This window comes from Pituophis catenifer, unplaced genomic scaffold (assembly GCF_029215685.1).
Source record: "Pituophis catenifer annectens isolate HBS135680 unplaced genomic scaffold, rPitCat1.0.hap2 SCAF_12, whole genome shotgun sequence".
Taxonomy (NCBI): domain Eukaryota; kingdom Metazoa; phylum Chordata; class Lepidosauria; order Squamata; family Colubridae; genus Pituophis; species Pituophis catenifer.
This window is the reverse complement of record NW_027256892.1, coordinates 12,129,215-12,196,229: the sequence shown is the minus strand read 5'-3', so window position 1 is coordinate 12,196,229 and position 67,015 is coordinate 12,129,215. Positions and strand designations below refer to the sequence as shown.

At 41.4% G+C, this 67,015-nt stretch overlaps 1 protein-coding gene across 1 annotated transcript; it reads left to right on the top strand.

Moving 5' to 3' along the window:
* Positions 1–22,501: 22,501 nt before the first annotated feature.
* Positions 22,502–59,987, top strand: SLC37A2 (solute carrier family 37 member 2). Its single transcript, XM_070952273.1, is given in 19 exon segments — positions 22,502–22,788; positions 22,790–23,161; positions 35,489–35,570; positions 36,610–36,697; positions 37,826–37,904; positions 39,607–39,742; positions 43,504–43,580; positions 44,562–44,728; positions 46,380–46,417; positions 47,073–47,240; positions 48,291–48,381; positions 51,460–51,522; positions 52,078–52,163; positions 52,556–52,604; positions 52,826–52,899; positions 53,913–53,991; positions 55,753–55,850; positions 56,146–56,210; positions 59,969–59,987. Coding segments are annotated over 19 exon segments (2,118 nt in total).
* Positions 59,988–67,015: the final 7,028 nt, after the last annotated feature.

Sequence of the window (67,015 nt, the reverse complement as noted above, 5' to 3'; positions counted from 1 at the left end):
TGGCAAACTGGAGTGAATAAGTTCGTCTGGAACGAGAAAAAGCCGAGAGTGAAATTGAAAATTATGCAAGATGTTCCAGAAAGAGGAGGTCTTAAACTTCCAAACCTACAGCTATATTATGATGCAGCAGCTTTAACTTTAACAAGTGATTGGTTTGAAAGGAAAAAGGCTGGAATATTGAATGCAGAAAGTTTTGATCTTGAATTTGGATGGCATGCCTACTTATTTTATGACGACAAAGTTGATAAAGTATTTAAAAGCCATATACTTAGAGACTCTTTGATGAGAGTTTGGAAGAAGCACCGATTCAAATGGGATTATAAAATACCGTTATGGCTGGATCTTGGTCATATTTTGTGGAATACAAATATAATGTCACTCGGGGTTTTATACAAAGAGGTTCTTTTTACAGATGCGGGCAGATGGCAGCTGAAGACATTGCAGACACTGTTGGACGAAGGGATTAATCTAACTTGGTTACAATATAATCAATTACAATTGAGATGGAAAGAGGACCAAAAAATTGGTATTATGTTGCACGAGGAAGAATTGGTTAGACATATAAAAGAGAAAGGTCCAATGCATATCAAAAGGCTTTATAATGTTTTGTTAGAAAGGGATTCAGAAACTGAATTAGTTAAAGATTGTATGATTAAGTGGGCACAAAATTTTGAAGAACCAGTGATGTTGGAAACATGGGAAAAAATTTGGGTTCAGAATGTTAAATTTACACAGTCGCAGAATTTGAGGGAAAATTTCTATAAAATGTTTTATAGATGGCATTTAGATCCCAAAAAGTTGTCATGTATGTACCCTAATGTTCAGCCAAAATGTTGGAGATGTGAATGTTTGGATGCTACGTATTATCATGTTTGGTGGACCTGTAGGAAAGTTAAGGCTTTTTGGATAAAAATTTGGTGGGTCATGCAGAATGTTTTGAAGAAAAAAATTCAATTCTCTCCACAATTGTTTTTATTGGGTATAGTTAAGGGTTTTACATTGGGTGAAACAAAACTGATATTGTATATGATAACAGCAGCAAGATTGTTGATAGGTAAATATTGGAAAAATGAAGCCTTGCCCACTATTGAGGAATGGACTTTGAAGATGGCCAGTTTTGCAGAGATGGCGAAGATTTCAGCATACTTAAAAGATTGTTCACAAGAGACTTATGAATGGGAATGGAAAAAGTGGATAGAATATGTTCAGAACAAATATCAAACTAGAAAGTATCAAATAGCTTTTATTTGAAAATAATGTATTAGAAATACTTTAATGTAATGAGGGTAAAAAGAAAAATTATAAAGGGGAGGGAGGGGTTCAAGTTTTTACACAAGTTTTATATTAAGGGTTTTTTTTTATTTTTTTATCAGATATGAGTATAATATAGGGAAGTCTGGGGGGAGGGGAAGGTTAGGGAGGTTGGGAAGTTTGGGGTGGGGGGGGGAAAGGGTGAAAATGTAATTGTAAAACTTTTGCAATAAAAAAAAATAAGCAAATTTCCCCCTTTATCTGAATTTCCATTTAAGAAGTGATAGGTGAAAGAAAGAACAATGGCTTTTCTAATATTATTACTATCATTCTACTAGAGGTTTTGTGGAACTGGAGAGAAAGCGTGTTGTGCTAAACCAACACTGCCCCCGACTATAGACCTTGGTAATCATGATATGCCAGGTTTGCTAATTGTGTTGCTATTGTTTCTCTGCCTGGTTAACAAGGCAGTAAATTCTACATCTGGGATTCAGTTTCATTCAGACTGCTCTGGATCCTGAACCCAGAATCATCATCATCTCCTTTTAATGATCCCATAATCCCTTGCGGGGTGGAATCTGGGCAACTGAATGGAGCTAGTAGTGTTTTAATGGCCCAATGCCCTTGTCACCAATGCAGAGTTTTGTTTAGCAGATATATTCTTGTTGTGCACAGAGAGAGAAATATCTGCCTCTACCTAGGATGGAACTCCACCACACCACTCATCCTGACCCCAGAATGTGCAATATGAATTCAGATAAGATCAACCATAATACTAAATTGCTTTGCAAACCACTGGTTCACACAAAAAGCAAAACATAATAGGCTTGGGTTGGGTGTGTTCTGTAAATTCAGACCTTTTTTTATGGCATGTTTTTTGGGATGAACATATTAAAAATGTATTTATATTGTATTTTTATCTTGGTCAGCCACTTAGAGTCACTTATGTGAGATGGGTTTCCATATAAACAACAGGTTTACTGGCAAATGTTGGTTGCATGCTATTAGATGGATTCATGTAGTAGCAAGGATAAGAAAAATAAAATAAGAATAAGAATTCATGAGATGAAAGAACTGTAAAAAAAAAAAGATTAAAAGCTTAGATTTGGCTCAAAGCCATTCTGAAAAATCCACTGCCTGTACAACATAATGGGCTATGCCAATTATATATTGGATCTGGAAAGTTTATGCTATAAAAGTGTGGAATTTATTGGCTGGCTGGTTCTCCCCCCCCCTCAAGTAAATGGGCCTCTTCTATGTCTCATCTTACCTGAAGTAACCTTGCTAGGTAGGGCCATAGCAACCTGTGTTTTTCTCCAACTGTGCAGAGGGTCACTTAATTGTATGATGCTGCTGATAAAAGTTAGGTTTTAATCTGCTAATGAGAATGAAGTACAGCCATACATCTATAGAAATGTTCCATAGGGGTAAGAATAACTATGACTTGAGATGTCTTGGCTATGTAGATGGAAACTGTAGTTTTTTGGCAAACTGTTTGCAATTTGATTGAAATACTTTTACTACCTCTAGAAACAGACAAATGAGAACATACGGTATATTGCAAAGCCTAATTGGCTTCACCGTTAGAAATGCTCCTGGAAAAAAGATCAAGAGCCAAGAACAGTTGCACAGTGACATTTGGCTATGTAGAAAAGGCAGATTTGGCTGGGTTTATTCCCTAATGACATCTGTAATATATCACATAGGAGTTCCATGAAGTTCCATGTATTGCCATCCACAGTACTGGTCCCTGTGTTTCCTACTCCATTGCCAAACCATAATCACAACAGTGAATGTATTGATGATCCTCATTTCCTGCATATCTCTATGGACTGAATGATAAACAGATCTACTTGATAAACATATCAATTTATTTAGAGTATGAAAGAGAGTCTTTTTCTGTGCCTCATAATAGCTTGGATATGACATAATGGGGGCTTTATTTCAAAACTTTCCACATTATGGAGTTCCCTTCAAGAACCCTGATGCTATTTAAAATTCATGCTGGTTTTGTTTCTCAAATTTAAGCAGTTTTGTTGTTTTATAAGCTAAATACTACTAAGCCAGAGTTCATAGTTTGTAAACAACAGTTAGAGCCAATGGAGATATTCATCCACCCTCTTCCCAGATTACTTTTACCTAGTTTATCTTGGAACTAGAGCTTGTGTATTATCTACTTTTTTTTTAATGTGGTTGTAAGACCTATCAATAAACTACCTACTTAGAAAGTCCATTCCTGGGTTGTAATCCCCCAATTTCCTTCAGTGTGGATATTTGGAACATTTTCTCTCTGTTAGATCTGTAGGGTATCTAGATTCTACAAAGTGACCATCCTGAAAGTGACAGGTCTCAAGCTATAAAGAAAGCTGCCACATAGATAATTGCCAAAAACATTCAGTCAGCAAGATCTAAGTTGTTTATGAGCTTTAGTGTAACTGCTGACTTTAATGCAATGTAACCATCTTGAGTTTCCATTGCAGCAAAAAAAGATAAAATTGCGAATTTGAATAGGTAGATAAACACATAGCCCCTGGAAAACGTTGAATGTACATCCCATTAATCTAATGCAATTCTCCTGTGTTTGTTGTTAGTCCAGGAAGCGGTAATCTCAAATTTGTTCGCTTTAAGTAATTGCATCCAAATATTTTTTTGAAAAAAAAAAAAACAATTACAATGCAAGTTTTCCCCCACAGTGCTTTATGAAACTTGATTTTCTGTTGACTTGTACTTGTGTCTCACCCAACGCAAACCAAAAAAGCATTTGTAACCCTAATGGTATTCTTTAATGCTAATTATTACCCGATAACTCATGAGTTACTTGCGTCAGCAAGAACAACAAACCCCTAATAAAGCATTTAAGGCATGCCACGATACTTTTTACATAGGGTCTCGCCCTTTGCAAGTCACACTTCTTTCTGGAGTGGTAACCAATACCTAGATAACAAAAGAAAATGACCTTTACTGCGGATTGGAACAGGCTCAACTTTTAATGAAAAGTAATGAGGAATCTATAATATTCTAAGAGGTCACCAGTTTAGCATAAGTTTGGCGTAAAATATTCCTAGTAATTGGTCCTAGGAGCCTTTCTGAATGGGAGTGAGTAAGTGGGTTCCTGCTGACTTTGCCACCATAAATCAAGGGTCGTGGGGCAAATAGCTCCTCAAATTTTTCCCCACTCATCTCCCTCTGGTTTCTTTTTACGCTAACCCACCTATTAGCCACCAGGAGGCATAATTACACAATCACAGACCACAGAATCTACAGATGATTTTTATTATGGTTGCGAACTTGCACAAGAAGGGGAAAATAATGAATTCATGTTTCCAACACCGAACAGAACATAGAATATAAAAATACAGAGCTGAGAGAACAGAACATCAAAATACTTTATTGGCCAAGTGCGATTGGACATGCAAGGAATTTGTCTCAGGTGCATAAGCTCTTAGTCTACATAAAAACAAGTAATATAATCATAATGATATCAATAAGAGAAAGTAGTAGAAAAGGTGAGAAGGATAACTAATACAACTATACTACAAGGGTAAATATCCTTAGACTTGAGACAGTCCTGTGGGAGTTCAGCAGAGTGATGGCACAAGGGAAAAAGTATATACGGTGTTGTACTGTATGTTAATATATACAGTGTTGTTTGGCACATCTAATTGTTGTCCTTGACATGATCACAACTGGGAGTAGAATTTCCATTGCTAAGCAAGGCAGTTAGTGAGCTGTGCCCAATTTAACAACCCAAATCACTGCAGTTGTTAAGTAAATCATGCACTCATTAAGCAAATCCAGCTTTCCCTTTGATTTGCATGGCATTTTTCTTGGAAAGTTTAAGATGGGTGAACTTCAAATCCCTTGAAGTTCAGACTTGAACATTGGGCATTATCTAACAAAATGAAATTCAATGGTAAAAAAAGTAAGGTTCTACATTTAGGGAAGAAAAACAAAATGCACATGTACAATATAGGTTGTATCTTGCTCAACAGTAGTAACTCTGAGAGGGATCTTGGTGTCCTAGTGGACAACCATTTAAATAGGAGTCAGCAGTGGGCAGCAACTGCCAAAAAAAAGCCAACACAGTTCTAGGCTGCATAAACAGGGATAGAATCAAGATCATGTGAAGTGTTAATGCCACTTTATAATGCCTTGGTAAGGCCACACTTGGAATACTGCATTCAGTTTTGGTCGCCACGTTGTAAAAAAGATGTTGAGACTCTAGAAAGAGTGCAGAGAAGAGCAACAAAAATTATTAGGGGACTGGAGGCTAAAACGTATGAAGAACAGTTGCAGGAACTGGGTATGTCTAGTTTAATGAAAAGAATGACTAGGGGAGACATGATAGCAGTGCTCCAATATCTCAGAGGCTGCCTCAAAGAAGAGGGAGTCAAGCTATTCTCCAAAGGACCTAAGGGTGGGACAAGAAGCAATGGGTGGAAACTAATCAAGGAGAGAAACAACCTAGAACTAAGGAGAAATATCCTGACAGATTCACAATCAGTGGAACTACTTGCCTCCAGAAGTTGTAAATGCTCCAACACGAAGTTTTTAAGAAGATGTTGGATAACCATTTGTCTGAAGTGGAGTAGGGCTTCCTGCCTAAGCAGGGGGTTGGACTAGAAGACCCCCAAGGTCCCTTCCAACTCTGTTATTCTAAATCCCGACTTGAAACATGGGTTCCAGCAGGAGCTGAAGCCCATCCATTTTAAGCTTGCCAAGTCTAAGTAGGAGTGATCAGTCCTAGACTCACCCAAATTTAGAAAGGTCTACTGTCCTTCAGACAGTAATTATACTCATAGAGAATAATTTTCCTCATAGTTTTCCTCATAGAGAAAAATAAAAGGCCTTACTTAAAACTTGTTGACCATTTACAATTGGTAGACCAGAGGTTCATCTTTCTCCATAATACAGACCAGGTCCTGATCCAGACAGAGGAAAATTATTAGTTTTCTCTATGAGGTATAATCACATTTACTTGTCAATATAAAGACAGCTGGATTTCACGTTCATATCACCAATATGAGGCTTAAAATGTAAGGAAGGGGCTCGTGAAGCCGTCTTCTGCAACATTTCATATAAATGTTTTTAACATGTACTTTTTTCTTTGGTTCAGACATGGCAGGAGACAGAATAAATGTTAATCAAATTGTGCAGTAGCTCCAGTTTGAAGAAACTGTGAATACCAGCACTGCTGGGAAGAAAAACACATGGCCAAATTATATTATCTTCATAATGTTACTGAGATTTATGCTAACGGATTTTATGACCGTGATTCCCTTAGGTCTCAGGGGCAATGAGTAACAAGTTTCATCGCATTATATAACTTTTTGCCATCACAACAACTGGTTTACTTAAAAGTTGCAGAGCTGGAGGAAAATATAGTTACAAAATGTAATGCACGTAACTTTATTTGACTGAATAAACACTATAAAATTACATTTTTTCACCAGCTCTAAATATTCAAAGCCTTTATACCAGAGGGTATATTTTAACTAAAAATGAACATGCAATTGTTTTTTTCTGTATATTTTTATTTATTTTATTTATTTATTTATTATATTTCTATACTGCCTTTCTCCCTTAGGACTCAAGGCGGTGTACAGTCAAGAAAAATATAGATACACAAACATCATAAAATTGCTAATTAAAATTATTATTATAACATAGTTTGGCCCAATTAAATAGAACCTAAAATTAGATAACATTTTAAAAACTCACATGTTCATATGTTTAGCCCTGCCTGTTGGAACATCAGGGTTTTGAGGGCACGACGGAAAGCATGGAGATCAGGGATATTTTGTATCTCAGGGGGCAGTTCATTCCAAAGGGTTGGAGCCCTCACAGAGAAGGCCCTCCCCCTGGGAGTCGCCAGTCGGCATAATTTGACTGAGTAGTCCCTCCCTATGAGAACGAACTGGTCGGTGGGAGGCTATTGGTGGCAAAAGGCGGTCTCGTAGGTCCTAAGCCATGGAGCGCTTTAAAGGTGATAACTAACACCTTGAATTGCACCCGGAAGACCACCAGGAGCCAGTGCAGGTCGCGTAAGAGAGGTGTTACATGGGCGCAACAAGCTGCGCCCATAATCACCTGCGCGGCTACATTCTGGACCAGTTGGAGCCTCCGGGTGCTTTTCAAGGGGAGCCCCATGTAAAGAGCATTACAGTAGTCCATATGGGAGGTGACTAGGGCATGAGTGCGCAAGGTGTCCCGATCCAGAAAGGGACGCAACTGGCAGATCAAGCGAACCTGATAAAAGGCACCCCTGGCCACGGCCGTCAAATGATCTTCTAAAGATAGCCGTGAATCCAGGAGGACACCCAGGTTGCGGGCCCTCTCTGTGGGGAGCAAGATCTCATCCCCAATTTTTGATGGTGAAAAAGCATTTCTCTTTCTTAGATGTGTGTGTTTGTGTGTTTATATAAAAAATTGTAAAAATCTGTTGTCTAAGTACCTAGTCAAATTCACAATTTCATCTGCTGTATACCCAGTGGTTATTCAGGAGAGAGAAATTGGGATAACAATTGAAACTTTTCTTGAATTCTAAGAAATCTCTAATACTCTTCCAAAAACAGCTGGTATTATGAGATGGGTATAATTAACTTTAAAAAATAATAAATTATGATTCCAGATAAGTTTGTGAGTTATTTTCCTTTTATATCTTCTTTAAACAAATGTTGGTGGTAAAGCATTCATTATCAAATCAACTGATTTAACTCCTGGGGTGATGAGAACATAGTAAATTAGAAACTGGAACTGGAAGATAACTTTTTAATTTGTTGACAGTTAGTTGATGTTGCTTTAATGTTGCCATAGCTATTGGTAATATAAATCTAATGTATCTTTAGAACCAAAGTCTTTTTATCGGCAGTCATTGAAAATTATCATTTAATGCCTTACTGGGCAATCTAAGTCAAGGGTCATTGACTAGGTTTCCTAGAATGAGAGAAGTAGCATTCATGGTTAATTATAACTTTCTGGCATAAAGCCTCTCTGAGGCTTTATGTTTGGATAAAAAGAATTATCTTACTGAAATGAAAACATAATATAATATAGTAGCCTAGAAAAAAATTAATGCATTCCTTGATTTCTAATTACAAAGTGCGTCAGACTTGTTAAAATCAAATCCCATATTTTTGCCACTATTGCAAGAAACAATATCGATGAAATTTCTAATATGAAATATTTCATTTACTTAACTGTTAGTCCCCTATCTGGACTTTGAACTGTCTACTTATAATTAGGAAGCTTTCTAATAGGATAGTTTCTAATTCTGAACAATAGTCCAAATTAATTTTGATAATTAAGCAAAGATTTTGCTTTTATCTTTGATAAGCAAAGAAACATGGAGGAGTATGCATACTAACCAAAATGAAATACTACATAAAATGCCACAGAAAAGGGTTCATAGAATCCAAACGAAATAATTTCAGTGTTGAATTTTGTACTAATCAGCTCTTTCACTGTCACTTATGTAGGGGAAGCATCAAGGAAAAAAATCCAGCACAGGTAATTTCAACATCTAGGGCAAAAGTTTTTTAGAATTAAATGTATATGAAAATACTCTAAGAACCTTCAGAAATGCTATTGGCTGGTAATTGATGAACAACTAGTAGTTAGTGATCAGCTTGAAATACAAGTGCTGTTAATATTTTACAAACACATAGCTGAAATAAAACTTTCTTCATGAAAATTCTGGTATTTTCAAAATCAGCAAAACTTTTTGAATGGCAGAACTTTCAAAATACTGTATATTTTTCTACAATGGCAGATGGGCTGATGCTTCACTGCATGGTATTGAATCAAATGATACTGAATCGTTTAATCTCAACATCTGTGTTGCCAATCTTGATGGAATTTTAAACATGCTCACATTGTTTTTTATCCTCAGTACCCGTGAGCTAAACATTCATTTCTGAAATAAGAAGAAATGTTTATGAAGTTTTTAAAGCACAACTCTAATTATTTTGTTCTGCTGCGAACCTGATTCTTTAATCTCCATTTAAATAAAATGGAAAATCTCTCAAGACTCCTTAATCTGGTACTGGGTTTATTTCTTGAAAACTTAGAGATAAAATAAAGCAGTCTGCAAAATAATCAGTAAATAGGGAAATTGCCCTTTTGTTAAAACAAGAGAGTTATGCTTTCCTTTCCTCTGTTGAATCAGCTTGCAAACAAACATATCAATTGAAAATTGGAGAGAAAAACAATTTTTTATATATATACTCATCAATTTTGCACAGAGATAAGAAGTGCTCAGAACTGATGTTCTCAAGTAATCTAAGCCCTTTTAGTTATTCTTCCCTATTTTCTCTTCAATATTAATACATAAAACATTTATTTGTATAGGTTTTGCTTAAGTGGATTACTTGTTAGTCTTATAAATTCTCAAAGTTACTGAATATAACTTTATTAGCTTCCCTTTACAAACTGTAGAATTTTAGTCATTCTTCATAGTAATGTTTCCTGTCAGCTAGGTATAAGGGGAAGAAGATTGCTTTTATTCACTTTATACTTTTCTGTATTATATCTAGGTCATTCAATTGGATTTCTAAGCAGGTGAATATTTGTAAAATATTGTGCAATTACATCTCTTTCTATTCATGTTTAAGAAAATTTGATCAAATGCTCATCAGTTCAACTTCTACATTCTATTTTTTTATACCTCCAAAATTCCTGAATCTAGCTGCAAAAAGCAAACACAGATTCTGAATTCTCAGTGATATTGATAGATATAGTCTAGATGTAATTATTGATAGATATAGTCTATCAGTTAATGCATTTCTACTCAAAATCAAAAAGGAACCTCAACATTGATAAGGATGAATCAAGTATGGAAAAGGAAGAAAAACAGCCTGGCAATTATATACAGATTAGACCATGTTTCCCATAGCTACCTATGTTGCAAAAGTTAAAACAGAAAAAAATAGGAGGAAAATCAATTTGAGCTATGATGTTGGAAAAGGCATTTGCATATTCCTTGGACAGCTAAGGGGACAAACAAGAAAGTACTGGAGCATATAAAACCAGACATATTACAGGAAAGCAAAATCACAAAATTCTGACTTACTTATTTTGGTTATGTCATGCGATCAAACTCACTGGAAAAGGCTATGCTTGTCAGCAGTAAAAGGAAATAAGGCCACCAAAAACAATAGTGGTTGGACACCATCAAAGCCAATGCCAGCCAGAGCATAAAGCAACTGAAAGAAGCCGTACAAAGTCAGAAAATGTGTAGATAGCTGGTTATAGAATCACTGAGAATTTGAATGGATAGCATCCTCATCACTCAAGAACAATTTCCTCAAGGTCAACAGGACCCAGCTTCGGGGATGATGAGAAATCATTTTACCGATTTCACACCAGAAAAAGAGCAATTTCTCCTTTTTTGGTGTGAGCATCCCCTTTTCTGCAAGAAATAATATTGGGCTGCAACCCCCAGCTGTGCCCTCCCAAGTTCAATTCTTGACAGATTTGTTGATCTTACCTGTAGGAGATGACCAGACTGAGCTTAAGGGAGGAGTCAAACACATAATTAGTCATGAGTCCCTTCATGCCCACAAGAGATCTAAGTCCAGGCCACCTGGAATTCCATTGATTCTTATCTACCACCAGTTTGCTTTGACCATTAATAGTTCAGATTAATATCAAGCACCAGGGAAATCAGTAGATTCAGGCAGTTCAAATGTGTATAAAGATTTGTTGCAAGCTTACGTTCTCTACAAGAATCTGACCTACTAACGGTCAAGGGAAAATAGTAGGAATTAAGAATAGAAAGGAATTAAAGGTGGGCTGGATTTAGATCTCTTGTGGGCACAAAGGGATTCATGACTGATGACACATTTGACCCCTCTCTAAGGCTCAGCCTGGTCATCTCCTACACTACCTTCCAGAATCACCCAAAAAATTCTAAGTCATTTGGCCAAGGTTAGCTGGGAACTGCCATCCAGCAAGACATTCTAGAATCCATTGCAAAATCTGAAGTTGGGCTAATTCATCAAATTCACTTTATTTGAAAGAGAGGAATGTCTTCACTTGGATTGTGATCAATTTGTATATCTTTACAAGCTCAGAACATCCCTAAGCATGTTTATGCACAGACCTCCTAACGCATAGATTTGTATTCAATTTTTAATTTTAAAAAAGACAGTTCAGTGAGCTATGGTTTCTTTGTTCATTCTCCAGAAGAAAATAATTTCTTTTTTTCCAAAGGTAACCCTATGAGGACCATTTTTTTCAGATTGCAACTTTTCAAATTCTATATTGCAGTTTTTGATGGAATTTTAAATATATCCAATTAAAAAGTCCAGTTTTTCAGCAAGTAAAAACCTAATTCAAGTTTGAGAAGCAAGTTTACATAACAATCCTGAATTATTTTGCTTCACGAGCTTTTGAATTATTTACTCTACACTTGAACAAAAAAACAAGAACTTTCTCAAGACTCTTTAAGCTCCTTGACTTGTTCTGCTGATGTCTGCATTTGTTGAAAAAACTGAGACAAAAATAAACCAGTCTGCAGAACTTTATCTGTAAAAAGAGAAGGAACCATTCTGTCCAAGTAAAGGAATTCTGCTTAACTTTCCCCCAGTGATTCATTTTGAAAATAAACATGTCTATTGGAAATAGGAAAGGCACGTGCACACACACAATCACTCATTCACTCACTTACACACACACACTTACTTTACAGGTAGTCTTTGACTTATGACCACAGCTGAGCCAAAAATTTCTGTTCCTAACCAAAACATTTGTTAAGTGAATTTTGCCTCACTTTATGACCTTTCTCGCCAAAACAATTGTTAAGTGAATTAATTAATTAATTAATTAATTAATTAATTAATTAATTCAATTTATATGCCGCCCTTCTCCGGAGACTCAGGGCGGCTTACAATGCGTTAAGCAATAGCCTTCATACTTTTCTATATACCTGCTTAGTAGGGTTTCGCCCCCCCATAAGCAGTGTTCTTTTTTTATACAAAGTCAGCTTATTGCCCCACAAACCGGCTCCTCATTTTACCTACCTAAGGTTGGAAGGCTGAGTCACCCTTGAGCCTGGTGAGATTTGAACTTGCAGTAATTGCAGGCAGCTGGCAACTAAGTGCTACTTTAACAGCACTTAGTCCACTGCACCATCAAGGCTCATTATTTGGTTTTAAGTTAGTAAAATGGTTTTTCCATTGACTTTGCTTGTCAGAAGGTCACAAAAGAGGATCACATGACCTCAGGACATTGCAACCGTCCTAAATATGAATCATTTGCCAAGCATCCTAATTTAGTTTATGTGATCATCAGGATGCTGCAATGATCATAAGTGGTCATGTCACTTGTTTCAGTGCCATTATAACATTCAAACAGTCACTAAACAAACTTTTGTAAGTTGAGGACTACCTGTATTAATTCAATTTGTATGGCTATCCCCTTGGCATACAACTCTGGGTGGAGACTAACAAATTGATAAAATCAACAAGAAACTAAAACCAATTGCACCTGGAGTAACATCCACATTTTATTTCTTTTTATTTATTTATTAATCAAATTTATATAGCTCCCTATCTCAGCAAAAGTGATTCTGGGTGACGTACAACAGTCAAATAAAATCACAACAAAAACATTCATAAAATACTTGTTAAAAAAATATAAACAATCATTAGTAAAATTGCATACGTATCCGTGTGTATGTATGGATGTGTTGCTTCTAAATAAGAAACCTTTGTGTGAGTTTATTTATTTCATTCAATTTTGAGGCTAAATAATTACTCTGGATGGTTTACAATTAAATCCCTCCCCCCTCCAAAATACCACAACCCAGATTTGACCATCCCATCCCAAGATTTGGGAGAACATTTTTTTAAGAGTTTACAAATAGTCAATAAAGTAGGAGCAGCGCAAACTTCTGGCAGAGGATGTCATCCCAGAGGGCAGGAGCTGCCACTAAACTTTTGACTACCAGAAGACATTGTTTGATTAATAGGACCAAAAGTGTGTCCACTCTGACCTCACTGGTGAGTGGAAATCTAGAGACAAGTGGTCCCTCAAAGTCATATCAGATGCCGCAAAGAATGTATGGTTGATTAGCAGCACCCTGGATTACACCCAGAAGCTGGTATTGAGTACATCTCATAAAGTTCTGTTCTGTGTGCAATCCAAACATCTCATTGTTCTCATTACTGTATTCTGGACCACATAGCTTCTGGGTAGCCTTCAAGGGCAGTCCAACGTAGACCACATCACAGTAATCCAATCATAATCCAATCCAAAAGCATGAGTGATTGCTTGAGGGACAAATTAATCTTAGGTAATTAGTCTGCCAATTCACCACCTGATGAGTGCTCATAATGAGATAGTCTATGGAAAACTAAGGAATGCACCAAGGTCCTCCAAGGTGGTCAGATGTATTAAACCTGTCCTTTATTCCCACCTTTCTGCAGGATTGACTAAATATTTGCAGATAGCTTATCAAGAACAGAATGAAGTGCAGTTCCCTTTATCTCCAGGCAGCATTATCAACATTTGAAAGGAATGCTTCTAGGCTATTGGAGAAGAAGTTAGGACATGGAAGACAGCATGTGCATTAAGATGATAAACAAAATGTGATGATGATGATGATGATGATGATGATGATGATGATGATAATAATAATAATAATAATAATAATAATAATAATAATAATAATAACTGAAAATTGGAAACACAAAGCTCTGCATGGCCAATACTTGAAAAGTATTGAAGGCAAAGCTGACCAGAAACTAACTTGGAACTGGTTAAGATCAGGAGTACTGAAAAAAGAAACAGAAAGCTTTATTTTGGCAGCTCAAGAACAAGCCCTAGCCACAAACTGTATGAAGGCAAAAATTCAACATGTTACCACCAACAGCAAATGCCGCCTCTGCAATGAAAAAGAAGAGACAGTTGACCACCTGATCAGTGGGTGGAGCAAAATTTCACAAACTGACTACCTACAACGCCATGACCGTGTTGCTAAAATCATTCACTGGAAATTGTGCCAGAAGTTTGGATTTGAGTACAGCAAAAACCACTGGGAACATCAGGTTGAGAAAGTTTTAGAGAATGAGAAACTCAAGATCTTGTGGGACTTTAGGATTCAGACTGACAGGCACTTGGTCCACAACACACCTGACATAACAATAGTTGAAAAGAAAAAAGTATGGTTCATTGACATTGCAATACCTGGTGATGCACGAATTGAAAATAAGCAGCAAGAAAAAATCACAAAGTACCGGGACTTACAAATTGAAGTTGAGCGACTGTGGAAAAAGAAATCGTGTGTTGTCCCGATTGTAATTGGAGCCCTCGGAGCAATACCCAAAGGGCTACCCCGCTATTTAGAAATTCTAAATTTGCCGGACTTGAACATTTTGACTCTACAAAAAACCACCTTACTCGGAACAGCTTACATCCTCCGACGATACCTTAACAGTTCCTAGGTCCTTGGTTAGGACTCGAGCTGCTGAGCTATTAACCAGCCTCAAAGGCTGTGAATCTCACTAAAGATTAACCAATAAATAATAATAATAATAATAATAATAATAATAATAATAATAATAATAATAATAATAATAATTTTATTTCTATACCGCCCTTCTCCCGAAGGACTCAGGGCAGTGTACAGCCAATTTAAAACACAGGACACAACAATGATTAAAAATTAAAATAATTAAATAGATTTGGCTGATTTAAAACCCCAAAAATTAAAATACCCCAATTTAAAATTATTATGTTGATAGCCCCGCCTGGCGGAACAACAGGGTCTTCAGTGCACAGCGAAACACCCGGAGGTCGGAGATCTTACGTATTTCCGGGGGCAGTTCATTCCACAGGGCTGGGGCTCCCACAGAGAAGGCCCTCCCCCTGGGTGTCACTAGCCGACATAACTTGGCTGATGGCACCCTGAGGAGACCCTCTCTGTGGGAACGGACTGGTCGGTGGGAGGCTATTGGTGGCAGAAGACGGTCTCGAAGGTACCCGGGTCCTATGCCATGGAGCGCTTTAAAGGTGGTAACCAACACCTTGAATCGCACCCGGAAGACCACTGGGAGCCAGTGCAGCTCGCGCAGAAGGGGTGTCACGCGGGCACAACGAGTTGCGCCCATAACCACCCGCGCGGCCGCATTCTGGACCAGTTGGAGCCTCCGAGTGCTCTTCAAGGGGAGCCCCATGTAGAGAGCATTACAATAGTCCAGCCAGGAGGTGACAAGGGCATGAGTGACCGTGCGCAAGGCGTCCCGGTCCAGAAAGGGCTGCAACTGGCGGATCAGGCGAACCTGATAAAAGGCGCCCCTAGCCACGGCCATCATATGCTCTTCTAAAGACAGCTGTGCGTCCAGGAGGACACCCAGATTGCGAGCCCTCTCTGTGGGGGGCAAAGATTCACCCCCAATAGTCAGCGATGGCACCTGCTGACTATATCGGGATGCCGGCAGCCAGAGCCACTTGGTCTTGGATGGGTTGAGTCTGAGCCTGTTCCTCCCCATCCAGACCCGCACGGCCTCCAGGCAGTGAGACATCATATCAAGGGCATCGTTGGGGTGGTCTGGGGTGGAGATGTACAGCTGAGTATCATCAGCGTACAGATGACACTTCACCCCAAAACCATGGATGATCTCACCCAGCGGCTTCACATAAATGTTGAACAGAAGAGGCGAGAGGACCAACCCCTGTGGCACTCCCCATGCGAGACGCCTCGAGGTCGACCTCTGCTCCCCTGCCAACACGAACTGCGAGCGGCCGGAGAGGAAGGAGGAGAACCACCGCAGAACAGTGCCCCCTATTCCTAACCCTCTCAACCGCTGCAGCATGATACCATGGTCGATGGTATCAAAAGCCGCTGAGAGATCTAATAGGACTAGGACAGAGGAGCAACCCTGTCCTGAGCCCTCCAGAGATCATCCACCAACGCGACCAATGCCGTTTCTGTGCTGTGCCCCTGCCTGAAGCCCGACTGGTACGGGTCTAGATAGATAGCTTCATCCAGGTGCCTGGGCAGTTGTCGTGCCACCACACTCTCAACAACCTTCGCCACAAAACGAAGGTTGGAGACCGGACGGTAGTTAGCTAATTCAGCTGGGTCCAGGGAAGGCTTCTTGAGGAGGGGCCTCACCACCGCCTCTTTCAAGGTGGCAGGAAAGGCACCCTCACTCAGAGAAGCAGTTATAATCCCCTGGAGCCAGCCTCGTGTAACCTCCCGGGAGGCCAGTACCAACCAGGAGGGACACGGGTCCAATAAACATGTGGCGGCACTAATCCTACCCAGAACCCTGTCCACATCCTCGGGAGCCACAGGATCAAACTCCTCCCAGGTAATATTCTCAAGACCTACCCTTGTTTCCTCCCCCGGACTCACCCAGTCGGAGTCCAAGCCTTCCCGAATCCGAGCGACTCTATTGTGCAGGAATTGCACAAAATCCTCAGCTCGACCCTGCAAGGGATCCTCCCGCACTCCCCCCCGAAGAAGGGAGTGGGTCACCCTAAACAGGGCGGCTGGGCGGTTCTCTGCAGATGTGATAAGAGCGGAAAAATGGTTAGATTTCGCCGCTTTTATCGCCACTAGGTAGGTCTTGATATAAGACCTCACCTGTGTCTGGTCGGAATCAGAATGACTAGTCCTCCAAATGCTCTCTAGGCGTCTTTTCCGATGCTTCATCTCTCTCAGCTCCTCAGAGAACCAAGGAGCCAATTGAGATCGGCATCGGGTCAGAGGCCGCAAAGGCACGACACGATCCAAAGCTCCGGCAGCCGCACTCTCCCAGGCGGCCACCAGCTCTTCAGTCGAGTCGTGTGTCAGAGTCTCAGGAAACGGCCCAAGCTCCGTCAGGAACCTTTCGGGATCCATCAGGCGCCTGGGACAGAACCATTTGGTCGGTTCCGTCTCCCTGCGGCAGAGGGAAGCGGTAGGAAAGTCCAAGTGAAGGAGCAAATGATCTGTCCATGACAAGGGTTTAATGTCTAAGTCCCCTCTACCAAGATCATTCAACCACTGACCAGAGATGAAAATCAAGTCCAGAGTGTGTCCTCCTATGTGAGTGGGGCCTTGAACTAACTGGGTCAGGTCCATGGCCGTCATGGAAGCCATGAATTCCCGAACCACCTCTGACGCCTCACCCGTGAATGGAAGGTTGAAATCCCCCATGACAATAAGTCTGGGGGTATCCACCGCCACCCTGGCGATGACGTCGAGTAGCTCGGGTAGGGTCGCTGCCACGTGGCAGGGAGCCAGGTACGCAGTCAGCAAACTCATCTGCACCCCACGGCCCCACTTCACAAAGAGGGACTCACATCCGGCTATCTGAGGAAGACTCTCCCTAATAATCACCGCCACTCCCCCACCCCTCCCCTGGGCCCTTGGTAGTGAAAGAAGTTAGAAAAACTGAAAATGTTCAGTATGGAGCAAAACTGAAAATGTTCAGTATGGAGCAAGAAAAAAAAGACTACATATGTTGTGGAGATACTTAGCATGTGATGGTATTCACATTTACTGAATTCAGGCTGGGTATGCAATATCTCTTCCTAGGGAGCTTAGCAGCCCACAAAAAACTTAAAATATATTGGTACTGTCCAGACTGGACATTGCAAGAATTAAAGGATTGCTTCCCATCACAGAAATCCTTAAGTGCTTAAACTCCTTAATTTCATAACACATGGACAGATACAACCATATTTTCAATTGAGAAACTGTGAGCATCTTCTTCTTCTGCTGTATCCATCATCAGACATTGGCGATCATATTGGTGAACCTATTTTTATCAACAGTCGCACAAAAAAGTGCTGCTGAGTTTTGTCCAAACCAATCCCTTTAGATTTTGTAGCCATGATGTTCTCCTTCTGCTTGGACCTCATTTGCCTTCAATCTTTCCTTGAAGGATTAAGTGAAGTATGCCGTATTTTTCCGGGTGTCGCATCACGTGTCCAAAATATTCTAACTTTTGTGAGCATTGTAGATCAAGCCAAGTTCCAAAACCTCAAGAGAATTCCTGGAGACTTGACATTCAGACAAATCAGCCATCCACATAGAGATAAACAACATCTACAGACCATTCAAAAGAGCCAATCACAAGAACAGTCCCACCAACACTGAAAGAGCAAGCCATTAGTATATAAAAATAAGAGCTAACCCCTCTCTCTTATGGCACTGATATTACCTAGTTTGGTAATGAAACATCTGCAAGAAAACCATCAAGCTCATAGAGCACCAAAGACCGCACATCACAGAAATCTCCAAATTTCAATAGAAGCTCACTTATGGAGAAAAGAAGCAGAGAAGTCATTGTCACCAATACATTTCCTACTCCTTCAGCCCCCATATTATCTTGCAGGCTTCTCTCAAGGGTCCTTTAGGATTCCAGAGCAATTTTTTTCAAAAGACCCAAGGGGCTATGGGTTACCACAGAAATCACAAAAGTCACCTTGCTGATCCCTTCCTGTAGCATGAATGGCAGTGGTGCTAATTTGGTCCCGCCCCGTTTCTCCAAATTAAGAAAACACAAAACAACAAAAATGACTTGCACAAATGACTTAAATGATCTGGATGAATCAAATGGCTTCTGCTGGGTTCTTTGGGAAGGACCTTTCATGACCAGGCTGTCACCTGGGGGTGGGAAGATGTTTCCCCACAGCAATTAATCAACTCCTACTTTGCAGAGAAATTTACAACTGGTCTTCTAGCAAAGATCTCAATGTTCAAGTTGGCCACCATCCAGATAATTTTTCAAGTTGGTCTGGAGACGAGGAACTCGCATCTAGAGCGATGAAATCCATTTCTGTTAGAGCAAAAGGACACTGAAAGACCCTCTAATACCGTGATGGCGAACCTATGGCACGTGTCGGGGTGGGTTTCACTTACCTTCGCTACCAGTTCGCACATGTGCACACTCACTTCGCTCACTCGCAGCACTTCTGCGCATGCACAGATCATCCGTGATGATGTCCGGGCAGGTGGATGGAACCTCCCACCGCCGTTACAACCAGTTCACAAGATCCAGACCAAACTGGTAGCAACCCACCACAGGCACGCGTGCCAGAAGTGGCACACAGAGCCATCTCTCTGGGCATGTGAGCCATCACCCATTGCTCTTCCGGGTTCTGATGGGCCAGCCAGCTGGTCTTCATATGTGCGGGAGTGCTGGAAACCAGAAGAGCAGCTGCCCTGCGTGCATGCACGCACCAGGAAGATAATCTTCTGGTTTCCAGCATGTGCATGTGCTCTGGCCAGCTGATCTTGACACATGCATGTACACCAGAAACTGGAAGACCAGGTGGCTGGTGCACATGCGCACGCCAGAAACCGGAAGATCATCTTCCTAGCACACACATGCATGCTGGGTGACTGCTCTTCCAGTTTCCAGCATGCACGCACCCCCACCCCCCATTTCAGCACTCAGTGCTGAAAAGTTTCGCCAGCACTGCTCTAATATATTATCCACTAATATATTATAAAAGTATGAACACTGAGATTGAGCATGAGACGGTGCAAAATTACTTTGGACAAAAGTGTCTGATAGTGTCAAAATGAGAAGAAAATGTGGTCTGTTATGACCTGGATACAAAGGTTTACTAGAAGCTCTTGGAATTACGTTGATTTATGTGTTAAATGAGAGGGTCTGTTGTATTTAAAAAATGGTTTAAAGAAAAGAAAGATGGATGGGTGAAAAGTTTATTTTTCTTCAAGTAATTGTTATTTTACATAAACACTCTTGTGGAGTCTTGTCCAACTTTGTGTCCATCAGATGTGGAGTAGCAGTACAAGAATTCCCATATAGCAGAGGTGAAATGCTCCCGGTTCAAACCAGATCACCCGATCCGGTAGTGATGGCGGCGGGTGGTTCGGAGAACTGGTAGCAAAAATCCCTGCCCACCCCCCCATGCCCAGCTGAGCCGCACGATCATCTGAGGCTTTTTAAAAAACTTTTAAAAGCATTTTTTCTTTGGCCGAAAAAATGCTTTTAAAAGTAAAAAAAAAAAAAAGCCTCTGACAATCAGGCAACTCAGCTGGGATCATCAGAGCCTTTTAAAAGCATTTTTTTAAACAGAAAAAATGGTTTTAAAAATAAAAATAAAAGTTGGCCACGCCCACCCAGTCACATTACCCCCCCTCCCACTAAGCCACGCCCACAGAACCTGTAGTAACAAATTTTACATTTCAACACTGCCATATAGCTAACCTGATGGATATTTTGGGTGTTCTAATCTCACCACACCAGAAGACAAGAAGTAGAAGAGAAAGCTACCCTACCAAATAAGTGGGGAGGGAGAATTGTTTTTAAATTGCCATCCAGATTTGGGAGGGAATGAAATGTACAAATAGTTAATGATTTTTTTGTGATACAATCTCAGTGGGGGAGTGATTATCATTCCATTTAAATACAAAAATCATGTCTTCAAAGAAAGCTGATGCAATTATTCATTAGTTACATTTTGACCTGTTCTTTTATTTCAGAAGATGAAAGGAAGGCAGAGAAAATCCAAATATCTATAAATATAAGTTTAAAAAAAATCTGCCTTTTCTAAATCCTGTCAAATGAATAAAATTTACCATGGGCACTGAATTCCATGCTCTTCCTTTGCATGCCCTCCTACCCAGAGAAACATCATTTTTCCATTTAGATTCTATTTTAGTTTCTGTCGCTGGAAAGGTTAATCATGTGCTTATTATTCTTCCCTCTTATAAGATCCTTGATATACCGGTAGTTTAAAACAGAAATTAAAGGATTAAGAAAAAAATGGCATACTCTTTTCTCTATTATCTTAACTTACATTTTCTCCCAAAACTAGCCCTCTAGGTCAATTAAAGGGGTCATATCGAAACAGTAGCATGAATACTTGAATAATTCTAACAGAAAATAAGTAGTGAGACAGTTTTCAGTTTTCGCTGAACTCATCCTGTTCCTGAAAAACACTGGTTTTTCATGCCAAATCTATGTCACAAATCCAGCCGACCTGGGATTTTATTCTGGGCACTGGGAGCCTTGAGCACCATTCTTGGCAGGAAAAAAGAAAGAAAAAAATTCAAATTCAACAGAAACAGCCTGAAAATGCATTTCCACCAGAGGGATGTGGGTACATATGCAGATGATGCCAAAAGTGTGGTCAGTGGTTAAGGAAACCATCACTATAATTTATCTGTGTTAGTGTTTGAAACAGGTAGCCCTTAACTTATGACCGCAATGGAGCCCAAAATTTTTGTTGCTAAGTGAGACATTTGTTAAGTGAATTTTGTCCTATTTTGCAACCTTTCTTGCCATAGAGGTGCTTTTTCAAGAGGCAACTGGACTTTCTGGTTTTTTCTTGAAGACATTTCACTTCTCATCCAAGAAGCTTCCTTGGGTCTGAAGAAGCTTCTTGGATGAGGAGCAAAATGTCTTTAAGGAAAACCCAGAAAGTCCAATTGCCTCTTGAAAAAGCACTTTTGGAACAACCATGACCTGGATGACTGAGAATCTCCGTAACACTTTCTTGCCACCGTTGTTAAGTGAATCCCTGCGGTTGTTAACTTAGTAACACATTTGTTCAGTGAATCTGGCTTCCCCATTGCCTTTGCTTGTGGGATCACACGACCCCAGGACACTGCAATCGTCATAAATATGAGTCAGTTGCCAAGCGGCCAAATTCTGATCACGTGACCATGGGGATGCTGCAACAGTCATTAAGTGTGAAAAACAGTCATAAGTCACCTTTTTTCAGTGCCGTTGGTCACTAAATGAACTGTTGTAAATTGAGGACTGCATGTACAATCTAACAGAGCCAGTGTGATCAGTGTGGTCAGGATGCTGGAGCAGGGGTGGAAAGACCCAGGCTCCAATCTAGCCTCAACTGAGGAAGTTCATTGGATGACTCTGGGCCCCCCAAGATCTCTACCACCAACTACCTCCAGTTGGTTGAGAAAATAAGATCGTTGGCCTTTAAAGCAGTGGTGAAATCCAAATTATTTTACTACTGGTTCTGTGGACGTGGCATGGCTTGATGGGCGTGGCTGGGTGGGCGTGGCAGGGGAAGGATACTGCAAAATCTCCATTCCCACCCCACTCTGGGGCCAGCCAGAGGTGGTATTTGCCAGTTCTCCCAACTGCTCAAAATTACCGCTACTGGTTCTCTAGAACCTGTCAGAACCTGCTGGATTTCACCCCTGCTTTAAAGCGACTTTGACAAGGCTTCTCCTTCCTTTGCTCTGTCCATGTTTCAATCCTGCCTCAAAGCGGGGACCCAGAGGCCCAAACGACCACTTAAGAAAGGATCCTTTATGCACGTTTGTCAGGGGCTTTGGGGGTTGGTTCCCCTGGGCTTCGTGGTGTTGGAACAAGAAAAGTCCCCTGATGACCCCACCTTCCAAAGCTTTGCTCCAACCAGGGATTGCTGGCGACCCAGCCCATCCGGAGCCAAAGGGGACCAGGCTCCGCGGGCAGAAGGCCGGGGCTTCTCCGATCCTTGGTTTTTAACCGGGCCAGGTCGATGCCACGGAAGGCCAAGGCCAGCCCCGGAGGGAACTTTGGCGGCGGCCGGGCTGCCCATCTGGAAGCGTGACTCGGGCAGGGGAGGGGCGACCCAAGCGGCCAGCTCCCCTTCTCGCCCTGGCCCTGCCCGCGCCGGGGCGGGGAAACGGCCTTGAATCACCGGCGGGTGCCCGTCGCCTGGCCTCCAGCGGGGCATTTAAATGCCAGCCGGGATTCAGGCCGAAGCAGCGCCAGCCACAACCGCCCCCCGATCGCGCCCCTCCCGCTCCGAGAGGAACCCGCGCGGTCGCGTCCCGCACAACCAGGCAGCCAGCCAGCCAAGCGAGCACCCGGTCGGCCGGCAGCTCTTGGTGCGCCTCCTCCGCCTCGGCCGGCTCTCCTTCAGCAGCCATGCGGGCCATCCCTGCGCCGGGCATCCGCTTCCTTCGCTCCTTCTCCAGGGACAGCTGGTAAGAAGGGCAGCCGGCCCCCTCGTGGCCTCCAGCGGCTTCGGGACCCTCGGCGGCAACGGCGCCGGCTGGCTCTTTGGGGGCAGGGAGGGCGGGTGGCGGGGCAAGAGGTGGCCGGCCGGCCGGTTCGCCTGAAGGCGGGGCCAAGAGAGGCTCCTTCGCTCCCTTGTGTTTTGCTAGGCCTGGCCTGATCGCCCCCCCGGGCCTTAGCCGCTCCAACAAAGAGCCGCTCGCGGGGACGCAGCCCAGCTGCCCGCGGGGCGAGGCGGGAGAGAAGAGCTGCGGGCCGGCAACGTGCAAAGCAGCAGCGGGGCACGTGCCGGGGATGCCCGGCTGGCTCGCGACCGGCCTTTTCTGGGCAGTCGAGCGGCTGAAGGTCGGCAGAGAAGCGGCGCGTGTTAAAGGAGGGCGCCCCTGGACCAGCTTTCCCTTCCATTGTTCTCGAGAGATCCAGAACCTCCGCATTAAGGATCTGCTCGGGCCCTTCAGATGAAAGGATCTGAGGTCCAGCAGGGCTGGGCTGGGAGCCTCCGAATCCGATGCAGTTTATAGTCTCTCTCTAAGGAGAATCCATTCCTGGGTATCCCCTGCTTTCTTCTTTGGGGCACGAGGCGGAGAAAATCAGAGGACCTTCGTTTTGCTCTGGGATCTGTTTAGTGGAGCGAGGTGGGAGTGGATCACCCTGAGTTCAAGAGCCGGACTTGGGATAGGAAGGCTTATTGTGGTTTTGTGGGAAAAGGCTAGGATGGTGAGGAGTTATTGCAAATTTGGTTGATGCATTGTTATTACATTATATAATGTAATGACAATGAAAGCAACCAGATTGGCTATGTGGCTCCTGCAATGCCTTCAGATAGTTGATTATCTTGGAGGGAGAAGAGTCAAGACAGACCACCTTCCCCCTTCAGGTCAGTTGCAATTGAGAGTCCTCAAATGTCAAGGCATCTTCCAGCTGCAAACAGTGGGAGTTCCAGATACACAAAATGTGCAATCACAGATCAGTGTTGGGCTCCATGTCCAGTCTTTGCCACGTGCAAGACAAATAGTGATCTCAATTTCCATGGTGTATAGGCAGTCCTCGACTTAGGACCACAACTGAGACCTCAGTGTCAGCTGAACGGCAGGAAAACCATGGAGTGGTGGGGATGGGAAAGCAAGGCCTATCCTACATCAGATTTTGTAGGAAAGATCTTCCACCGGATCATAAAATTCATGTTACTTATTGCTTGTGAGGTTTTCCTTCAGAATATAAGAAGGCAGCCTTTCCTGAATGTCATTTCTCATATGTTTAGAAATTATTCCAAATGATTGGATGGGTGCAAAAATCATTATGCAGAAAAGATTCCAAAGAGAGCAATAATTGAGTTCCTGGTGGATAAGGATGGTTTTGCTCTGTGTTCCTAAAAGTTTTTTTTTTTATTTCCATTGAGATCTGTCTTAATCTGATTAACACCCTTTGCTGGTTTGACCACAAACAACAAGAAGTATCATTCTGTCTTGCTAACATTTTCTCAGTGACAGTAATGTCCACCGTCATATTCTTCCTTTCCCTCATCAGATTTTTGCCATTTCCAACAGTGTGGCATCTTTATGTAGTGCCTGCAATCTATACAATCTTCCTGGGTCAGCTAAGTTTTACCTAATTTTTGCAGGTGTCACAAGAATACAATCTGAGTTTGTGTGCCAGGGACTAGAACAGGTTATTGTGATTTATTTGATTGAGCCAAGGGATATCACATTAATTATCCGAAGATTTCACATCTCTCCATTTAATTACCCCAAACACAGTGATGATGATTTGTATTGGTAAGCAATTGCAATGGAAGTTATCCTTGTCTTCTGAGACTGGATTGTTCCAGTTTTGCCCTCATGCTGCATTTGTAAGTTGTGTGTGTTTACAAGATTGACAAGTCCCTCGTCTGTAGCTTTTCTGTACAACAGTGTAGAGCAATCAGGTCATCTCTCCCTGGTCTTGTTTTATAGAACGAACAGATCAAGCGTCTAATGAGAAATCCCAGACAAAACACTCAAAAAGAAAGCACTCAGGCATTAGTGGTAGGTTTTTCTAAGGGAGCAATTGCTGCTCATTTGAGTATGCACCTTCCACTCTCGAGGACTGGTGAGTAACTTGCATCTGGGATCAAGTTGTTATAGATGGAACACTAGAAAGGCATTCCTTTCATCTCACAATCGTTGGTTGTCAACAAATTTAGCACCCACACACCAGTAAGAGAGCAAACTGTGCTTGTAAGACTTGGGTGTGGCCTTCTCCAAACAGTGAAGCCAAACAACCAAACTTGTTTTTATTAGGAATTAGGCACATGCTTAAAAAAACAACTTGCTAGGTCTGATTAGCAATAGCACTTAGACTTACTGTACATACCGCTCCGTACTGCTTTACAGCACTGTTTGGATGGGTTACAATGTCAGCATATGCCCCCCAATAATCGGGGTCCTCATTTTACCAACCTCGGAAGGATGGAAGGCTGAGCCTATCTTGAGCCCGTCAGGATTGACTGTGAACAGATTTAGCCTGCAATACTGCACTCTAACGACTGCACCACCAGGAATGGTCTTTCTACAAATTTCAGTGACCTGTGTTCCTGTGCTAACAAGCCAAAAGACCCCGAGAAGCCCACAGACAGTGGTTTGTCATCATTGTTCCCCAGTAACCACCATCTAGAGTCAAAATACATTTCTGATTCTGAATGTAGCATAACATCCTTACAAATAGAAGCCATTGATATGTAAATATCTAAAAGCAGGAATGGAAGGAATGGGTCAGCTCTTCAAAACCCAAGAATTACCTGGTGCCCAGAGATTGTTAGTCATATTAAAACAGAGCCTTCTACATGAAGACCTTATTCCAAAGATCACCTGACAAGTGGAGCTATCATTTCATTTCAGGGACTGGGTTCTTTCCAGGCTGTCTTTGTTCTTTCTCTATGCATTGATATAGTTTCTTTGGGGCAGATCTTTCTCATTGTCAGCTGCAATCATCCTTACTATTTGCAACTTCCGCACTGGAATCCTCTAAAGAGATTAAGAAGCATATAAGATACAAAGAACATATATTGTAATATATTTGCACATCCTTATAATTTTGTTGCCACGGTTTAAACAGTTATCATTCAGCATGCCATTGTTTAATTTATTATTCAGATTTTGAGCCTGCAATGTAAGAACTATTTTTATATAAATACTAAGTTGCAGAGAGACACAATTGCTGTTCCCAGAAACATGAGGCAGAATGTGCATTCAACAGCCACCAAACCACACTGTCAACATGGAATAACAGCTAATAGCACTGAAACTTTATTGGGAATTCCATTGAGCTGTCCCTCCCATTTGCGTCATTCTAGACCTTCCTGGCTCATATTGGATTTTCAAGATCATTGCCAATCTTAAGCATTAGATCCTTTGCTCCTTATCAGTATATTCACATGCAGAGCTCTTAGGCAAGACGGTGATGCGTGGAAGCTGAATTAGACCAAAGGTCTATTTTCCTTCGGATCCTGTTTTGCACAGTGCCCAACCAGAAGTTTAAGCAGGCGGCAAAGACTGTGATTCTCTGCAGACTAATCAATGTTCTTCTCTCCATTTGCAAGTGTTGCCAACGTAATGCTGAGATCCAGTTTGACTTCTTTTGTGCTTAATTTCCTGCAAGCATAAAATGACTCATGTAATATTTGGATATTGGCTTTGTTTTAAGCACTTCTTCTTGGGGCTCCAACTCATGGAAGAAGGAAGGCTAGGAAATTTGGTGGTTGTTGTTGTTGCTATCACCTTCCCCAATCTCTCAAAAAATTTCAAAACTGCTGTTATTAATGGGAATTTTGTGAAGTTCAACACACTCGAAGAGCTGATACTTGTAGATTTGTTTCCATACTTTCTGCCATGAATCATTTGACTCCTACTTCATGCTGTTCTTCAGAGGATGTCCACCGATAGGTCTGTGGTCCTAAACTGGTGATCCCCAAATGACAAAACTTGTGTGATGATACCACAACAGTAAAGCACCTGAAGAAAAGTCAGCTTTGATTTTTTTTCTAGCCAAATTTGATTTTCACTATCCTCTTGGGACTGACTAAAACCAATCAGGTAGAGTTTTTGTCCCAGCCTAAATCCATTCAATTATCTTGGGCTATAACACTATCATACCCTCATCTCTTTATTAATTAATAGGAGTTAGGTTAGTGTGTGATGCAGTTGTTCTGGATTCCAAAAGGCCCAGTGACCTACCTTTGGCTTACAGAAAGTGCCATAATTAGACTGTCAATTGCACAAGAGTCGATACCTGTTAAAGAAAACTCTGGCTACCTGTGCACACTAAACTAAGGCAACATGTGGTTCGTTTGGCTTGTCTTAGTGATGTATGAGCCCAGCTGTTGTGCTTTGTGTGCTATTGTAACGGAAGGATAGTTCTGGCTTATTCAACCAAATACAGTTAATGTCATCATGTCTTAGAACAACCTGTTTACGCAGCAGATAAAATCCATTTTATCAACTCCAAACATCAATAGCTTTAACCTTTCAAATCATATTTTTATTATTTGGCATTAGTCGTGTATTATGAATTACATTTATTTTCCATTCAATCTTTTCAACTGGAGATACTAGATATGAGCATTTAAATCAGTTCCTTTTTTTTCCACACAAGAATCTCTAGCTCAAATGTCATAAATAGCCAGAGAGTATTAAGCAACACAAATGACCTGGTTTGTCTAATTGCCAAGGGCACAATTGAACAGAGATATAATAAGAGATATAATAAGAGTTTCAGGGGGGTTCCTCCTTGTAGTAGTTTTTATTCTTTCCCGATTTCCACCCAACTATAACGATATTTCCATCTCATTTTCTGCCAGATGCTGTCCTCATCCAACACAGATTTGAGCAAAAAGAGAAAAGTTAAAGGTCAGCGACGCAGGATAAATTACTCTGTTTTTTAAAATCTACAGATTTTTAAAGGACAAGCTCAATGAGACATAAAGATAGAAATATTTCCCAAATATTGGCTAAATGTTATATACAGTTGAACGAAGAACAACACATTATTTTTTTCTTCCTCTTGGCTATTACCCCCTGATAAATCTTCAAGTTATACATTATAAAGATCAAGTCTCATGTCACAAATCTTTTGGCAGCTCAAAACCACAGAAACAGTAAAGTGACATCTCCTAGAGAAGTAACTTTTTCAAGGGTTGAATGGATCCCATTTTAGATTAGGTTATAATTTGCTGAAATCTGGTTGGTTAAATAACCATAGTTGTTGATTCACAAATCTCACTTGACCTGCAAATAACAATTTACAAATTACAGGGGTTTCACTAACATGTTCAGTCCAAACCAAAGAAACCACATGACGATCTAGCATGCTATGTGAATTCAATTATTGCCTCTCAAGTTTCCTGTGTTTCAGATGACCTACTTTGATAAAGAAATTAGGAAAAGGTTCTGGCAGCTACTTCCTAAAATAGCTTGCCAGCAAAATTTGTTCTTTAGGAATCTATTCATTATATTCAGCTAGATGAATCACTTTTTAAACATGCCTTGCTAGCTTCTTCTGCATTCAGTCAGAAGCCCAAGTCACTGAAAATTTACAGAGCACCTAAAACAATGCACAAATTTTGCAGGTGTTATGTTTACCAACATAAGCATTTTATGCCTACTGCATATTTCTTATAATGAGCCTTGGCGGTGCAGCAGACTAAAGCACTGTCAAGTAACAGCAGCTGCCTGCAATTACTGCAAGTTCAAATCTCACCAGGCTCAAAGTTGACTCAGCCTTCCATCCTTTTGAGGTAGGTAAAATGAGGACCCGGTTTGTGGGGGCAATAAGCTGACTTTGTATAAAAAAGAACACCGCTGGGGGGGGGGGGCGAAAGCCCCACTAAGCAGGTATTTACAAAAGTATGAAGGCTATTGCTTAATGCATTGTAAGCCGCCCTGAGTCTCCGGAAAAGGGCGGCATATAAATCGAACCAATAAATAAATATCCTCCTTAATGCAGTGCTCCATCATATCTTATAATACAGAATGATGCATTTTAGGAAAACATGATGAGGATGAGGATGATGATAGATTAATAGAGTTGGAAGAGACCTTGCAGGTCATCTAGTCCAACCCCCCACCCAAGCAGGAGACCCTGCCTTATACCATTTCTGACAGATGGCAGTCCAGTCTCTTCTTGAAAGCTTCCAGTGATGAAGCTCCCACAACTTCTGAAGGCAACTTCTTTTTTTTTTTTTAAATAATCTTTATTTATATTTTCCATTAAAAACAAAGGAAGAACAACACATCATATAAATAACAAACAAGACATCACAACAGCAACAAACAAAAAAACAAAAACCAAAAAAGCAATCATACCTATAAACAGTACCTTAATCACCTAGTATTCGGTACTGTATATCTATACTGTATATCCAGAGAAGACAGAACATCTTGTATACCTTTATAAAACAATTAGGTCTATCCGACCTCACTTGTATAGTATAAGTTTCTCAATAGATATAATTCCTCATCTAATTTGGGTAACTTCTGATCCATTGGCTGATTGTTCCCACTGTCAGAAAATTTCTTATTTCTAGGTTGAATCTCTCCTTGATCAGTTTCCATCCATTATTCCTTGTCTGGCCTTCAGGTGCCTTGGCCCCTTGACCCCTTCCTCTCAGCTTGACCCCTTCCTCTCTGTGGCGGCCCTCAAATATTGGAACACTGCTATCATGTCTCTCCTGGTCCTTTACTTTTACCGCTAATTCTTCCAAACATAAATTGCTTTCTCCAGTGAATTCCCCCACATGACATGGTCAAACTAAGCAAGACAGTTGGAAAACATTTACCATAATTTTATTAGAATGTTATTCTGATTTATTTCTACCTTTTGGAGATATTCTGTATTCAGCTGCTATTCTATGTCTATAATCAGCCACTGATTTCGTATGCTAAACTTTTCTGGGCTATAATTTAAACCTTTAAAGATATACTTCTTTGTTACATCTATTATTTGTCTTGATATCTGTCTCATGTTCCAAGGGCACAAGGAAGGTTATGGAAATTTTACAATTAGTTAAATTAAACTTTTTTTAATCAAATTATCAGGCAATTTGAGATGAATGTTTAAAATGATACTCAGTTTCAAATATATCTATTTACTGCAAGAGAGAAGATCCCTTTTCAAAGTGGGAAAATCTTATCTGTAACGTTGTTTCTGTAAAGTGTAATAATGTATTCGTGACCTCTTGGGACACTAAAGTCGAGAGAAATGTTCACCTAAGACGCTGATTAAAACAGAAAGCAACAGAGAGGATTGCTATGGTTTTTAAGGACATTGATACTTTTGACAATTCTTTCAAGGATAAACATGGCAAACTTGGAGTTTTCTTGCCTGTTTATACAGGAATGTAACCTTAGCTGCTTTACTGCTCTCTATGCAGATCACCTTAAAGTTCAAGATAAACAGAATGAGCTGGCTGTATTTTCTTCTTGTCTGAAAGAAGACAAGTTGCCTACAAAACCTTAGGAGAGACACATGGATCAAAATTATCGCTATAACGGGGGTCATCCCTTTGTCCTGATGAGACCTCCCAAATGTGAAATGAAATGTTTGATTGAGTTTAAATATATATGGCTCTATCTGTTTGTGGAAAAATTTGAACTCTGAGTACTGTATAAAGTACTGATTTTTAAAGTCCTTCCAGACACATAGCCTTATTCAGAGTTTGCATGAGAAGGTTTATTTCCTCTAATTGAAGGCTTGCACTGAATTGTTTTGTCTGGCTGTGTTGAAGTACCGTAGTAGAAACAAGAAGCCCAATCATGAGTATTGACTCTTATCTTTATTATAAGATTCCAATAATAGAATCTTGCAAGACTGAAAGTATTTCTCCTCTCCTTTCCTTTTACTCTCCAGAAAACTAGGGAAGGGTCCCTTCTGGAATTCTTTCCATGTCCTCCTCTCCTTCTTTGGACTGAGATATATTTTACACCCTAGTTGTCCAATCTGCAACTCTTTCTCCTACCTCCTAAGGTCATTCCCATACCATTGCAGGTTGTAAGGGTATGTTCCCCAAACAACTGGATTTTTTAAAAAAGCTTCATCTGAAATCAAGGCACTTCCTTTTTAAAAAAAAACTGTTTCTTTTCATTACAATTGCATCTCTTTTCTCTCCAGTTAATGGAATGCAACCAGCAATGCTATATAGCAAGATTTCTTAATATTCTAAGGTAAAAATAGAGGAAAATAGGCCTCAGATGCATCAAATTCCCCCCTGTACTTATGTAGTATTTAAGACTGCAAGGAAATACTTGGCACAGAGAAGATACTGACCCTTTGAAGTTCTAGAGTTTTGGCCATGCTATGAAATTATGAATGGAGTGTTAATGTTTGTTCTTTCACCAATCACTGCCAGAGGCATCAGGGTACCCCAGTTATAGTGACCTAAATTCCTACAAGGCTTATACTGTATGAGTATATAACAGATGGGGAACCAAACCAACCAGGAATAATTTTGAGCCTGGAACTATTGAAAAGATGACCTCGACACACTACTCTTCTCCAACATTCCAGGGAAGTAATAAGAGAAAGGTCATCATCTGTAGGAAAAATGGCCATCGATGGAGATGATGGATTGAAGATCAGTTCTTTTGGAGGGCACCAGGTTGAGTCATCACCCATCCAACAAGTCACTAGACTACTTCAGGGCTTTCTGCTGTAGTGGATGTTTTGAGAGTCTGCATTGGCATTTTAGTGTGATTTAGTAATTGTGTGGTTTTATTTACATCTTGGCATGACGTTATAGTACATACTACAGGTACTTATGACCACAATTGAGCACAAAATTTCTGCTGCTAAGTGAGACAGTTATTAAATGAGTTTTGCCCCATTTTATGACCTTTTTTGCCACCGTTGTTAAGTGAATCTGGCTTCCCCCTTGACTTTGCTTGCAAGAAGATCACAAAAGGAGATCATATGACCCTGGGACACTGCAACCGTCATAAATATGAGTCAGTTGCCAAGCGTCTAAAATTTTGATCACATGACCATGGGGATGCCGCAGTGGTTGTAAGTGTGAAAAATGGCCATAAGTCACTTGTTTCAGTGCTGCTGTAACTTTGAATGGTTACTAAATGAAGTGTTATATGCAGTGGTGGGATTCAAATAATTTAACAACTGGTTCTCTACCCTAATGATTTCTTCACACTGGTTATATGTCGAGGACTACCTGTATGTCAACTTTCTTTGATGAGAGTCCTTTAGGTGACCTTTAAGTGCCAACCAACTCTGTCAAAGTAGACAGAGACAGCATAAAAACTAAATTTGATTTTATTCAATTGTCCTTTCAATGTAAATAAATTTGAAGTATTTAAATACCATCCATACAATTGCACTCTATGCATTTAATAATTTTCCTCTCCAGTTCACAATAACAGTGATTAGTTGGTTGCAACCTCTGGAGGCTCTAAGGCTTTATATGCAGGTATATGCAGGCTGAGGGGTTTCAACTTGTATAAACCTGTACAAAACCCACATCCTTCCTGTGTCAGATTTTTTCTAGCTCTTTAAAATGCTATGTTTTCTCCAGAATCTATTTGAATACCTCGATTTGGCCTGGAGGCAGAAGTGAAAGCAATTGTAGCAAGAAGAAAGAGAGCCAAGCTTGCACTTTCCTGAGAAGACCAAATAGGATTAATGGCCTCAACACAGAAAAAAGACACACTCTTAAATGTATAGTGAATCCAATGCTGTTACTAGCCACTCATTACTTCAACAATGTTGACTTTGAATAAACTGAATTCTATAAACAGTCAGGATCAACATTAAGATCCGGAAATCGTTCCTAGACACAATGGCTAAACAAACAAGAGGCACTTCAAAAATCTTAAAACCAGTTTTGTTCTGAAAAAATTCAGAACAAAATAAAACAAAGCAATAGTATGAGGATCATTTAAATACAGGAAGTTGATTTCTGCTTTCCCATTTGTTCTTCCACTTGAAAAGATCCTGTCAGCACTATCTGATGAAGAAATAACTTAGTTCAATTTTTTTTTCATACAGTTGGGAAGCATCTCTGGGTCTGTCTTTCAAAGATTGTCTCTTGGTTATCTTGGTTGATAAGATAAAAGAGCTGATAAACAAAAGCTCCCAAGAGGAGGCTGAAATTTGTTTTCTCCAAGGGCAACAGGAGCTAGCTTCCTCTTCTGCAGCACACAGAAGTCAACTTTCCTTGCATAGTTTAATTTCCATCTCCCCATGTGACTCTGAACATCTGCTTGCCCTGGCTTGCTTTGGAGAATGGAAAGATTCCAATGGAAGAAAATACTAAATATGTAGTTTAAGTTGAATTGTGGAGTTTTTGGTGCTCTCTGAGCTTGGTTTATGAAATTCAGAGAACACTAAAGACCTCACAAGGAAAGACTGTATTGCTCATTCTGTAAGAAAATAGAAAGGGGCAGACAAATTGGCTTACCTACTGTGTAATCTTTCCTCTTTACTTGCAGTTTTTGTACTCATTTACATGGATTCAGTCACACGGAAAGATAAACCAAAGGATCCTCATTTAATCCTGATATCTGAATCCAGCAGAAGAAATTTAATACAAACCAGATCTCAATTCTTAATACAAACCAGATCAATTTATAATACAAACCAGATCTCAATTCCATCCAAAAAAGCACCAAATATTCTGGAGCAGTTCGACTTGTAGGGTTAGGTTGAGCATTCTAGATTCCTTATCTTAGGAAAGGGAGAACAGCTAAGAAGGGACATTTAGTTATTCCCTCCATCTTCCAAAAATAACCCTTTTTTTTAAAAAAAAAAAATCCCATCATGGTAAGGCTACCACATCTTTCCCATTGCAAGGAAGTCACTCTAGATAGCAAGACTGCAAGTAAGGAAAATAATAAGGATACTGAATAGGGAAAAGAATAATTGCAGTGGTGGTTTTATTTGAGAAAATTCAAAATCTAGGATGTTGCTTGTTGGTTGTCAAACAGTTGGGATTTAAATAAACCTGAGATAAGTTGTGTATTAAAAAAAATGGCTGTAAGGAAAGACATTCCAGGGCATGGTATATAAGCAAAAGATGGACCTGGGATGTTGAATTCTAAAGAATTGATTTATAGGCTATGTTTTTTGAGTGCAAGGGGGGCAGAATCAAGGACCCATAGTCTGGATGTGCCAGCCCGGCAGACCAGATTGACAGCATGGGCCAGAGATTAGTGATGCCACTCTTGTCATTAGCAGTGGACTTAATTATTTCATAGAGCGCTGGTTTAAGCAAAGCCAGACCTTTGGTTCCCCTGTGTTGAAATGCTGAGTTGATTGAATGGTTGGTAAGTTTTAGAAAGGTTCCCCAAGAATATTTGGCAGTAATATAGATGTTTTGAAAATGGCATGTTCCTGCACTCTGACCATTGCTTGCGATGCGCAACTGAAGGAGAATTCGGAGCCTAATTCAAGGCAGCAAAGAGGCAAAGCTATTAGAACATGAACTGTTTCCAATTCCCAATAGAAACAAAAAAAAAATCACCTGTCCCCTGCTTTTTAGTAACTTAGCTCTAGAATTTCACTTGCTATGATGCCTAAGATGCTTTGGAGACCATCACTGCACCCTAAGCAGCCATATTGAATCTGGATACAAGCTGTCCTACTATTGGCGGACTTTAGGAAGCTAGTTAAACCTTAATCCTGCAGGTGCCTCTGTTAAGGAGTTATGCCTTAGTTATGCTGGAGAATCTTGGCCGTGTCCTTTATTGGTATACAACTATGAGGCGAATCTATGGCATGCGTGCTGGAAGTGGCATGCAGAGCCATGTCTCCGGGAACGCGAGCCATCGCCCATTGCTCTTCCGGGTTCCAGCGTGCTGGCCAGCTGGTCTTCACACGTGCGGGAGCACCAGAAACCAGAAGAGCAGCTGCCTGGTGTACATGCGCACGCCGGGAAGATGATCTTCCAGTTTCCAGCGCACGCATGCGCACCGGCCAGCTGTTCTTCGCACGAGCTCCCTTTTCGGCACTCAGTGCCACAAAGGTTCACCAACACTGGTATAAAACATTCAAGGGACTAGAAGCTGCAATTTTGAATGGAAGGCCAGGCTCTAAAAAAGTGGGTGGAGTCAGGACAAAGAACTGAGTAAGATGAAAACAAATATTTAGAACTTACTCTCACTTCTGTTCCATTCAGACTTAAGACTTGACAGCCCAAGTCCTACAAGACTCACAATTTATACAGTCCTGTGAATTGAGGCAGCCTTACTATGAAGTAGTCATTGATTTACCTCCTTCTGTAATGTACCTCTCATTCTCCTCATGTATATTTTTCATAGGTACCGGGGATTAATTCTGATGCTAACATTCCTGTGCTACACTACTTTTCATCTCTCACGGAAACCCATTAGCATTGTAAAGGTAGGTATAAGTAAAACCCAGGATGGAAGAGTGTATTTTAGGCATACAAGGACGAGAGACTCATTAGGTATTCAGATCAAGATCTTTACTATATTTGTCAACAATTTCCATAGAATAGACTGCACAAGTGTCAAACCTGTAGCGTCACGTTGCTGTCATGTGACGTTTCATGACGTTTTTCTCATTCGTGGAGCTGGGATGGGCGTGGCCTGTGCATGACGCATCCGGCCTGCGGGCCACCAGTTTGACAACCCTGGCCAGAGCATGTTGGCTAGGGAATTCTGGGAGTTGAAGTCCACACATCTTAAAATTGCTAAAGTTGAGAAACCCTGGACTAGAGAAAGTACTACTTCCCAGGAAATAGTCAGCGGTTTACCATGCATAGGGATACGAATGATCCCAGATCTCAGTACTTTCCGTCGTGCCTTGAAGACCTTTCTGTTTCACCAAGTCGGACTGGCATAAATTTTCAGTTTATCTAAATTCTACGGTGAGGATCTTAATTGATGAGCCAAATCGGTTTAATTATTTTAAATTATTTTTTATTTCACATTATATGTATGTTATTCTGATTGTTCACCACCCTGAGTCCTTCGGGAGAAGGGCGGTATAAAAATTAAATAAATAAATAAATAAAGGAGCCTGGATAGCTCAACAGACTAAAAAGCCTGTTATTAACATTCAGCTGTCTGCAATTATTGCAAGTTTGAATCTCCCCAGGCTCAAGGTTGACTCAGCCTTCCATCCTTTCTAAGGTAGGTAAATTGAGGACCTAGTTTGTGGGGGCAATAAGCTGACTTTGTATAAAATATACAAAAGTATGAAGGCTATTGCTTAATGCATTGTAAGCCGCCCTGAGTCTCCGGAGAAGGGCGGCATATAAATCAAATTAAAAATAAATAAATAAATAAATATTGCCTCCCCTGTTTCTCTTCAATTCCCAAGATTATAAATTCCTTGTTAACAGATTTATCCTTTTACATTCCTAAAATTCAATGTCGGTGCTGAATGATGTGCTCTCTGTCCTTTCTTTGATCAGAGCGAATTGCATTATAACTGTTCTTCACTGGGATTCAGGCCAAACAATGCGTCCAACAGCACCACGTGGTGTGATTGGAAGCCCTTCGGTAAGATACTCTTGATATTTGTTTTCCATCAAACCCACAATCCCCTTGGGTCATCAAACTGCTGTAGGACAGTCCTGGCATCTCCATCTATGGTGGAAAGGAACACAACCCCTGTTCTTCCTTGGTGGGTGATCTCATCTTTTCAATGTATTTTCCAAAGCTCTTCTTCCTGTCTGAAGAATTGGAGTAGTGTTTTATCTACTAAGGCTTTCTCTACAGCTTTTGGGCTGTAGCAGAAATCCTTTTCAGAAGTCAGACTGCTCATTTATGGCAGCCTTTATCACCACCTTAAGCATTGAACCAGTAGAGTCCATCCTTTCGAGTGTTCTGATGCAATGACTGATCTGAATCTTGACTTTGTTAAAATATTGTTGAGAGCCACCTAAAGTGTCCTTGACTTTGGAGATCTGGAAATTAGCAAATATTTAATTTTGTGCTATTCTAACCGCTTTCAGCAATTTGAGCAGTTTCACAGAGTTTTTAGGCCAAAGTGGGAGAGATTGCTACCTGTAAGGGTCATACAATTTCAAATAGATATTCTAATCTGAAGCTGCTACCCACTCAGCACTTTAGAAGCAATGACCTTGAGTCAGTTCAATTGATCTCATCAATTTGGATCCTGCTTTAATCTTGTGCAGGATTTAAAATGAGGATTGATTATTAATTTTCATCCAACCAAGTAATACTGTAAACATACGGAATCAGAAAACAAATCCTATAAAACCAAACTACAGCCCCGGAAATGTTAAAAAGGGCTCCTCATCTTTTATTCCCTTTGAATTAAAAAAGTTGGTGATTGACCAAATGTCTTTTGGCAGCAAAGTGTTTATTGCCAAATCCAGAATGGGGGAAATCAGGTGCAAATAAATCTATTTAAATACATGTTTGCAGTTGGGAATCAGACTTTAGAAGTCAAAGCTAAGGACCACGTGGGCTTTTTATGGATGTATTTCATTGTGGGAAGTCTGTCCCATCTTTTTCCCAATGCTTTGAGAGGCAAGCCTTGTTCCCAGGGTTTTTTCCCCCCACACCCCAAATATTACCTGTTTAAGTTCTGGAAACTGTAAATTGCTTTTTTTGCTGTTTGATAAAAGACCTTCAATGCACGCTGTGGTTTTTTCCCCCCAGATCAGGATAACTACAAAGAACTGTTTGGAGCCCTGGACAATGCTTTCTTGGTTGCTTATGCAATTGGGATGTATATCAGGTATGTATTTCAGGGGAACCAATGCTCTGCAATGCCCAGAAAAGCAGTAAGGAGTAGGAAGACCAAGGAAACAAGATCTGAAATAAGAATAAGAAAAAGACCATTCATTATAGGCCTCAGGTTTGCTTTCCACTGCAGACCTCATTGGACATCTGGTTCCCCTCTGCAATTAGAATCAGTGTGGAAAAATAGAATCCCTTCTGTTGGCTGGGAATTTTGGGAGTTGAGAAACTTCCCATCTTAACCATCTTAAAGTTGCCATAGTTGAGAAACGCTGGTCTGGAGCCTCTCTGCACTCAGGGTGGTGTTTTCCTTCATAAAGACATTTGTATTGGACTTTGCTTTAGCAAGGCAATTTGTTACCGATAGTTTCACTGTTACTTTTGTCGTCATTTGTCATCAAGGTTTGTTTTTGGTTGACTTTTACTGATAGGGCCTTTCCATAATCAATTGCTTCAACAATTTGTCATGGAGAGCGTCAGCAACTTGGCACCTTGACTTGGTGGCTCAAGTTGATGGTTTGAAAACATCCTGTGATCTAAGAGGTGCTCTTAGGGCATATCTATAATGTTTGATTACACGACAACTGTCGACCACATTCAGGAGCAATCAACCCACTTCTCCACTCTGTAGAAAAGTAGTTCAGAGATAGAAAATTCCCTTAACTGGGGTTACAATGCCAGGCAGATAAGAAATCGGTTAATGGAGAGCCTGAAATGTCAACAGGACTCTTGTCAAGATGATAGATTCTGTTTACTGAGAACTAAACAGACCCTTTGGTCACCTAAGTGGTTATTAAAGAGCTTCATAGGGTATTTGGAAGGTTATTGATACGTCATAATTGTGTAGGCTGATTAAAGGGAAAGTTGTTTGGCTTAGAGATGGAAGGCCTGCATTGTGTACAATAAACCCAGTTTCCTTCTCATTAACTGCAGTTCAAACTGTGTTGTGTTTTTTAATCTTCATTTTGTCTTTGAGGCCCTTCCTTCCTTCCTTCCTTCCTTCCTTCCTTCCTTCCTTCCTTCCTTCCTTCTCTCCGTTTTAACTTGTATGTACAAGGCCAATTCCTTAGTCCCAAAGGCAAAACAGTTTGGCTTTTAGCTGACACAGAAAGAAAGCACAGGTGAAATTAGGGCATGTCCTTAAGGGGTTTAAACAAATCTGCTTGTTGTTGTGGCGTAACAAGCATCTGCCTGCAGAAACAGTATCATTTTGGCTAACAAATGCCTAGGACAAAACATAGGAGGAGCAGAGAGACAACCACAGTCTAACAAGGCCTGGGGCCAGTGATGACTGGCTTCATATCTCACACTGTGTTCATGGTTTTCTGAAGATGACACAATTGAAAACTATATATTCCACCATAGTTCAAAATCTGTCTTGCAGTCAAGGTATATCAGTTCATACATCACATTCAGTCAAGATCAGATGAATCATGTAGTGTCTTATGTAATAGGAAAACCCACCTTTTTTGGTTGGTAAAACAATGCTGCTTACAATAATGTCAGAATCAAATCTCTGTGGCTTTTCAATAAACCTAGTTGAAATAAACCATTGCATGAAACATCAACCCAATTCCACATAGCTAAGGTTTGATGACTTTCAAACCTTCTCCGGGTCCAGAATCCTATAATTTTGCACTGATAGGAAACTGTGATAACAAACTGTGATTTAAAAATCTGTCTATTCTATTTTCCCACAGCGGGATTTTCGGTGAGCGTCTTCCTCTGCGCTACTACCTTTCTGGAGGCATGTTACTGAGTGGTTTATTTACTGCCTTATTTGGATTGGGCTATTACTGGAATATCCATCAATTATGGTACTTTGTGTTTGTACAGGTAAGGAGTTTGATCTCATCTGCTAATCAAGTTCTCTCCAGATTTTATATGGGGTGGGCAGGCTCTGGTCAACCCTACTCAAATTGTGCACCAGCATCTTGAGGCATTTTTCATTCAGGGTTTCCCATTCATGCCTTTTCCTCCTTCTACCATTAAGAAAGGGAAAAAAATAACAACAAGCAACCAAGGACCTCTGTTTTGATTTCCCATCAGGAACCAAAACAACCCTAGCACTCAGAAAGACATGGTCTTCTTTTTTAACCATGTCTCTTATCAGGGATTGGTGGCCATCAGTGCTATCATTCATTAGAAGTTCTATTGTACCTTCTGATCATCCAAGACAGTGCCAGAGCCCAACTTCAGAGAAGTACTTTCTTAGGCATGGCCATGTCACACTTCCTCTCTACCCTTCTTGATTCCTTGCCTTGGGTTGCAGCTTAGTCTTGTTCTTGTGGGTTTTCCCTATCCCTGCCGTGTCATAGGAAACTGGAACACAGAGATGTTCAGGTCTGTGGGTGAAGCAGTCACATGCATTAAAGGCTGGACAAAGAGAAAGTCGATATATTTAGCCCCTGGAAAGAATTAGGGAAGGGATGGAATCTGATTTTCCATCCAAGGCTCATTTGTGTATATGAGGCACATGCTCACTCTGGATGAGGTGTTTCCAGATGGTGTCTGGCCACTCTAGTCCCATGTTTATTTATAATTTAAAAAAATCATGATTCAGGAATATTCCTTCTATGTACCCTCCTGTTTGTGAGAGCAGTGACCCTGTGGCTTTTCTCTTAAGTTTATCTGCCCACTTCGCTTTTTTAAAAAAAAAACTGAAATTGAATGAAAGTTGTGATCAAAGGCAATGTGGAATCTTCCTCTGTTTCTTCCTTCATGGATTTTTTTTAAAGCTAGAAAAAAGTTCTCTATTTAGAGAGAGAGAAAAAGAACTGAAGAAATAATGACTGACTAGTAGAAGATGGTGATGACATATATATGCCATGAATGAAATAATTCACTTTGCCTAGTCTAATTCATGATAGTAACTGTAGCAAAACATGTGGTTTGTATGCAGCCCATAATTAAAATACTCTTGGTGTCCCATATCCAGTTTTCCATTGAATTACACCTGAGACTATTATCCTTGAATAATTCCTATGAATCATTCCATCATTTCGCCTCGTTGTTTCACTCTGTGGATGTGGGCCAGATTTTGCCACCTGTCAACACAAACCCAGTAGCTGAAACTATCAGAAAGTCAGACCAAAACCTGCTGCCCTCCTCCTTAAAAACTCCAAATGCTGCCTTTTTGATGTTACGTATGTCTTCTGATTCTACTGGGACTGGGCAGCTTCCTACATTAATTACCAATCATTTTTTTAAATTTAAAAATATAAACCAAAGGAAAAAACAGCCTCCAGACGCCACACACCCCTCCAAACTCCTAACTGAGTTAGACGCCACTCTAACTCAGGGCTTGGCAGAAGATAGATCTTTTGTCAGCCTTTCTAAGTAGATCAGACAGGAAACACAACCAGATGAAACGGAGTCTTGCAAGTCTGAAAGTACAGATCTCCTGCCCTCCCTTTTTGCAGCCTGATAAATTAGGAAGGATTCTTACTGAGCTTATTTTTCTGCCCTCTGCCATTATGTAGTTGTGGGTTTCTTACAGTTGTACCTGATCATTCCCTAGGCAGCATCTCTCCACCCCCAGCTCCTGATCATTCTAAGCTTTTAAGAATTTTTGGAATAAGATCCAATGAATCTCTTGGGTGTGGAGGTGGGCAGGTGTTGTTCCAGAGAGCAGGCACTGCAACAGCGAAGTCGTGCTTATTAGACCTGTTGATGGTCTTCTACCTCCACGAGAACTTTGAAACAGGAAGAGGTGCAAAGTTCTTTTTTTCACTGAGCTCTGAAATAAGGGGATGGATGGCTTTATGCACGGTCCAGAGACTAGGCCATCCATACACTTAAAAAGGGCAGCCACACGCATAAGGCCATGTCCATTTATAAATGACCTCTGCTGTCTATTGCTATGTAGAAACAAGAAGCAGGATTTGACAAAGGCAGCAGCTGGAGGTTTGGAGGAGGGGCTGTATTAGGAAAAGGCTGGTTGAGGAAGAAGGGAATGACATTTGATGTTTGTCACTTGCTGCAAAAGAGCCCCTGCTGAGTCACTCAACCGCAGCTGTTGGAGAAGGAAGAGGAGGAAGAATGCTGCAGCCACTACAAAGCAGGGACTATGTAGGCCCGGAAAGTTGTACCAAGATCTGCCATGGCTGCTTCATCAGGCTGATAACCTCCTAGGTCAGGGGTCTCCAACCTTGGCAACTTTAAGACTTGTGGACTTCAACTCCCAGAGCTTTGCTGGCTGAGGCACTCTGGGAGTTGAAGTCCACAAGTCTTAAAATTCCCAAGGTTGGAGACTCTTGACCTAGAAACCCCTGAGGAACCCAGTGCTGGCCAGTGCAGTGGCCTTGAGCAAGCTCCCTTTCCAGCCAAGTTAAGGTGGGGGGAGCATTGGCTGATATAAATCAGACCAAACCAGTTAACTAACATCCTGATCTAACTTTCCCATTTGGGGCTGGAGAGCAAGAGGACAGGAGCAATATCTAACTGGTGCTTTGGAGATCTGCCCACCTCCTACCTGTTTTCTAGATCTCCTGCCTCCCCCCCTCCCCCAATCAAAGTGGCAACTACAGCACTCTTCCTTCCCTCTTTTTCCCTCCAGAATATCATTCAGTGAGCTCTAGTTGGCTGTGACGCAGGGACTCACTCCCTGCTATTTTTGTAGCCTGTTAAGCAAGAAGTCCCAAGTTTTTCCACCCCATTGCCAAAAACTCTTAGTGATTTGACATGATTACATTTTTCCACTCACACATTTTCCGTCTGGTTACTTAGTTAGCTATTCAGTCAGGGAATGTCTGTCTCCCATTTAGGGTCAATGGGTGGGCGGTGGGGATTGGCCTCATCTTTGCTTTCCCCGCCTTCCTTTTTTCTCTCTTCCAACAGCAGTTCTGGTGGCCCACTATGTAACTTCTTACTTGCTTCTTGAAAGTTTATGCTGTCATCGCATGTTAATCTTTAGGATGTTCCAAGACATTTAGAGCAGGGGTCTCCAACCTTGGCAACTCGAAGACTTGTGGACTTGAACTCCCAGAGCTTTGCTGGCTGAGGAATTCTGGGAGTTGAAGTCCACAAGTCTTCAAGTTGCCAAGGTTGGAGACCCCTGATTTAGAGTATTTTTCCTTGTAAAAGATTAAAAACTCTCCCTCTCTAGAATCAGCTTTATAGGTAGTCCTCAACTTACAACAGTTTGTTAGTGACTATTCAAAGTTACAACAGCACTGAAAAAGGTGACAACCATTTTTCACACTTATGACCATTGCACCCCCCCCATGGTCATGTGATCAAAATTCAGACGCTTGGCAGCTGACTCATATTTATGATGGTTGCAGTGGACACGTGGTCACCTTTTGCAAATGTCTGATGAACAAAGTCAATGGGGAAGCCAGATTCACTTAATAATCTTGCTGCTAACTTAATAACTGCAGTAATTCACTTAACAACTGTGGCAAGGGAAGTTGTAAAATGGGGACAAATTCACTGATCAGCTGTCTCACCTAGCAACAGAAGTGTTGGGATGAATTGTGGTCGTACGTTGAACACTACCTGTATATGTCTGTGTATGTGAGAGAGAGTGAATGCATACATGTAAAAAGCAAGTCCTTCAGCAGTTAATTGGTTTTCCCTCTCATGCCCTCTATTAGATCCTGAATGGCTTGGCTCAGACAACCGGTTGGCCATCAGTGGTGACGTGTGTCGGCAACTGGTTTGGAAAGGGGAAGTGAGTTTGGTTTCTTCATGCCTTGCAGATTGTTGTTTGCTTTCCAATCTCGGTTGCTTCATCTCCATCCCTAGAAGGAAGTCTTTGATTTGTTCCCACACTGACAGGAAATGCAACCCTACACAGTTAAATGGGACAATGGTTTGATTGATTTCCTGGTATCTTCTTATACTTTGCATGCTGGCCCTGTGATTTCTGCCCTAAAGGAGACCTGCCCTTTTTGATCTCTGCAGTGACTCTGTGACAGGGGTTTTATCACGGTTCATTGGAAACCAGCTGATAAAGTGTGATTGCTGGGAAGTGACTCGAACCCGGATCGCTCAAATCCAAGCTGAACTGCATGTTATCCATTGTACCACATGGCTTTCAAATGGGGTGCAAGGCTGCCCCAGTTTTCCAGCCCCCAGAGCTGCATTTGGCCTTTCAATGTTATATAAAGGATATAGGATACAAGATAAGGACAGAGTTGGAGCCAGAACACAAATTAAACAATACTTAATTTAATTCATTTTTTGCTTTCTTTAAAAAAAATAATATGTGCCATCCAGGGGTGGGTTCTACTTACCTTTACTACCGGTTCACAATGGGGTCGCTCACGCATGCAGGCGCTCTTCTGCGCAAGCGCAGAAGCATTTTGATGACATCGGGGTCGGTGGGTGGAGCCTCCCGCCGGTTTTACTACTGGTTCTGTAGAACCGGTGTGAACCAGGGGCAACCCACCACTACTGCCATCCAGATATTTGGGGCATCAGTTATCAGCCCCAACCAGCATAGTCAGTGGTATAAGATTGTGAGAGCTGTCAGTCAAAAATTCTGAGAAGTTTACCTGTAGGTTGAAGCATTGGTCCAAACTGCCAGAGAGATCTCATGAAACGAATTCCCACAAAGTGCTGAACCATAATGTGTGGGTTCCCATCTGCCTCTGAGAACTAAGTTTTAAAAAAACCAGAAATTTACAGTATGTCTTTTGTTTCTTGCCAGGCGAGGTTTAATCATGGGCATCTGGAATTCACACACATCTGTCGGAAACATCTTGGGGTCCTTGATTGCTGGCATCTGGGTCTCCAAGGCATGGGGACTGTCCTTCATTGTACCTGGAATCATTATAGCCTTCATGGGTGTTCTCTGCTTCCTGTTCCTCATTGAATGTAAGTCTTGTCTGAAACATAACCAGATATTTTTTAGAATAGGATAGGATAGGAGGGGAGGGGAGGAGAGGAGAGGAGAGGAGGGGAGGGGAGGGGAGGAGAAGAGGAGAGGAGAGGAGAGGAGAGGAGAGGAGAGGAGAAGAGAAGAGAAGAGAAGAGAAGAGAAGAGAAGAGAAGAGAAGAGAAGAGAAGAGAAGAGAAGAGATGGAAGGGACCTTGGAGATCTTCTAGTCCAATCCCCTGCTCAGGCAGGAACCCCTTTACCATTTCAGATAAATGGTTGCCCAATCTCTTTTTCAAAACTTCCAGTGTTGGAGCATTCACAACTTCTGGAGGCAAGCAGTTCCACTGATTAATTGTTCTGTCAGGAAATTTCTCCTTAGTTCTAGGTTGCTTCTCTCCTTGATTAGTTTCCATCCATTGCTTCTTGTCCTGCCTTCAGATGCTTTGGAGAATAGCTTGACTCCTTCCTCTTTGTGGCAGCCCCTGAGATATTGGAACAATGCTATCATGTCTCCCCTAGTCTTCCTTTTCATCAAACTAGACATTTTGCATGATAGGAAATGAGATTTACTTTGGTGGTTTGGTGATGGACAGTGACAGTGGCCTGACTTGTTGCTGGGGTAAAAAGATTTGCTGCTGTGTTTTTCTTAAATGTCTGTGCCCGCTGGGAATATTGCAGTTGCTCGGATTAAGCTTTATCATAAGGGTGCTTTGTGATATTGTCACAAAGCCTGTTCAGAATAATGTTAATATTCCTTGCCTCCAGCCCAGCATCTTCTTAATAAAAGATAACTTTTAATTCTAGCAATCAGGATTCCCAGGATGATGTATTGTAACCGACTTCCTCCTGGCTCCCAAAGTGAAAAATATGTGGAATGGGGTTAAAACCCTTAATTTCCCCTTCAGCAGAGATTGACCCTGAAAATTACTTTTTTAACTGAAATATCTGCAGTGCTAAATATCTTAATATGATCCAGGGGAGAAAAAAAAAATCCAGTTCAAATGAATGTCATCTAACTAAAACTAGGGTTTTTGCTAGAGAAATGATAGGTAAATAATATTTAATCTAAATATGTGTAAATAACACATTGTGTCAGGCTGAATCAGTTTCTCAAATTGCAAAAAAAAAAAAAATGAACAAAAATGCTACAGATTTAAAGAAAAGTAATTGTCACATTTTGGATCATGCAAGCCATAACTGTCATAACATCAACATGGAGAAATATCTTGATGATGTGCTAATGAGATCAGCTCAGTTGAATGAGGGCTTCTAATGTTTTTTATTTCATGGACCACATTTATTTAAGTGGCTGTCACCACCTAGTGGCAAGTAAGAACATCACTGCATTCTTTGCCAGAAAATTACTTTGATACATGTATTTTACCAGGAAACATAGATAAGACAGGCATGAAAAGTCAGCGTCCTCCTGAGCATATCCATGCACTCAAAATCCATTGGTGATGTCCATTTTGCTCTCCAGTTTCATGGAGACCTCACCCGAACCATAACTGAATTTGTTGTTTATTATTTATCATTCCTTTATCTACCATATGTACCTTTATACCTTTTGGCAGCCCCTACTTTACCATCTGTTGGAGACATCATTAATTTCAAGTGAAATATGCTTTTTTTTCCCATGTCTTCCAGATCCAGAAGATGTTGACTGCAGCCCTCCTCTTCACCATGTAAGTTTTATCTGGGAATAAGTACATTTTATTTGTCACATGACCCCCTTATGACTGCAACCATCATATGTACATGCCATTTGCCAAGTGTCCACATTTTGATCATATGGCCATGGGGGGTGCTGCAATGGTATGTGTGTGTGTGTGTGTGTGTGTGTGTGTGTGTGTATACATATACATATATATACATGTGTATATGTATACATATATATACATATATATACATATACATGTGTGTATACATATACATATATATATATATGTAGGTCTTTGGTTATTCGGGTCTTCTCCCACGTAAAATTGGAAGTGTCTTGGCGACGTTTCGACGAAGTCTCATTCGTCATCTTCAGGCTGGTGTTCTCGGCTTCGTGCTTCTTGCTCCTGGAAGCACGAAGCCGAGAACACCAGCCTGAAGATGATGAATGAGACTTCGTCGAAACGTCGCCAAGACACTTCCAATTTTACGTGGGAGAAGACCCGAATAACCAAAGACCTACATACAAACACCCGCGAAAACCTGAGAATATATATATATATATATATATATATATATATATATATATATATATATATATATGCACCCCCCATCGTTACATGATCAAAATATATATATGACTTATGACTGATGAAGATATATATGTTTATTTTTATACAGGAGACCAGTTCTGATGAGAAAGGTCTGGAGGCAGGACATTCCATCAGCGACGGGAGCCTGAATGTTTCTACCAACAGCCGAGAAAACATCATTGACATGGTGGAACATGCCAAAGACTCTGGGGAGGACCGAGAAGCCATCAGTTTCATTGATGCCCTCAAGATACCTGTGAGTGCAGTCCTTACTAGTAAGCTGTCAAACACTGTTGGCCAAAGAGAAGGCTGAAAGAATGGATGTCCAACTTGCAACTTGTGGATGGCAGTCTAGACCTACTTAGAATCCACAATGACATCAAAGTGAGTTCAGTATGTCATGATATCATCATGCAAATGATGTAGTTAAAACAGTTGCAGGCTGATGTCATGACCGGGGATTTCATTTGCTTCCCAACCAACACTTATGTATGATAGTTTGATTTTGGTCTAAACCAAGTGCAGGGGGTATGCTTAGCCTTTCTCTCCAGATACAGACCTCAGCTCTGTCAATCATTTTTTTCTTCCTTGGAATTTTTCCCAACAGGAAACCAATTTAAAACGATCATGCCAGCATCTTTAGTACAGTGGATCTAATAGCAGCTGCAATGCTAGTAATGATTTTGAATCAAATAAGATATTCACTCTCAGTGAGCGGCATGGTGGCCTAGAAGTGGAAACACTCACCTCCCACTTGGAAGGTTGAGAGTTCAATTCTAGGCAGTGATAGATGTTTTCTATCAGGGTGCAAAGAGAAAATATTTGTTGAGAACTCCACATAGGCATCAGGAAGTAAATGCTAGCTCCATTCTGTTGTCCCGACTCCAATCTGAAGCAAGGGATTTCAAGGTTGTAAAAAGGAAAAAAAAGATATTCACTCTTAGCAAGTTTTTCTTTGGGCTGGCGTGCAGGTCAGATGAAGGAAGATTAAATGTGATGGAAGGCAAAAGGTTGGATCACTTCTCCGCTGTGGTTGTCCTGACTTAAATTAGAGCATCTCTTAACAAAAATAAATGAATCAAAGGATTGCCTGTAAGACTAGTTTAGGTTTTCCCCCATGTTTTATTACTCAAATTAAAATTCAAAAATCAACAAGCTTCATTTAAGAAGGGTGAAACAGGAAATCAGGAAAGTTAGATCATTGATCTTCTGTCCAACATTAGATCTTGCTTTTTCTGCCTCCTGATTTTGAGAATTTGCTGATGACTAATCCCTCTCTCTTTCCCTGTCTCTCTCACCATTGTAGGGAGTGATCGAATTTTCCTTCTGCCTCTTGTTTGCCAAACTTGTCAGCTACACCTTTCTCTATTGGTTGCCTCTCTACATCGTGAATGTTGGTGAGTCAGGAGCAAGCTACTTCTGATCCCCAAATAATACTGGTCCAGGAAGTTTTGACCTACTTGAGCAAGTTTGATTTATGGTATTTCCAAGGACTGTTTTGACACATAGCTGTCCAACACATCAAATTTCAGCAGTTGCATGCTAGCTAAATTTAATGGCAGGACCTTGAAAGCTGTTGCGTCAACTCTAAATCAAGATTAAGAAATTCAGGAAAAAAACCCCACAGGGTCTATCTCCTAGCATGGAAAATTCCACACTCTGCCACAATTATCGCTTAGCCTTGCTTATTCTGCATCCAGCCCTTCCCTGAGTGCAGAATAAGCAAGTTAAATGTGCCCTTTGGTTGATGAAACATTGGTCAACACATTACATGAGAAAAGTAATGCTCTGGAGCTATGTGAATCCTTGTGTGCTAAAGATTTTCAAGTCAACTATTTTGGAACAAAATAGATCAAAATAAGTTGGTGATTTATCCAGCTTACTGTTGTCGAGGTTGAATGGCCATGACTCTTCAAATTATCAACAGTAGTTTTCCCAATACTGTTAATGCAGATCTTGTTTTTTTAAAAAAAATTGGACATTTGAAGTATGCATGTAATGCCTTGTAGCTATGGGGTGCTGCTGATCCAAAGAGAAAAAGGTTCCTCAGACCAGGGGTCTCCAACCTTAGCAACTTTAAGCCTGGTGGACCTTCAACTAGTTGGAGGGCCAGTCTTTCTGAATCGGACCGGACACTGGTAAGATCCCATATTAGGAATTACCTAGTGGCGATAAAAGCAGCAAAATGTAGTTATTTTGCTGCTCTTATTGCGTCATCAGATAACCACCCGGCCACCCTGTTTAGGGTGACCCGCTCCCTGCTCCACCAGGAAGCGCGGGAGGACCCCTTGGAGGGTAGAGCCGAGGATTTTGTTCAGTATCTGTATGACAAAATCACTCAGATTCGGGAAGATCTGGACTCCAACTGGGTAGTCTCAGGGGGAGGGACTGGGGCAGGTCTTGAGAATGTTATCTGGGATGAGTTTGATCCTGTGACCCCTGAGGACGTGGACAGGATTCTGGGCAGACTGAACGCGACCACTTGTTTATTGGACCCGTGTCCTTCCTGGTTAGTGCTGGCTTCCCGGGAGGTGACGCGAGGCTGGCTCCAGGGGATTATAAATGCTTCATTGGGTGAGGGTGACTTCCCCGCCGCCGTGAAAGAGGCGGTGGTGAGGCCTCTCCTCAAGAAGCCTTCCCTGGACCCGGCAATGTTGGTTAATCATCGTCCGGTCTCCAACCTTCGTTTTGTGGTGAAAGTTGTCGAGAGTGTGGTTGCGCAACAGCTTCCCCAGCACCTGGATGAGACGACGTATCTGGATCCGTTCCAGTCGGGTTTCAGACCCGGGTACAGCACGGAAACGGCATTGGTCGCGTTGGTTGATGATCTCTGGAGGGCTCGGGATAGGGGGTGCTCCTCTGTCCTGGTCCTGTTAGACCTCTCAGCGGGTTTTGATACCATCGACCATGGTATCATGCTGCACCGGTTGGAAGAGTTAGGGGTGGGAGGCACTGTACTATGGTGGTTCTCCTCCTTTCTCTCTGGCCGGTTGCAGTCTGTGTTGGCAGGGGGGCAGAGGTTGACCCCGAGGCCCCTCATATGTGGGGTGCCACAAGGGTCGGTCCTTTCACCCCTTTTGTTCAACATTTATGTAAAGCTGCTGGGTGAGATCATCCGTGGTTTCGGGTGAAGTACCACCAGTACGCTGATGACACCCAGCTGTACATCTCCACCCCAGACCACCCCAACGATGCCCTTGAAGTGATGTCTCGGTATCTGGAGGCCGTGCAGATCTGGATGGGGAGGCACAGGCTCAGGCTCAACCCATCCAAGACCGAGTGGCTGTGGTTTCCGACGTCCCGATATAGTCAGTTGACGCCATCGCTGACTATTGGGGGCGAATCGCTGGCCCCCACGGAGAGGGCTCACAACTTGGGCGTCCTCCTGGACTCATGGCTGTCTTTAGAAGAGCACTTGACGGCCGTGACCGGGAGGATCTTTCATCAGGTTCGCCTGATTCGCCAGTTGCGTCCCTTTCTGGATCGGGACTCCCTACACACAGTCACTCATGCCCTCGTTACCTCCTGCCTGGACTATTGTAACACTCTCTACATGGGGCTCCCCTTGAGGAGCACCCGGAGGCTCCAACTGGCGCAGAGTGCGGCCGCGCGGGTGGTTATGGGAGCAACATGGCGCTCCTGTGTGACACCTCTCCTGTGCGAGCTGCACTGGCTCCCGGTGGTCTTCCAGGTGCGCTTCAAGATTTTGGTTACCACCTTTAGAGCGCTCCATGGCTTAGGACCTGGCTACTTACGGGACCACCTACTACCACAAACAGCCTCCCACCGGCCGGTACGCTCTCATAGAGAGGGGCTCCTCCAGGTGCGTCAGCCAAACAATGTCAACTGGCGGCCCCTAGGGGGAGGGCCTTCTCTGTGGGGGCACCTACTATCTGGAACGAGCTCCCCCCGGAGATACGGAGGATCCCGGTTCTGTGCACTTTCCGCCGTGCTTTGAAGACACTCCTATTCCAGCAGGCCGGCCTGGCCTAATTTTTTCCCCTTCTTTTAAATTTTTAAACTCAAATTTTAATTCGTTTTAAATTATTGGAGTTTTAAATTGTCTCGGGCAAAAATTATTTAATTGGGTTTTAATCATGTCTTAACTTTTGTATTTATGTGTTTTATTTCGTGCCTGTTCACCACCCTGAGTCCTTTGGGAGTAGGGCGGTATACAAATTTAATAAAATGAAAAAAAAAAAAAAAAACTCCTAGAATTCCCCAGCCAGCAAAACTGGCTGGGGAGTTCTGGGAGTTGAAGTCCTCCAGGCTTAAAGTTGCCAAGGTTGGAGACCCCTGCTTCAGACCATGTTGGGCTTGCATGAATAGCATTTGTCAGACTTGGCTACTTACTTCAAAACACCTTTCCCACTTTGAATCCTACATATTGCACAGCCCAATAAAGCATGCTGTCTGCCATTGGCTGTTGACCGCCATTCATTCAGGTTTACTCCTCTTCCTTTCTGTTGTTGCAGCTCGCTTAAGTGCAAAAGAAGCTGGAGATATGTCAACTCTGTTTGATGTTGGTGGCATTATTGGTATGTTGGATTGATTTCCTTGGAGTTTTCTTTCCATTTCTGCATCAGAGTCTAGGAAAGGGGATGACGTTGGTGCTGAGAGTTGACAGTCTAGAGCAAGCATGGGTAGGAAGCATTTGGGTGCAAATTCCACCTAAAGAATTTGCAACCTTTGGGTGGCTTCTTCAGTGATTTGTAGATCATGAAGCATTTGTTTGACTCCAAAGTAACAATCATCAAACTCCTTCCCTGCATTTAAATTTAGATTGCTGAAATGAAAGTAGGGCCATCAATCTCGGCTGGAAAAATCTGGGTGAACACTAGATGTCAGCCAGCAATTACACTTTTCTTGTGTTTCTGCTGCTGCTCCATTTCTGCGGGCAGCTGTTGCAGCTCTAGTGGAAAGTAGCTGGAAGGAGGAAAAGCTGGAATGAGTTTTTGTGTAAGTGGCCTGGGAGCTCAGTTCTGCCTTGTAAAACAAAATTCTGGACTTTAGTATAGGATCAGCACCTGCCTTTCTCCCAGCTCTTAGGTTTGGCATCTTCTACTGTGAAACCATACCTTTTTGTCCTACAGGGGGCATCGTGGCCGGTCTCATCTCAGACTACACTGGTGGCAGGGCCACCACTTGCTGTGCAATGCTTATCCTGGCAGCTCCCATGGTGAGTATTCCCATATTACCTTCAGGTTCATGGGTTTCTGTATCATTTTGGGAGGAGTAACTATGTAAGCAGATTGTTAGCTTCATATAGTATTCTGGTTGATCATTGATGGAAAAGCCAGTGTTGAATTAAATAAACATTTCACTAGCAGTTTTTATATACTGCAACCTGATTTGTTCCCACAATTGCTTGCTTTTAGCCATGCTGCCTGAAATTCATGGAAAGTTTGAAGAGTCCCAGATATTTTGTGAAGATGGTATTATCAAAAATAACTGGAAATATAAAAAGGGTCTGTTCCCACCACCCGTTTGAGACAGACGCTGTGTTCCAAGTTGCTGGTGCATTTTTCTTTATGGATGAATTCTTACTTGTTGCTTTGCTTTTGGTTCCAGCTCTTTTTGTACAACTACGTTGGCCAAAATGGACTAGGTACATCCATAGGTAAGAATGCATTACTTTCTGGAGATTTTTGCATGTTAACTTCCCAAAAGAAAATCTGGACTGATTCTCACATTACATTGACCTGGAGAGCAATATTTATTGTTTGATCCAGACAGCCTTTTTGTTCATAAACCAAGGACTATGTGTCCTTAGCTGGAAAAAAAACCTGGTTAGGTTGTAGAGCTGACATTCCTCTACTTTCTTTTATGTTTTTTCTTTAGCAATGCTCATTATCTGTGGTGGCCTTGTCAATGGACCCTATGCTCTCATTACAACTGCTGTCTCAGCTGATTTGGTAAGGATGAACTTGTTCTTTATTCACTCCTACTACTTTTTAGCTTGCCATCTGAGTCAACACTGACAACATGCAACTTCTAATTCACTCAAGTGCAGTTTTGCAGCCCTGCATGTGTGCATTGGTGGATTTTTATTTCAGTTTCCCCAGGGGGGAGGCAATATTTTGCACAACTGTAATTTAGTGAATTAAAATGGTAGCCAAACTTCACATACGTGTAATGTGTAGTTCATCCCTCATTTGGCATCAAATGTCAAACACCCTGACTCCTGATATACATCGCTATGCATAAATACCTTGCATTTTCCTCTGCTTTAAAATTTCTGGGCTTGAACAGACTCATTGGAATAAGATTTTACGTGCATAGCACGGTGGTTCATTTATTTGGGCACAGCTAAGACATTTCTTTCCACCCAGTATAAACACGACACCTTGGATCAGTGAATCTCAGGAGAACGGAAATTCTTGGCTTAAAGCAACCCAAAGAAGTTGAAACTTGGAAGGAATTTGAAACTTGGAAGAGAGATGATTCAAAGCAATTCTATTTATCCAGCAGATATTCTGGAAAGGTTTTCTGATTCTCCCATGGGCCAACCCTTCTCCATAGTAACTGTTCATGTAAAAAAAAAAATCTTTACTCCTCTTTTTGGCTGAAACTGATAAATATCTAGCTGATCTTTATTGCAACAAGAATTGCAATTGTCAGTAGAAGCTGTAGAAGACAACACAGAAAAGCAAAGAATTTACACTATGTAGCAAAGAAATTATCAGCCTTAGCAAACTTTTCGCACCCTGAGTCCTTCATATAGGATTCAGAAGGCATTTCTTTGCCAGTCCTGAAGAGTAAACTAAAGCTGTTTTATACCCATGGACAAATCAGGAAGATAAAATGTAAGGTATTTTTGAGCTCTGTGAAATTGCACACGTACCGCACTCATCATAATCTGTTCAAGCACTGTTCAAGTTTTCCTTTGCATTGGTTTATTCATTATTATTATTATTGTCCACTCCAGGGTACTCATGAAAGTCTTCAGGGAAACGCAAAAGCTCTCTCCACAGTCACAGCCATCATTGATGGAACAGGATCTGTAGGTAAGTAGCCAGATGGTTGCCAATTTAATCCTTGATTGCATTTTAAGAATGGTTGGGCTTAGTAAAGATCTCAGTAAAATTGAGGGTTTTTTCATAACAATGAAAAATGGATAGTAACCCTTTCCAAGAGTCTTTTCTTCATACAAGTAGTCCTTGAATTACGACTCAAATTCACAGAACATCAAAACTGGATCATAAATAGCTTTGGGGCTGTCCATAACAGTCATTAAGCAATCGGTTGTAAGTCAAGGACTACCAGTACCTTGCTAATACAATATGATCCATTTTGAGTCTAAATCCGTTCTTATGAATGGCTGGCACAAAGTCTGCATTGTCTGGTCCCAGAAACATTCAAACAGCTGCACATGCAGGGATGTATGTTGACACGCAGACTTGCACCCTTTCTTGCCGTTGTGTCTGCATCTGAAAGAACGTTTTGAACACATTATCTTGTCTAGGTGAAGCTATCAAGTAATTCTCTGCATTAAAAATGGCTCTCATGTTTGGATACCACCCAGAAGATTCCCAAAAGCATTTTGCTGTCCATTGTGTTGAATTTATATTTTAGTGACAAAGAAATAAAGGGAGTCTGTAAAATATAAATAAATAAAAATTGTTGGTAGAATATACATTCAACAGAAAAATAGTTTGTTGTGAAAGTGACTGCCTGTGAAGGATCCTGGATTGGGGCTAAGAGGCGAAAGCGGGAGCAGTATGCTCCTTCCAGGGGTGAAATGCTACTGGTTCATACCGGTTTGGGTGAACTGGTAGTAAAAAAAAGCTACCAGTTCAAGTGAAACGGTATTTCCAACGATCAGCTGTGCCACGCGGTTGTAGAAAGATATCCTGCTTTCTAGCGAAGCTAAATCGTGCAGCACAGCTGTTCCCCTCCTCGCTGTTCTACTTACCTTTCCCAAGCCTCCTTTTTCTGCACGAAGTGTGAGTTTGGCATGCATGCGCACAGCGTGTATTTGGCATGCACCACGCATGCACGGGCAGCGAACCGGTGGCAATCCACGGAGGATTTCACCACTGGCTCCATCACATATTTGGGTAGACCAGGTTGCCCTGATTGACTGCTCTCACCAGAAAAAACATTTTATTGCCCATCATTTCCTTCACAATTCTAGCTAAGGACCTTGTTCCCACCTGGCACTTTATGCAGTGGTGGGTTCCTCCTGGTTCGGTCCGGTTCGGCCGAGCCGGTAGCGGTGACGATATGACGTCACTGAACTAGTTCTCTCCCCCCCCGCTCTCCCACCCCCCCACGTTATTCCTACCTTTTATTTGGTCCCATCCCCAATCTATTGCTGCCCCCTGAGTACCAGCTGATGACTAGAGGGAAAAAAACTGTTTAAACTCTTGCCGCGGGGCTTCAAAGGGCCGTCCTACAGCTGATCAGTGTTAAAAGCAAACAAATGAGTCAGGTTGTAAGTGCGAGGACTGGTCGTAAGTGCGAGGACCTTCCAGAAATGACTCTGACCAGCTAGCCATGCCCACCTAGTCACATGACCTCCAAGCCACACCCACAAAATAAGCCACGCCCACAGAACCGGTAGTAAAAAAATTTAGAACCCACCCCTGACTTTATGTTATGGTCTGTAACCACATGCTTGTTACCTCGTTTCTCCTTCTTGCCCTCCTTGAGGACAGTTACTAAGCAAACTACTATCCTGGAATTTGTGGACCATCTACATGACATGAGCTGGACTTTTGTTGGGCTCCTCGGTTGTTGATCTTTTGTGTGATTTCCATTTTCAGGTGCTGCCCTTGGACCTTTGTTAGCAGGTTTGATCTCCAGCTCTGGTTGGGATAATGTCTTCTACATGTTGATTTCAGCTGATATGTTGGCGTGTCTGGTAAGTACCTTTTCAGGAATTTTCTGCTCATACTTAGCAGTCAATTAAATTTGTTTAATTAAATGTGAATGGCAGAAGGTGAATTCTTCTTTCAATTGCACTTTTAAAAAAAAATTGGGGACCTGCATCATGAATTTGGAAAGAAGCTATTAATAGAAGACAGTTGGGTTGGAGGAGCATGAATGCATTATGTTTGTATTAAAATGAACCAGATAAATGTAATCCATTGTAAACTTTTGCTCAGACCTACAAAATTAATGGAAAAAGTAATTTTGAGTATGTCTTCTGCTTTCAGCTCCTTTCACGAGTGGTATTCAAAGAAATTCGAGAATGGTGTGGCTGCTATACAAGAAAAAGAGGGTAAGTGTTTGAAAAAGCCATATTCCAGATGTTGATAACCCGTGTTCCAATCTTTTGGAAAAGTTCCAGTACAAAATTCCCTAGATTTTCAACATTAGGAATCTCATTTTGCTTTCTGAATTCATAAACACCTAATCCTAACCCTCTAGCCATGAAATAAACAAAAATCCTCCTCTCCAAACCTGTAATAACCCCTTAACCCAGGGGTCTGCAACCTTAAACACTCAAAAGAGCCATTGGACCCGTTTCCCACAGAAAACACCAGGAGCCACAAAACCTGGGTGGGCGTGGCCAACTCAACATCACTCACTTCCACCAGTCACATGACACCCCTCCCCCCAGTCACGCCTAACTAGCCAGTCATTAGTGCAGAGAACCGGGTTGTTAAAAAACACCGGGAACCACAAAATCCTTCTGACATCTCTCTCTCCCTCCCCCCCCTCTCTCCCGCTCTCCCCACCTCTCTCTCTGTATCTCTCTCTGTCTCTCTCTCCCCCTTTCTCTGTATCTCTCTGTCTCTGCCCTGGCCACTTCTCCACCACCCGCCATCGCCCTTACCTTCTCAGGCCAGGCGAGGAGTGACTGGGAGGGGATGACAAGGGGCAGGGCCAGCCAGTGGTGGGATCACCCGACAGGGATCCACAGCAGAGGGCCCAAAGAGCCGCATGTGGCTCCGGAGCTGCAGGTTGCTGATACCTGCCTTAACCTATACCATATGTCCGTGATGGTGAACCTTTGGCATGTGTGCCAGAGGTGGCATGCAGTGCCCTCTCTGTGGGCACGCGAGCCATGGCCCCAGTTGAGTTCCACCGTGCATGCGCGCGCGCCTCCCACTGGCCAGCTGGTCTTCAGGTCTCTGCCGCGCGTGCATGGGGGGTGGGGCGCATGCATGGGGGCGCATGCATGCGCAGGGGTGCATGCACGGGGCCACGTGCTCATTGCATTTTGAGGGGTTGGGCGCACGTGTGCACGCTTTGGGCATTTGGTCCAGAAAAGGTTAGCAATCACTGCCATATGTTATTATAGCTTTTGTCTGACATTAATTCATCAATAATATTGGATACGAAATAACTTGTGTGAATATATTCACTATTTCTCTCTTCCTACTTAATGGAGAAAAAAATCTGCAAATTTCAAGTATATGATTCCTTGCTGCATTAATTTTCCTTCTATTTTGTGGCCTCTCTGAGTTCAGTGCAGCTGTGGAAGTTCTGTGAGCAAAATATGCTTCTGGTGGCCTATTTATATTTTTAAAATTACAAATGACGCGCTAAAATGGCAGGGAGATTTGAGAAGTTCTGGCCTTTGGAGTGCTGAACTAAATGAGGAAAGAATTTGGCCCATTATAAAGCAGCATTCAGAGAAAGCCATGGCCAACTTTGAAATAAGATGCATGTTTGATAGTAGATTCACACACACACGCACAATGCAGTGATGTCAGATGTACTACTGTATTTTCAACACAAGCTTGAACATGTTGAATTCAGCATAGAACTCACTTGAGTAGGTCTCAATTTTCAGGTTGTTTGTTTTGCTAAACCTATCACTCCAAGCTTGTTGCTCAACGGCTTCATTTTCCTTAAATTCTAAACAGTTTGGGGATGAATGTTAAAAGTCCAGTGGTTGGGAGGCAAGAATTTGGGGAAGCGTACTCTAAACCATGCCTATTCTGAGAGGGTGGTCTCCTTTTTTACTAGAAACCCTTAATTAGTTCACCCAGAAATAAATTAATGAATTCAATGAATTTCAACTTGAGGAAACTTCACACAAGACATCTTGGGAAATAATTAGCATTACTGCAGACTTGACTTTGTCTGAACAATCATCAGTGTTCCACGATTAGGCTTTGTGTGCTAACAAATTTGTCACCTAATAAAGAATGTTGATTGTTTATTGTCTAGGTGCACAATTGAGAATGAATACATTGAGTAATTTAAAACACTGGTTCTCAATTTTGATCCTCCCAAGAAAGGCATGGACCATCTTTATGGAAGACAGTGTCCTAGTTGGATTAGATATTTATACATGGCCAACTTAATTATCAAACTTCCCAATCATGTACTATATATATTCCATTCTTGCTTGGCCTTTGCTTTTCATACTATTTTTCCATCTAATGAACACTAAGGAACTTCAAAAGCCTTCCACATCTTACTAGGTGTATCTGAGGCTCTATATCCTGATCTCCTAATCTTGTTAACATTCAGGGTTCAAACCAGACCACCAAGTGTTTTCCATTCTAGTCGTGTTCCCTATTTTTCCTTAATAATCTGTGGTTACCAGCAGGGGTGGATTCTACTTACCTTTACTACCGGTTTGCAATGGGGCCGTGTGCGTGCGCTTGCTTTGCTCGTGTGTGCTTCTGCACATGCACAGAAGCTTCCTGATGATGTTGGGGTCGGTGGTCGGAGCCGCCCACCGGTTTTACTACCAGTTCTTGTGAACCGGTCTGAACCGGGGGCAACCCACCACTGATTACCAGGCATATTTGGAGACCCAGAGCAGTGCTGGGTTGCTACCAGTTCGCCCCGGTTCGAGTGAACCAGTAGCAGCGGTGGCAGAGGCTCCGCCCACCTGCCCGGACGTCATCAAATACGAACTGCGCATGCGTAGAAGTTTCTGCACATGCACAGATGTGGCGCGCACCTGAGCAAAGCGAGCGCACATGCACGAGTGAACTGGTAGCAAAGGTAAGTGAAACCTGCGCCACCAAGGAGCCTTGATGGCGCAGTGGACTAAAGTGCTGTTAAGTAGCACTTAGCTGCCAGCTGCCTGCAATTACTGCAAGTTCAAATCTCACCAGGCTCAAGGTTGACTCAGCCTTCCATCCTTCCAAGGTAGGTAAAATGAGGACCCGGATTGTGGGGGCAATAAGCTGACTTTGTATAAAAAGAAGATCGCTTGGGGGGGGGCGAAAGCCCTACTAAGCAGGTATATACAAAAGTATGAAGGCTATTGCTTAACGCATTGTAAGCCACCCTGAGTCTCCGGAGAAGGGCGGCATATAAATCAAACCAATAAGTAAATAAACAAATAAATAAATAAACCCACCCCTGATCCGGAGGTGGATTGCAAGTTCCTTGTAAAGGGGAAAAAATGAAGAAAGGGAAAAGGAGACTTTTCCAAAACCAGGATCATTCCTTCTTACTCATCAGTGACCTTGCTTTGGCCCATGTTTATTTCTTTCTTATATTTTTATACTGCCTGGTTAAAAAAAACAACACATTGCAGTTCCCATCACACTTCTGTCAGCACTCGTTCCCTGAGTCTGTTATTAGAAACAGAGATGGCATGTTGTCCTTCCGTCTTTTTTCAACTGATTTTTGTCCTCAGTCTAAGAGCACCTGATTTAAAGCTACTCCTTAAATCAGGCCATTACTTAACTAAGCAGGGCCTGTTTAATAAGTTATGCCCTGATTTAAAGGGTAGTTTTAAGTTTTGAGAAGGTTTTAAATTAATCCACAAGCAAGGCACCACCAAAAGAAAGACCCTGTCTCTGAGGGTCTCTTGCCTAAGAAAGCCAACAGGTGGTGCTCAAGATCTCTGGCAAACAGGCAAGTTCCTATGAGATGTTGCTTGGGTGAATGTGCCCGGGAGAGACAAGGATCAATGGGAGTTGCCCTTTGCTGGAAACAGTTGGCACAAGTATTGAGAACCACTACTTTACAAGCAAAAAACCCTGCTGAATATCTTCTGCATACACTTATCCATCTTGCTCCAAGATACGTGGGTCTATTTTATGTTAATTATATTTGCAGGTCAATCACCATTTTTTGAACAGTTATGCTCTGGGGCCATAAATCTCGGTAAGTCTGTTTCATGCCCCTGGTGTACCTTGATAGGTCTCTTGGCTTTTGGTGTCTTTGGTTCCAATCATTAAAGATGTTCTTGACCTTCTCTACACCTTCTTGGAATCTTTTTTCCTAAGTATCTGGTGGTGGAGAAAAATCAAAAGATCTGAGAAAGAGCCTTGCACAATGATTAGAGTTCTTGAGCTTTCTGCAATCTTTTCTTGATAAAGGAAGAACTGAACTTCAAGCTTCTGATATCTTCTTTGCCTGCCTTTTGAATGCTAAGCCTAAAATGCAGGTGTGACTCTTGAATAGGATGTGTGAGTGGCACTGTTTGGCCTTGGTTGGGATCCTAAGAGGTTCTCCCAAGGTCTTTCTCACATACCATCTGAGCTGATGAGGTTTCTAATTGTATCCTCTTGTGTGTTGCAGCTTTAAAGAATTCTGATGTGGTCTGCCTGGCCATAGGAGTCCACCGAGGCAAGAAGAAACAGCATTGCCAAGGGGGTTGGTATGTTGCCCTCCACCCACGCATGTGGGATGAATTAATGACACTCCAATGTGCTCCAGAGACAAAACTCTCCTACAAAAAAGCTAGCCAGGTCAATCACTGACTTCACTTTCGGTTTTTTAAAATGATTGACGGTAGAAAGCAGGTGAAAAAATACAATAAGAGAAAAAGAAAGCATATTTGGGATCCAGTTGAAGTCCCCAGACATTTGTTTTTCTATCAGTTGCCAGATGCATTCCATTTTGTTTTTACTATTAAAAACAGAGAACCAGTCCAGGGTTCATTTCTCCACCTGGAGGAAGAAAAAGCTTCAGTCCTCTTGTAATGGCTGCTTCTTCCACAGTCCTATTGTTCATTTCTGGAGGTGTTTTTATTTTATGCAAAACCACTGCCAAGTTTGTTAAATTTGAATTACAAGAACAACCCAGGGAAAAGAGGTTTCCTCTTAGGCCAAACATTTTTATTTTTATTTTTACTAAAAGTTGTATGTTAATGATAGCTATTTCTACTACAAGGACATGAAGTTCAATGTAAAATAATACCACAAGCAGAGGCCGTCCTAGGGTGACCTCAGAATGGCGCTAATAAACCATCCTTAAACTCAGAAAGCAAAACTTGTGTTGCAGAGGTGAATAACATTTGGGAGGAAAAGGCTGGTGAGTTTCAAAAAATGAGACATGGCAAGCATTTTTTGTTGTTGTTGAACCTGCAAATTTAAGGGACATCTCGGACGAAGGAAACAACAAGCCACTTCCACAACTCTGTCAGAAGACCAAATCATGTCTCCTATAATCTTTGAAATATCTTCAACTGGAAAGCCAATGGGAGGCTAATGCAATGATTTCTTCTTACTGAAAGGAGGCTCCTTTAGAAGAAATGTTCAATATTCTAACCTCCCTTACTTATAATTGGCCAGTTGCAATTGGTCAAGTGTGATCAAGACTTCTTGGACCAACTGGATCTAATTTGGGTAGACAGGAATGAAAACAACCCATCTTCATTGAGCCAGACTTGAGACTTTGTACGTCTAATCTCTTTTTTCATATTTCACACCAACATAAGAGAGCTGCTGCTCTTGATGCAGGCAACTTGGCCAACACATATTTTGCTGTAAGCTCTGTTTACCACAGTTATCTCAGGACAAATAATTACAGTGGATGTCAAAATATTCACATTGGATGTTTGGAAGAATAGTCAGATCAGCAGAATGGGGGTTTCATGCTGATCTGGGATATACCACATTCCTCTGGGGATATGCCACATTCCTCTGTGGATGTGTTTGAGTTTGTTGAAGGTGGCCTCCAGGGTAAAACACCTGTCTTCAGATCCTCCGTTGCAGAGATTCCTTAAGCGTTAGGTGTGAAGAAATATAAAGTTTAGGTCTCTGTGGAGCCCCCCATTCTGCTTTTGTTAAACTTTGTCATCTAATGTTGTCATCCAATGGAAAAGAGTTTTTCTTCCCTGGAGAAGAAAATGCTACTGAAATTCTCCTAGGGAATTAATACAGGGTGCTTTCATTTAACTCAGTTATCAATTGGCCAGGGATGTGTTTTGTCTTTCATTAAGTACAGTCGTATTTTCAGTGGACTTTAAATGGTTCAGTCCAGTTTCTATTGCATCTCTTTCTTTAAGTGGTGCCCTCCAGCTCTCTGATTTATCTCAAATCACAACAGAAGGCCTCATGAAGGGAATTTCATCCACCCTTCCAAATTAGGATTTTTTCCCCAGATTAGTGAAGTCAACCAAGGAAACTGTAGAGGGATCAAAAGAGCAGTGTCTGTGAAATTCAGAAGAGAGTAAGTTCAACAGTGCCAAGTCAAATTGGAAAGTATTTCAGCCAAATAAGAAATATCATGAACTCCACTAGCAAAAGTTTGTGTCATAACAACTCTTATAGGCTTTAGATCAGAGGTATCCAACCTTAGCAACTTTAAGATCTGTGAACTTCAACTCCCAGAATTCCCCAGCCAGCTATGGAAGAATTTTGGGAATTGAAGTCCACAAGTCTTAAAAGTTGCTAAGATTGGACACCCCTGCTTTAGATTAATATGAAGCTCTGGATAGTTTATATAATGTTTACCATCTTGTATGTAGAAGAACTTGCTAGTGATGAAATCTTGTGATGTACTAGTTCCATTCGTGTAACCAGTAAAGACTCGCCATGAATTTTATTTATACCTGTAGCCTACTTTGTTCGGGTTTGCGGAGGTATGACACTAATGGTCAGGTCTAAAGTAGGCCAGACTTATTCCTTAACTTGTCTGTGTATTTCAACTTTTAATCTTAGTGGTCTGATTTATAGGTCATACCAAGCCTGTCATTGGTTTGGTTTGGGCATAGCATTTGAATTGAATTCTGTAATTGCTTCAGAAGCCATGGTTAAACAAACAGTGGCTTATTGGGACTAAGACTGTAGCCATCTCAGCTGCTTGATTTCTACAGTGAGCAGTTCCAGCCACCATTGATAACATGGTAATAGTGAATTGTAAACAGTCCCTGGACTTGCCTCTGAGTTATCCAACCCTTCTCTTTTTTTGTTCTGAATGTCTGTTTAGCTCCTTAAATACCACTGGATATCCCCTAACCCTTTGTTATGTATTATATACATTTTATAAGAGAAGGTTTCTTTAAAGGAGAGTTGGAATACTCTAGCTGAAGTGCCATTTATATGATGGCCATTTATATGATTCATCAGGGTGAATCTAAGTATAAATAACAGATTAAGAGAGTTGGAAGGGACCTTGTAGGTCATCTAGTCCAACCCCCCACCCAAGCAGCAGACTCTACACCATTTTTGACAGATGGCAATCCAGTCTCTTCTTGAAACCTTTCCGTGATGAAGCTCCCACAACTTCTGAAGGCAACTTCTGTTCCATTGTTCTCACTGTCAGAAAATTTCTCCTTATTTCTAGTATTCTCCCCATCAATCTGCAGTGAAGAGTGTAGTCCACAAGGCATTTAGGGCCACCTAGACCAAGTAGCCCCAATTTCTAGAGTGACTGAAAAAGTGGGCCAGGAAGAAATTAGCATTTGATGTTTGCTGTTGATAAAGTCCAGAACAACAACTGTTAGTAATTAGAATGTAACACATGAATAATAACCAAACAAGAGCTATGTCCTCATGTACAATTATTAAGGTATTACATGGACTGGAAATAAATCAAACTTTTCCAGGCCTCCTTTACCTAAAAGAACCGAAATGTTTGTGAGACATTTTGTTAGAACTAAGTTCAATCAAACCCAACAGCTCTCCACTGTTATTATTAAACATGATAGGTGCCAAATATAGTGTTTATACACAGTACAAACGTACAGCATAATTGAATTCTCCTCCTTGGAGTTTAACACACAGACGAACATTTGTTCTTGGTGTGGTTTTATTAAGCCTGATTCCACCAGCAAAGACTAGGAGGAGGAGATGGAAGAAGAGGGTCACAAAGGCTTATACTGTTAAGTTGTAATTTATTTGAAGCAAATCTGCTAAACAGAAAATAGGCCCCTGGAGTTCTCTGGTATCTGAGAAAAAACTGGGGCAGAAAAACATCCATTGAATTGTGTTATATTTCCACCAGTTTCTGGTTCAAAAAGAAGGACTTTGCTAAGAAGGACTTTTTGGAGCTGAAGGATCCTTCCAAATTTTGATCCAGGAGAATTTTTTTAAAAAAAAAGGTGGCAAAGAGTGGTGAGCACCATCCCATCTTCACTTTTGCCCTGTTTGCCTACTTCCACCTTTAAAATAAATAACTGATAAGTAAAGCTATCAATTAAGATCCTTCAATATCTCAGGGCAATACTGAACACTCTGGATGATCAATCAAATCATTCCTATTCAAACTCCAGGTCTTACAAATTGCAGTACATCATCACAAGAAAAAGGAATAAGAGAAAATGGATATTGGATTGATGGTTCTAACTAAACTCACTAGGTGGCACTGCTGTTATGAGAAAAATTTTAAGAGTTTAGGTTGACCTTCCAGGGTTGCCAAGTTAAATGTATTTCCAAGTAACTAACATCTGGAAAAAAAATTCAACAATTCATTATACATTGGGTGAAGTTTCCGTTTGTCTTTTTCAAATTTACTGTGAGTTAATTTCATTGTGACCCCAAATCCTAGTCTTACAAAAGACCGCATAACATTTAAAATTGTCCATTTTCCTTACACTAAAAATACTTTTCTTAAATGTTGATCAAATTCCATACTTTTTTCATCTTCATAAGATAATGCCAAAAATAGTAATCTTTCTTGAAAGAAGACTGACCTCTGGATCATTCATGATTGGCCTTGTCTTCACCTCTTCCATCTCTGCAATTTATTTTATTTCTTCCCTTTTCAGTTATAAAGGGAATAACTGAATATAAAGGTTCCTACATGATATGCAGGTCAATGATAATTTTACAAAGTTGCTTACAATCAATGAAATTAAGCTGCAGAAATAACATTCACAAAATGGCTTCATTTTGATCCTCCACACACATAAACTCTAAGCACGCAAATGAATTATTGTCCTGCAGTGAAATCATTCAAAACAGATATATTTAAAGAAAATTATTATGCCAGCTGGCAAAAATCGAGGATATTAGCAATGAAAATTGTGAAAACTTAAAACAGAGGTACCTCATGTGACAGTTGTCCAAAAGTACACCTTTTTTTGCAGAAATTTTCTGTAGGAAAATTTTCTCCACCCAGACTTTTAATTGCTCCCTTCAGATATGGCCAAATGAAAAAGGTTAGGGGATGAAGTGGAAGTATCCATGGATAAACGGCTTGTTGAATGACCTGCATGTAGAGTTGCCTCTGTCTGGTTTCTTTCAGCATATGAGGAAATCTCCTGGATTGTTTACATCCTTTCTTGCCTCTTGCTTTCTGCTGGGTGTTAACATCTTTGTAGCTCAGTTGCTTAGCTGAGTTTGTAGTTTTGATGTAGTGAGCACAGATACAAAATGGATTTTAAAAAAAGAAAAGAAGTTCCCTCATTAGAACTCAGGAAAACTGGAAGATACCCCAAGATCTGTAAAAGAACAGACTTCAAAGGAAGCAAACTTTGAATGGGGAGCCCACAGTAGACTATTGAGGATCCAGCATCGTGGTTTATCCTCTGCCTCTTAAGAACAGATTGGACCACCATTTGCCAGAAATGGTATAGGGTTTCCTGCTTCAGCAGTGGGGGTGGACTAGAAGACCTCCAAGGTCCCTTCCAACTCTGTTAGATTGTTTTCGTCATTCCACCTATTTATTTCAGTTGGACTGCGGAACACAAATGATGCTGAAACAACTGAAGCTATAAAGCCTACTTCCATGCATTCACACCTACTGCCAAAGATACACTCGGAGAACAGATTGCCGACTAATTCCAAAGGAGGATTTATTTATTTATTTAGTGTATGGTTGGTCACATACAGTATTAAAACACTTCATTTTTACAGGTTAAAAACAATTAAAACAATAAAAAAGCAGTAAGAAAACCTAAAAGGAAAACAGAAATAACATTTCAAAGTTTAATGTCGAGTTTGGAGATCCAGTCAGTAGCTGCCGTTGTTATGCAGAGGAAGTCCCTAGAATCTCCTGGATACCAAAGGAGGAGACATGCTGTTATAGCACATGCAAGAACGAGTAATGTGGCCTTTTAATAGAAAGTACCTGTTGCATTTTTAGGCTAGAATTCAATTCATCAGGTACAGAGAAGGGAAAATAGACTTAATAGTGATACCCCAGAACTATAAAACAGCACAATCAGACATTTCTATGCAAAGCAAAAATGATGCAGCTTACAGCGATCACTCATCTATCATTATTCCTTAAGCTTTCTATGTTCTTTAAACATCCAAAGAGAAATAGAATATCCCAATTCTTAAACTCATCCGAACTATATATAGGGAGTCCTCAACTTACAACTACAATTTCTGTTGTTATGTGAGACATTTGTTAAGTAAGTTATGCCCCATTATACGAAGTTTCCTGTCATGGTTGTTAAGTGAATCGCTGCAGTTGATAAGTTAGTAACCCGGTTGTTAAGTGAATCTGGCTTCCCCATTGGCTTTGCTTGTCAAAAGGTGGGAAAAGGGGATCGTGTGACCTTGGGACACAGTAACGGTCATAAGTATGAGTCAGTTGCCAAGCAACTGAATTTTGATCACATGATCATGGGGATACTACAAAGGTTGTAAGTGTGAAAAACAGACATAACTCACTTGTTTCAGTGCCGTTGGAACTTTGAACGGTTACTAATAAGCCGTTGTAAGTTGAGGACTACCTGTAGAATCAAACTTGTTGAACCATTTTGTATCATCTCTTGAACCTGGATGTGCCCTTATCTCTGCGGGTTACACAGTTCATATGACAGACACTTTTCTGAAAAAAATCCTGCTTGGCATGTTGAATCATTTTAAGCAACTTTGATTAATGGGGCTTCCTGACAGGTCTTTGCATTCCAAAGTAAGGGAAGCCGGGATTCCTCCAGGGAGCCAGGATTTCTGGCTATAAAGGATATAACTGCCTGTTAAA